Below are 72,089 nucleotides of genomic sequence, written 5' to 3'. Positions count from 1 at the left end.
GTGTCATGTCAAGTTGTGTCATGAGTTGTCTTGGCCACATCATCACTATGGGTCATATCCATTGTAACTCAATGTAATGTAAATTGAAGTCCAATGGATGCACACAAGAAGTTGAAGAGTCATGTAAGTCGAAAATTCATTGGAATTTGAATGGTCATGAGGGTATTCCAAGAGTCACAAGCGTCAAGCATCACCCTTGGCTATATATACCCCTCCCATTGTACGAGCAAAGACTTTTCACCTTGGCTCCGCCCACATAACCTTGATAGTTTTTAGTTTATTCTTTGAGGAGTGAGGAGTGGCTATAATGTCCCACTACTAGGACTAGTGATGTATTGTGTACAGATGTTTCTTGGGACTTTTTCTTAATTCAGAAGCCTGTCAAGGCCAACATGCTTTCACACATGTATTATAGATGTTTGTAAGACTACTCTTTAAACATTTGTAATGCAATTTTTCTTAACTTGTACTAAGATATTTGAATTACTTTGGTTGTTTTAGTACTTACGTTGTTGAAGATGTGTTGTATTTCTTATCAACATTGTCTCATCCCTGTAGACTACTCCACTAGACACTAGACATACCACCTTTGTGTATTGGGTATCACTGCTATCAGATCCTGGTGGACTACTCCATGGGATACTTAATAGACCATCTTTGTTTTCTGGTTATAATGACCATCACATTCGTGTGGACTACTCCTCCGGATGGTGTACTTATTGTCCCCTTCACCTCAGTTTTAAAGATGGTCACATCCGCTGTGGACTATTTCGCTGTGTTCTAGAAGTCCTTTTTTGTTCATGCGTGTCTCTTCTTAGGTGGTACTACTACCTCTCACTTAGAGGCTCACTTTACTCTCCCCCTTTATAGTAAGGGAACCTTGACATAGTTACATTACACACTCGCCAAACACACGTACCTTGTTGTTTGAAGATACCAGCCTAACACTCTCATGTGCTGACAGCGAGAGCCAAGGAAAATATCTAAGTAAATCGAAACTAGACCATCATACCAAATGGGACTCCTACACCAAATGGTGTGAGGTATAGTTGGGACTTAATATTAGGGAGATCCCCTTTGTTGGCATGTCTAACACCATCAACAAAATGGCACTAGAAGGAGGGCCAGATGGCACGATATGCTCATAGAGTCTATTTTGAATCTCTTATTTAAAAATGCATCTTCTTGACATCATAATCCCAAGATGTCTTTCTATAAAGTTCAAATGTACCATCCCTGTGGAAGTTATCCATAACCTGTCCAAGTTAAAGTTCAGTGATGAGGGTGAACCATCCTTTCATGCACATTTGCACAAAGTTATAAACTTTTTCCTACACCACAAGATAGAGTATGAAGATGTCTGGAATTTATTACTCACCCTAACATTCAAAGGTCATGCTCAACTCTGGTGTTACACATTACCCTTTTCCTCTATTAATTTACTTTTTTAGCTTGTTGAAATGATGATTAAAACATTTAATGAGTGTAGCCACCGAGATTTCTGTGAAAAAATATGCCATTTAAGTATGGAGCCTACTAAATCAGTTGAGGACTTCATTGATCACTTCTTTCACCTATGTTACAAAATTCCTAAAAAACTTGTGAACTTTGAATTCTTGAGAGAAGATTTTAAATGCTTGATTCACATTTATCAACACGATGAACCTCCTAATTTCCTTTCCTCCCCAAGTCTTGCAGATCATGAGGCACCTCATATTGTAGAGGATGAGCCCAACACCCCATTTGTTCCTTTTCCTCCTCCTTTTCTAGTCCTGATGTGGGTGCCCCCTTACGGTGATTGCAAAGCTGATAAATCTGCGTAGCATGTCCCCATCCTATCTTCTCATATGTCTCCTACTTCTATAGAGGAAGTTCAAGAATGGCTCAAGAAGCCTATAACAAAGACTCAATCCTCCATTCCATAAGAGGACGTCACCATTCATAACTCAAGTCTCAAATATGATATGCATATATTCCATCATCCATCATTTACAAGGCATGACTCCCTCTACCATGACTCACTTGATCAACCCACTTCACCAACCAATTGTTTACATCCTCTTGATTCTTAAGCTGCTAGCTCAAATTGCGATTAGGCACAAGGCAACCACATTACATAGGTATAGGAGCAACAAGGTGAGGACACAATCAATCTTCCCTCTTTTTTTCAAAATTGTGCGATTCAAAATAATGAGCTTCCATTCTTGAATGATTCTCAATCTGCTAATCTCGGTGGAACATTATGTATAATTAATTCTTTTGATAAACCCCTAGTCTTGGGCAGTCATCACTCCCATGCTTCCATATGTCTTGAAGAATGCCCAAGCACATGATGTGATCTTCCATTTTCTCAAGAAGACTCTAACTCAAATCTAGAATGTGCTTCGGTCAAAGAATATGTCCATATCAAAACTTCCTCTTTACCTCACTTGCTCGTGTGTCCTACCATCCACGATGCATCCAAATGCATAATAGATACTCCATGATTTATTTTTTCTTAATTCAATGAATTATCTCCTTAATTGACATAAGACAATTAGTTGGTCCATGATAAAGTTGAAAATAGTCTAATCACAGAGTTTCCTTCCCATCCCCCATCATCTCTTCTCTTGCATGAATACAACTATTCAAGTCAGCTTGCTAAAGCTGAAAATTACGGTGAAACCTGTGACAGAGATGACTACCATCATGAGAGAAATTTTGAAATTAACAATAAAAACCATCCTCAATCCATGCATGATCTAGTTCAAGCTTCAAATTACGATTCTGCAATTCTAAAAAGTTTCGGGATGTACTAGGGAGTTGAGGCACTTTAACGTCCATTGATGGTTATGCCAGGACTTCATGACAAGGGTAAGCCCTCAAACCACATCAAATCTGGTTTCTCATCCACAATCCGTCTATCTGCATGATTTTAGTCAATGTGGATTCCAATGTGAAAAATGTTTGGTATTTCGGGTGTGATCTTTCAAACTTACAAAATTTCACGTATGACCTAATCAACGAATTTGTCACAACACGTTCATCTTCATGCAATTCTCTCATGTTAGACTCGAGTTGGGAATGTTCATCTATCATGAAATCATGGGATTGTGAAGTTGATCATCTCAAAGACTCTATTTTCCCTCTATCATACTATCGAATTTCCCTCTTCAAGATCATCTACTCGGACTTCTTGCAAACCTTGCACTATAAATATGTTTATCATATCTAGCTCATAGCCAACTTGGTTCCATTGTTCAGAGTGTTTGCAAGATTTTTCAAATGATTTTTTTTTTGTTCATGTCAATCTGGGAATTTGACATCTCAACCATCTCAACTGATCATTACTCTATCTTGGATGACTATCACTCGATTTATCATTTTTCCATCAGCAAATCCAATGATAGTGTCTTTGTGTTCTTTGATATTCAATGTTTAACATCTCTCTCTTCATATTTTCGTCAACAAGATGAGGCACTTCAGCTTGCAATTATGGTTATGGCAGGGCCTCACTGTCTTGGAATGACTTTTGAGGATGATTAGATTTATTTTTCCTTACAAGATTCCCATCATGATCCTGTCTGTCAAATAAAAAATCCATTGTTTCACAGATCACGAGGTTTTCTGATCGAAGATATTTTACTTATAGATGCATCAGAATTACATGAAAAATAGCTTATTAACCATGGAACTTAAAATAACATAAAACGATGCAGAAATAACAAATAAGCATGAAACCATGACACAGAGATTTGATTATGGATTTCATCGAATTTGGACTACATCTCCGGGCCTTGCTCAATAGTGGGAGGCCTTCATTCATTAAGTGGCATAAAAAGAGATAAAGTACAAGCAACATTCATTTACAATCATTATACCTCCAAGCTGGAATATGGATGAAGAATGGAGAACCCAACTTTAGAAACAGACAATACCACTAAAATCTTGGCGAAAAATCGTGTAGAATCGCCTATCTGAACACCTAATTCAAAGAAATGAAGCTTCTGCAACCTCTCGGAACCTCATTGCTGCTCAAGGCAAGGCTCCGACCTATTGCCAGGTCGGGTTACTACTCTACAAAATTATTTTCTAAATTCCTATGCCAGTCCCCCCTTTTCCTATATGGACAGTCCATTATATATGCTTGTGGCTAACTCCTCAATCCTAGGCAGTTCCTAGCAAAGGAAAAGTATATCAAGCGGGCAGTTTCTTCACCAAGAATATCAGACCCTAATAGCACACATGTAACAACTGGCCAAACATAGCGAAACATATTAACTTCTTAATGGCACATTAATCACATAGAATCGATGCTTTCAATCAGTGGATAGACCTGGCCTTTGCAACAAGCCACCTGCAATAAAGGTGGACCCAACGGACTATTAAAGTACAATATATAATATATTGGGTTTGGAAGAACTTCAGAAATTATGAATCGGTGGACTCGAGGGTGATTCTCATACGACCACTTCCCTTTGCGATCTGTGATTGCGATATTGCAAATCGCAACCTCACTTTGTTGGGGGTTGATTCCTTAACCACTTTCCTTGTGATCTACGATTGTGATATATCGCATCAGACTCTAGCTTGCTCCAGGGCTGATTCTTTACCTATTTTCCTTACGATCTGCGATTGTGATATATTGCATCGCATTCTGGCTTGCTTTGGGGCCAATTCTTTACCGCCAACTGCCTCCGATCTGTGATTGCGATATCACAAATCGCAACCCGTTAGTGATGGGGGTTGTTTTCCTTAGCTGCTGACCTCTTAATTCTATGATGTGCAATATACGAGGCCAATGGTGGCCTGCCACTTGGTGCCTCCCCATTCGCTGAGAGTTCTGCCCCGTCATCTTCTCCTACCACATGTGCAAGTCAAACATGAACTTTGACCTGATCTAAATTCTTCATATGAGCTGGAATTCAAGTGTCATTCACATCATTGGAATTAGGATGACGAGCACTTCGATTTGATCTTAAGTTTATCCATATTCTACCACTTTGATTTTTGAGCCCTTTTACCATTCCATTGGTACCTTTTAAAGATCCACATGGATCAAGCCTCCCCACTAAGAGATTTTGGACCAACCAAAGCCTTTTCAGTCAATTGGAAGGTGAGGAAATTTTTCCCTCTCTTTTTTCTTTCTCCATCCATTGAGCTTTACTCGAATGCATTCCTTTGAAGCCCACACGAATGTACTCCACATCTCCCCATCACGAAGTTCTGGTTTTTCGGTTGAGTATGAGATCTTTGGCCAACTTGTCTAGATACTCTGGTGCAACATAATTCACTATAGGAATTATTCAACCTCTTCGATATCCATAACCAATGGCAGTTCATAAAGATTCAGGTGTTCAACATTCATTATTGAGTACATTTGCAATCATATAAAAATGATACATGACTCAAACAACCCCACACTTGCCAATGTTTTATAACACACACTCTCTTTGGTCAAGTTTTACATGATAGAAAACAATACCCAAACTACTCACAGAAGGCCTAAAAACATCATCGTTGTGTTTTTAAGCAATGGGAAATACATCATCACTTTTACATTTATTCGCAACGCATGACTTACAAATGGTGGCCATAACAAGTTACTACATCTAAAAAAACCATATTTGACTTAATAAAGAAGACCACAATGAATGTGGTGGATTCATTTGTTGAACATTTTTACCCATTGGCTTCTTTATCAATGCTTTCTTGGCATGGAACATATGAAATGTGGCTCCCTGGTGTCCCACCTCATTGCAGTGACTATAACGATTATTTCTCCTCCAAACTTTTCAGGTCGTCTTGGTGAACTTTCCCCTAGTGTTCCTCTGATAAGTGTTCATGGATCCCTCACTATCGTTGGAATGTGAGAAAGTGATCTCATCATCCATCGTTGGTTGGTCACTAGCTGTATTGGAGCATTCCCCAACTTCCTTCCTGACATACCCAAGTCATACATGATGAGGCAATCCCTCTACTTTGATGGGTTTTATGATGCCTTAGCCATTAATGCTAAGGACATTCCCCTCATACCCCATTCTCCTTAATAGTTTGGAGCCGATACCTGTAGTATGTTTTTCAAAAGCAGTGAAATCATCATCAGGAAAGGTACATGAAATCAAAGAATCACTTTTTACCTCAAGGTGGTTATGTTGTAGCTTTTCCAAGGCTTCATCCTTGGCTTGCAACTAGTGTAGCAACATTTTTTTCTCCCTTTTTTCTTCCTACAGGAGTCTCCTTAGCTCAACATTCTCTACTTGAATGCTTTGGTTGATCTCCTCAAGTTCCTAGAGCCATGCCGCATTGGGTGTCCCTTTCATCTTTGGTACAATATCTATTGAAAATTTTGTTTCATCACCCGAATCAGAACCCAAATCGACAGGTCCATCTGTTGCAATCCCAAGAGCTGCAATCTTCCTTTCGTCACCGGAATCTGACCCCAGGTCAATTGGTCTACCTTGTGAAAATCCCATAGTTATGACCTTCTCATCTTCCTCTGATTTAGAATCATGATCTTGTTGCATGGTGGCAGTTGTCTTCTGCCTCTCCTTTCGTTCATTCCTCTTAGGTCTCATCTTAGGGTGCAGTTTCTAGCAATTCTCTTCGTTGTGTCCCTGTTTCTCACAATGTGTACAAGTGGGTTTTTCCTCTCTTATGTTGGGTATTGGGCTCCTTTTGGGGGGTCATTTTTTTCATGCAGCGCCCTACTTTCAAGATCCATGACCTTCACATTGGCCTCATCAGTAGTAGCAGGCTCAAACAATACTAATGAATGCCTTCTGTAACTATGTAAAGAACTGATATACTTAGTTAAAATCTCTGGTGAATCTAATGGAATGCTCAAATTCAATTATTTTTTTCTAAATTCTTCGGTGAAGTTTTGAACCTTTTGACCCCTTCCTTGCCTTAGGTGTTTCCATTCCATTAATGTTTTTTGTTTATATCCCAAAGTGTAAAATTGGTTCTTCAATCTAGAAACAAAATTTGACCATGAGGAGAGAAGGTTACCCACATTTTTGCTACCTTTCAATCTGCTCTCCCACCAAACGAGAGTGGTACCACTCAGTTGAAGGTATGCCAACTAGATCTTTTCCTCGTCTTCCTTGATCTGTTGAATCTAGTAGACCTCAATCTGCCTAATCCAATTGTGGATCTTTTCTGCATTACATTCTCCAGCATAAGTTGGGAAGTCAAACTTTACATCTAGTTTAAGGAACATTTTCTTAGATGTATGTCTATGAAGTCTGTGAGAATGATGAGAAGAAGAATCAAAACTGTCACTGGAAGATGGAAAGGGAGGAGGCTCTTCTCCACCACCTTCATGATTTTTTTATCTATTATCATCGACATCCTCCTTCTCGTGCCCAAGTGCCTTCTCATACCCTGAAAATAACTTGTCCACTTTCTCTGCCATATTGTCAAATAACTTGCAGAAATTTTGCTCCTCTTCCCAATGAGATTCTTCATTTTCCATGTTTATTCTTCATTATGCATGTCCTGCTTCGGGATCAAAGGAATCAATCTTTCCTTCACCTTTTCACAACTTGTTCTGGGTTAGCATATACTCATGCAATTTGCATCGATAAAGACCTACTTCAATGCCAAACTTGATCCAAGATCTTTTACTTATAGATGCATCACAATTAAATGAAACAAAGCTTATTAACCATGGAGCTTAAAAGCACATAAAACAATGTGGAAATAACAAAATAAGCATGAAACCATGAAATAAAGATTTGATTATGGATTTCATTCGAATTGGATTATGTCTTCGAGCCCTACTCAATAGTGGGGAGGCATTCATTCATTAAGTGGCATAAAAAGGAGATAAAGTACAAGAAACATTCATTTATAATCCTTATACTTCAAAGATGGAATGAGGATGAAGAATGGAGAGCCTAGCTTCAAAAACGGATAGTAACACTGAAATCCTAGTGAAAAATCATGTAGAATCACCTATTCGAACACCTAATTTGGATAAATGAAGCTTCTGCATCCTCTCGAAACCTCCCTACTATTCAAGGCAAGGTTTTGGCCTGCTACCAAGTTGGGTTATTGCTATACACAATGATTTTCTAAATTCCTGTGCTAGTGCCCCCTTTCTTCTATATAGAAATTCCATTATATATGTTGGTGGCTAACTCCTCAATCCCGGGCAGTTCCTAGCAAAGGGAAAGTATCGCAGGCAGGCAATTTCTTCACTAAGAATCTCAAACCCTGATAGCACATAGGTAACAACCAGCCATAGATAGTGAAAACTCTTAACTTCTTAACTGCACATTAATCATAGAGAATCAACGCTTTCAATCGGCGGATAGACCTGGCCTTTGCGACAAGCGGCCTGCGATAAAGGCAGACCCGACGGACTATTAAACTATAGTATATAATATATCGGGTTTGAAAGAACTTCGCAAATCACAAATCGGCAGACCTGGGGATGATTCTCCATATGAACGCTCGCCTTTGTGATATCGTAAATCACAATTTGACTCTGTCAGGGACCGATTCCTTAACCAATTTCCTTGTGATCTACAATTGTGATATATCACATCACACTATGGCTTGCTCCGAGGTGGATTCTTTACCTATTTTCCTTGTGATCTTCTATTGCGATATAACACATTGCATTCTAGCTTCCTCTAGGGCCGATTCTTCACCACCGACAACCTTCGATCTGTGATTGCGATATCGCAAATCACAACCTGATAGTGCTGGGGGATATTTTCTTTAACCAAAAACCTCTTACTTCTATGATTTGCAATATGTGGGGCCAATGCCAGCTTGCCACTTGGTGCTTCCCCATTCACTAAGAGTTCTGCCACGTCATCTTCTCCTGCCACCTATGCAAGTCAAACATGAACTTTGACTTGCTCTAACTTCTTCATATGAGCTCAGATTCGAGTGTCATTCATGTCGTTGGAATCGGGATGATGAGCACATTGATCTAATGCTAAGTTTATGAAGATTATACCACTTTGAGTTTTGAGCCTTTTTACCATGCCACTTGTACTTTTTAAAGATCCACCTAGATCATTATCCAAATAGCCATTATGAATTTCACGACCCAATCATTGAATGGCTGGAAAAATCTTACTTGGTAAGCCATGTTGCATGTAACAAGCTTCAATCCTTCCTCGCACTTGCTAAGAAGCTCGGTGCAGATAAGGGCACATCTTTTTGCCCACAGGAAAGACCTTCCTTTCTGTGTGCAACTTGTTCAAGCTTTTTTTTTTTAATTTATTTATTTTTTCTTTTGTTGCACACTACTTTCTATCTATTTTAATAATTTGTATCTTTGTGGATGCAGGTTGGGAGCGACTACGGTGGCCTCATTGGAGATTTCATTTTACGTAACCTTGACCATTTAGTTGTTAGGATAGGAGTAGGATTAGCTGCATCTTAGATTTCCCTTCCTTGCACTCATCTTGCACTCGTAGTCCGTCATGGTTTTCTTATTCTTATTTTACACCCTGTTGCTTTAGTCATTTTGCTTTCTTGTCTTCTAGTTTTGTTTCCGTGTTGTGTATGCTTTGAAATACTATGATTTGGTTGAATTTTGTGTTGTGTTCAAGTGAGCCAGTATAAGGTGAACCATGTTTGCGAATAGGGTAAGTGGGGAAGCTGAAGTGATCCATACAATGAATCAATACTCCCCGAAAGGCCGAGGCCCGACATTGTAAACGAACCAAACAAGAGAATTTGGTATTCAACAAATGTGTTGTTTATCCAGATTGAAATAGTAAGGCAACAAATTACAGATATAACCATAAATACAAAGATGCAGTAGAAATAACACTTCATTTCGTTAATATCAAATACTGAAATATGCTTACAATAGAATGGAAATAAGACTAGCTCGGGCGATGGTAGCTTATCTTTGAGAAGAGATGTGGCAGCTACATGCCTTTGAACTATGTTACAATGAGGCTCAAAGGCCTATTTATTATTGAGAAACAATGGAAAACCCTAAACATCCAAAAACCTAACCCTAGGGGATGAAGCACCAAACTATGGGCCCCGTTTGGTTAAATTGGTACATCAACTTCCCAGGGTTGTAACTTTGGCATACAATCTCTATTTGATGCACACAATACCTCGTTAAAAAGATCTAGCCGAGGACTACAACTTTTAAATGACCAGCATCAGTTTATGATCTCGTTGGTCCCATTTTTCCTAAAAAAACATCGGTTAGGGCCTCAAAACAACTCCAGAAGTTCAGGACCCGAAAAGCTGCTAAAAATAGTAAATTGTGCTACAAATAAGGAAACTGAAAAATTGAAATAAATATTTGATGGGGATCCAAGTGGAATAGGTGTGTGGCCACCAATATCCACCTGGATCAGTTGTCAAGTGTTCTAGCAGCTGCAACACCCTCCAAAATTTTGGCTTACATTCAAATTTCATAGCCTTCCTTGGTTTTTTCTTTGATGGATGCAAGGACTCGAGCTCACCCCATGAGCTCTTGTGAAGACTTTCCACCCTTTTTCTTGTTTGACCAGTGATCATCTTTTGGCATATTGATTACTTTGTCATGCTTGCGATCTTGTTCTGGTGAGTTTGAAGGTTTGTCTTTGTGTGGTTGGGTTATCTTCACTATGTAAACATCTGTCATACTCACACACAAAGTTGTAACCATTGTTGCACAAGTGTTGTCACAGTCGTCTAAAGGTCTATCTCAAGTTTCACGCTTGTCACTTTTAGCTCAAAGAAAGTCTCACCGAGGGCATGTTTTATCTTGTTGTACAGGTGGTCTTTTTTGTCTCATCGTCGATGTATGATAAGTGTATGATCACAATGTCAAGTCTGCACAAGTTCACTTTCTTTCAACACTTAGCCATTTTCTTGAAAATATGTCTGACCGGATAACCCTCTTCCATCGAATCTCGACTGAGCTACACTGCATAGTATCAACCCTTATTGACCTTGCTCTGCTACCTAGAACTACACAGTTCTTGAGGTTGTCCTCCAAGTCATTTTCTCTACGCAATCTCAGATGTGAGAAGCCTATCAGCCTCCCAACATTGTGTAGAAACTGCCTCCATGTCCAAACTGAACTGTACATTTCTCAAGCATGGTCATCAAGCCTCCTTCTAGTTTGTTGAAACCCTACACTGCAACAAGGCTTTAGCCTACACTAATCTCCAAAACTGTGAAGACATGTCTAGTAGGCCTCCTACTGCCTGTCCTGCACTGATCTCCAAAACTTCGTAGACATGTCCAGCTAGTCCTCTATTGCCTTACTCTGCACTGCCCTTAGAAACTACACAGACATTTCTAGTAGTCCCTCTACTGCCTATCTTGCATTGTTCGCTAGAATTGTGTAGTCATGCCTGGCAGACCCTCTATTTCCTGTCCTGCAATGTTCTCTAAAACTGCACAATCATGCTCAGCAAGTCCCTTATAACCCTGTCATGCCTTGCTCTCGAAAATTGCACAGAACTGCCCAACAAGTCCACTGCAAACCAAGTCATGCCTTCCCTCTAGGAACTACATAGAAATTCCCCTTAGGGTCCCACTTTGCAGCTGCCATTGATGTCCTTCACTACACAATTCTTCCTCCCAGTGGTCACTATGCATGTTTTCTTGATAGTGTAGGTTGTCCTCCCGAAGTTCCTCATTACAGCCTAAGTTACACTCTACACTGTTGCAGTGAGTTGTCCTCCCTCCCTATCACTTGGAACATGATAAATATGCATCATGCTAAACTAGAAGGTTTTGGATTTGATGATGTCCTGTCATGAGTGAATTGCAGGAACATGTACACTATTAATCATGGCGAGATGATGAATGGGATGAAGAAGGAGCACACATGCTAGAAGACTTGCTTGCAACTAGAAGAATGTACTGAGAAAATCAAACAACAAGAAAAAGGAACATATGCATTGAACCATCATGCACGACCAAGACCATCGAAGACCCTACAACAATATGCCATGTAGAGGAGAATACAAAGCACACCAAGAGTACATCCATCACTCATGATGCAAGAGAATCTAACCTGGGTCAAGTGATTATTAGAGGAGTTAGTTTAGAAAGCTAGGATTTAATTATTTATTGTATATTCCTATAGTTTTCATGGGAGAATGATTATTATTGTAAATAGGAGAAGATTCAAGAGTATTGTGGAAGGTTTGAGAGGATATGGATTAGTTATGTTAGGTCCCTATAATACTAGTGATGCCCCCATTAATATTGTAGTTGTATCCCTTATTAATATTATTGTGCCCCTATTGTCCCCATATTGTTATTACTGTGCCCCATAGAATCCCTCTATTGTTATTTTTGTGCCTTTATATTATTATTGTTAGGTCGGCTTGGTTATATTGTGATCCCTTATACTCCTATATATAGAAAGGAGGTTTTGTCATTTGAATCATCAAAGAATTGTTCATTTATGTAATGTAAAGGAGGTTGCCCCCTCGAAGAGGCTGAATTCTAAGGTGTTGATCTATCTTTTCTATCTTTTGTGAGCTGGTTTCATAACATTTGGTATCAGAGCTTTGGATTCTAGGGTTTCGCTGCTCCAAATAGGTCATCGTGGAATTTTCGCTATAACTTTTTTCTATGATGTTTCAGAAGAAAAAAAAAAATCCCATTTGAGTCGAAATCATGCTGAACCTCAGATCCAAATTTCAGAGATTTTCGCTCTATATTTGCGGATATATGATCTGAGGAAGTTGGTCTTTTTTTAGACTCCTAAATTACATTCCAAATAGGTGACCTGGGGAAAATTGTCATAACTTTCTCTCTGAGCATCAGATTGAAATATTGTAAGAAGGTACAGAAAGAGGAAGGACTGTAGTTTCTTGTGTATATTTTTCAAAGCCAAATGTCCAAACAGTGACACCTGGCACTTCATACAAGTTCACTCTTCTGGAAAGGTCTATAATTAGGTCATCTTGGGAGATTGTGCATAACTCTTCCTTGGAGAATCCAATTTCAATCAAACTGGTGGCATTGAAAAGAGGACGCAGAGGGCTACTATTGGTCGCAATTTTAGAACTGGATGATCCGAAATTACAGAGATACATCAGATTCAATATCAAGCTCCTACAAAGTGAAAAAAGGTGTGTAGTTTTTTTTAAATTTTTGCATAAGCTTGGTTTGAAGAATTAGTTTGAAGGAATTCAAAGGGAATAGTAAAGCATTATTATGGATAATTGATGCCCCGAGGAAAGAAAATGCAAACTCCTAGTAAGAAACCTGAAAGCTCTAGCATGACTCATGAAGAAGAGGAAGAAATGCAACATGATATATCAAAATTACGAGACCAAGTGCAACAAGTGTCACTTGCACAAAAAGTAACAGAATCTAAGATGGATGGTTTAAAGAAAGGTGTACAAGCTAAGATGGATTGTTTAAGGAAAGGTGTAGAAGATAAGATGGATGGCATGGAAGCTAAGATAAATGGCATGGACGCTAAAATGGATGGCATGGATGATAAAATGGAAGAATTAAAGACAAATTTGAATAAGTTTCTACAAGAAATAGTCACTAATGGTGAAAGGGTAGTAAAGGAAACTCATGATGAGAACAAAAGAAATGCTAATCATGATTCCATAGACTCTAATGTTTGATCGAAGACCCACCATATTCCAAAAATCAATATGAGGAAGTTTGATGGCAAGGATCCTGCAACATGGATATTACAGATGGAGCAATTTTTCGATCTCAATAATGTGAAAAACACACAAACGGTATGTATTGCAACTTTATATTTGGAACCAAATCAGTTTTTATGGTATCAATGGCTTTGCTCTCGTAACAAAATTATAACCTGGGAAAATTTTACGAAAGAATTGATAGCACATTATGAGGATATGAAAAGCAACACTTTTTTTTTAGCCAATTGATAAGTCTCAAACAAAAGGGTTCAATAATGGAGCACATTGACGAGTTCCAAAAATTGAACATAAGAGTGAAAAATATTCCAGAGGAGCATAGGATTGATGTGTTCATAGGGGCTTTAAAGGATAATATCCAACATGATGTTCACCTTTGGGAACCTAATTCATTAGAGAAGGCATTCAGGTTAGCAAGAAAAATGGAAAGCAAAATTATGGCAACTAGGAAGCATACCAATCACAATTATAAAGATGGAAGTGTTGTTGCCCCTAGCCTTCCACAACCTAGAAGGTTGACACCACAACAATTGGAAGAAAAAAGAGAAAAAGGGATTTGTTACATTTGTGATAGCAAATACACTAAAGGTCATAAGTGTGCGGAGAAGAAATTATTCTACATAGATTGTGATGAGGAAGAATAAAAGGAGCAAGAAAGGTCAAAAGAAGAGGATATAATCTAGGAACAAAGCCTAGATAAAGAAGAAATGAATCCGACCATATCTTGTAATGCATTGGCTGGAATTACCACTCCTCAAACCATCAAGATAGAAGGACAAATCAAGAAGAAAAAGGCAATAGTGTTGATTGATTCAGGAAGTACCCACAATTTTATTCATTGTAAGATAGCAAAAGAATTGAATTGCTTGTTATATCCAGTACCAGAATGTCAAGTAATGGTTGCAAATGGAGGAATGATAAATTTCTCTGGAAAGTTCCATAATATCAAGCTATCCATGGGAGAATATGTATTGAAAAGCCCAATGCTTTCCATTCCAATGGGAGGTGCTGATGTTGTACTAGGAGTCCAATGGCTACAATCCTTGGGTACAATAGCTTTTAACTTTCAAGAACTTTCATGAAATTTTATGCGGAAGGAAGTTGAATTAAGGGGTATTGCAGGGAAACTGGGAAAGATAATAAGCTCTAACGGTATGACAAAGCTTCTAAAAAAAGAATAATGAGGTGTAATTGCACAATTATGTTTGCTAGATGTTTCCATATCGAAATCATCTATTTCTACAGATCTTCAAGAAGTCTTGGATAATCATTCTAAGGTATTTGAGACTCCCAAAGGTCTCCCACCTATTCGTGATCATGATCATGCTATTCATTTGATTCTAGGAAGTGTTCCCCCAAACATCAGGTCGTATAGATATCCCTATGCCCAAAAGAGTGAAATTGAATGTATGGTTGCAGAAATGCTTGAGGCTGGTATAATTCAACCTAGCCAAATTTCTTTCTTTGCTCCAGTAGTATTGGTGCACAAGAAGGATGGATCATGGTGCATGTGTCCGGATTATAGGGAGCTCAACAAGCTCACTATTAAAGATAAGTTTCCCATTCCTGTCATTGATGAATTATTGGATGAATTGCATGGATCAATTTACTTCACCAAGTTAGATCTTCATTCAGGTTATCATCAAATCAGGTTTTTCTTTCTTTGCATGTCCCCGACAAGGTTGGGATATAAGGAGTTAGAGCTTGAACTAGTCGAACCTTTGCAGGACCAGCCTCATAAATCCCGATGGCCTCCCATGGTGGATGAAAAGAAAGATGAGGGGGTAGGAGGTCCTATCAAAATCTTTCTCGAAGAGGCCCTCGAGCGACAAAGGAACGCGATTTGAAGTCAAGATGTCACCAAGTACCAACCGAACCCTTCGATGGGTGGAAGACTGCCTTCAAATCCAAGGAGGGCTTGTTCGAATGGTTGGTTATGCCTTTTGGATTGACGAACACTCTTGCAACCTTCATGAGGCTAATGGATGACATATTTTGGCCATTCACCAACTCATTTGTAGTGGTAGACTTGGATGACATCCTGATCTTCAGCCAGAGTTGGGAAGAGAACCTCCACCACATTCAACAGGTTCTCTAAACACTACGACAACACAAGTTATGTGCCAATTTGGAGAAATTCACTTTTGGCATGAACCAGGTTCAGTATCTGGGATACATTATTAATGAATGGGGGGTGCATGTGGATCCAACCAAGATCCAAGTCATTCAGTATTGGTCATCTCCAACCACTCTGACAGAGCTCCAAAACTTTCCAGGTCTTACCAACTTCTACTGCAGGTTCATGTTGGGATTTTCTCATATCACTTGGCCCTTGAGTCAAGTCACCAAGGAGTGAGAGAAAAATTATTTTGGTATGAATCTTAATAGAAGGCATTCACATAGTTGAAATATTGCCTCTGCTTGGCACTAGTGCTCACATTACCAGACTTGCAATGTTGGGTCCCTATAATACTAGTGATTACCCCATTACTATTGTAGTTATACCCCTTATTTATATTGATGTACCCATGTAGTGCCCATATTGTTACTATTGTGCCACATAGAAGCCCACTATTGTTATTGTTGTGCCCTACAATATTATTGTTATGTAGGCTTTGATTGTATTGGGACCACTTAGACTCCTATATATAGAAAGGAGGTATTTTCATTTGTATCATCCAAGAATTGTTCATTTATGTAATGTAAAGGAGGTTGCCCCCTCGAAGAGGCTGAATTCTAAGGCGTGGATCTCTCTTTTCTATCTTTTTGTGAGCTGGTTTCATAACATTTGGTATCAGAGCTTTGGATTCTAGGGTTTCGCTGCTCCAAACAGGTCATCGTGGAATTTTCGCTATAACTTTTTTTCTGTGATGTTTCAGAAGTCGCAAAAAAAACCCATTTGAGAAGAAATCGCGCTGAACCTTGGGTCCGAATTTCAGATCTTTTCACGCGATATGTTCAGAGATATGATCTCAAGAAGTTGGTCTTTTTGCAGACTCCTGAATTACACTCAAAACAGGTGACCTGGGGAAAATCGTCATAACTTTCTTTCTGAGCATCGGATTGAAATTTCGTAAGAAGTTACAGAAAGAGGACGAACTGTAGTTTTTCTTTTATATATTTTTCAGAGTCAAAGGTTGAAACAGTGACACGTGGCACTTCAAGTTCTCTCTACTGAACCAGTCTATAATCAGGTCACTGCGGGAGATTGTGCATAACTCTTTCTTGGAGAATCCAATTTGGTTCAGACTAGTGGCATTGGAAAGAGGACACAAAAAGCTACTACAGATCACAATTTCAGAACTGGATGATTTGAAATTACAGAGATACATCAGATTCAATATCAGGCTTCTACAAAGTAAAAAAAGGTGTGTAGTTTTTTTTTTTTATTTTTGCATAAGCTTGGTTTGAAGGAATTCAAAGGGCATAGTAAAGCATTATTATCGGTAACTGATGCCCCGAGGAAAGAAAATGCAAACACCTAGTAAGGAACCTGAAAGCTCTAGCATGACTCATGAAGAAGAGGAAGAAATGCTACATGATATATCAAAATTACAAGAACAAGTGCAACAAATGTCACGCTCACAAAAGCTAACAGATGCTAAGATAAAGGGCATGGAAGCTAAGATGGACGATTTGAAGACTGATTTGAAGATAGATTTGAAGAAAGACATGGCAAGTTTGAAGACAGATTTGAAGACAGACATGGCAGACTTGAAGACAGATTTGACAAATTTTCTACAAGAAATACTTACTAATGGTGAAAAGGTAGTAAAGGAAACTCATGATGTGAACAAAAGAAATGTTAATCATGATTCCATAGACTCTAATGTTGGATCGAAGACCCACCATATTCCAAAAATCGATATGAGGAAGTTTGATGGCAAGGATCCCGCCACATGGATATTACAGATGGAGCAGTTCTTCGATCTCAATAATGTGCAAAACACACAAAAGGTACGTATGGCAACTTTATATTTGGAACCAAATCAGTTTGTATGGTATCAATGGCTTTGCTCTCGTAAACAATTTATCACTTGGGCAATTTTTACGGAAGAATTGATAGCACATTATGAGGATACAAAAAGCAACACTTTTTTTAGCCAATTGATAAGTCTCAAACAAAAGGGTTCAATAATGGAGCACATTGAGGAGTTCCAAAAATTGAACATAAGGGTAAAAGATATTCCAGAGGAGCATAGGATTGATGTGTTCATAGGGTCTTTAAAGGATAATATCCAACATGATGTTCGCCTTTGGGAACCTGATTCATTAGAGAAGGCATTCAGGTTAGCAAGAAAAATGGAAAGCAAAATTATGGCAACTAGGAAGCATACCATTCACAACTATAAAGATGGAAGTGTTGTTGCCCATAGTCTTCCACAACCTACAAGGTTGACACCACAACAATTGGAAGAAAAAAGAGCAAAAGGGCTTTGTTACAATTGTGATAGCAAATACACAAAGGGTCATAAGTGTGCTGAGAAGAAATTATTCTACATAGATTGTGAAGAGGAAGAAGAAAAGGAGCAAGAAAGGTCAAAAGAAGAAGATATACTCCAGGAACAAAGCCTAGATGAAGAACAAATAAATCCGACCATATCTTGTAATGCATTGGCGGGAATTACCACTCCTCAAACCATCAAGATAGAAGGACAAATCAAGAAGAAAAAGGTAATAGTGTTGATTGATTCAGGAAGCACCCACAATTTTATTCATTGTAGGGTAGCAAAAGAATTGAATTGCTTCCTATATCCAGCACCAGAGTGTCAAGTGATGATTGCAAATGGAGGAACAATAAATTGCTCTGGAAAGTGCCATAATATCAAGCTATCCATGGGAGAATATGTATTGACTAGCCCAATGCTTTCCATTCCAATGGGAGGTGCTGATGTTGTACTAGGAGTCCAATGGCTACAATCCTTGGGTACAATAGCTTTTAATTTTCAAGAACTTTTCATGAAATTTTCTGTGGAAGGAAAGGAAGTTGAATTAAGGGGTATTGCAGGGAAACCAGGAAAGATAATCAGCTCTAATGGTATGACAAAGCTTCTAAAAAAGGAGCAAAGAGGTGTAATTGCACAATTATGTTCGCTAGATGTTTCCACATTGGAATCATCTATTTCTCCAGATCTCCAAAAAGTCCTGGACAATCATTCCAAGGTATTTGAGACTCCCAAAGGTCTCCCACCTATGCGTGATCATGATCATGCTATTCATCTGATTCCAGGAAGTGTTCCTCCAAACATCAGGCCGTACAGATATCCCTATGTCCAAAAAAGTGAAATTGAACGTATGGTTGCAGAAATGCTAGAGGCTGGTATAATTCAACCGAGTCAAAGTTCTTTCTCTGCTCCAGTAGTATTGGTGCACAAGAAGGATGGATCATGGCGCATGTGTCCGGATTATAGGGAGCTCAACAAGCTCACTATTAAAGATAAGTTCCCCATTCCTGTCATTGATGAATTACTGGATGAATTGCATGGATCAATTTACTTCACCAAGTTGGATCTTCGTTCAGGATATCATCAAATCAGAATGAAGATTGAAGACATTCCAAAAACAACATTTAGAACTCATGAGGGTCATTATGAATTTTTGGTCATGCCTTTTGGCCTTACCAATGCACCTTCAACATTTCAAGGTTTGATGAATTCAATTTTCAAACCATTCCTTAGAAAATTTGTGTTAGTATTTTTTGATGATATACTAATCTACAGCAAGTCTTGGAAGGATCATGTTGAACATGTTGACAGGGTGCTACAACTATTGGAGGAGAAACAATTATATGCAAAAAGATCCAAATGTTTCTTTGGAGTCCAGGAGGTGGAATATTTGGGTCATATTGTATCTCATGAAGGAGTTAAGGTAGACCCTAGCAAAATTAAAGCCATTAAGGAATGGAAAATCCCCACATCCATAAAGCATCTGCGAGGATTTCTTGGGTTGACAGGGTATTATCGCAAGTTTGTTAAGAATTATGGGAGAATAGCAGCACCTCTAACAACATTATTGAAGAAAGATGCATTTTCATGGACTCTGGAAGCAACAAAGGCCTTTGAACATCTTAAAGAGGCAATGTGCCAAGCACCGGTCTTAGCTACACCGGACTTCACAAAAACCTTTATTGTGGAATGTGATGCTTCAGGAAATGGAATTGGTGCTGTTCTAATGCAAGATGAAAGACCCATTGCTTTTGAAAGTCGTCCAATCAAGGGAAAGTTTTTAAGCAAAGCTATTTATGAGAAGGAAATGTTGGCAATACTCCATGCACTTAAGAAATGGCGACCCTACCTAATGGGAAGACACTTCAAGGTAAAAATAGATCATGATAGCCTTAAATACTTTTTAGAACAAAGATTATCCTCTGAAGAGCAACAAAAGTGGGTCACAAAGATGTTGGGTTATGACTTTGAAATCATCTACAAAAAAGGGAAGCAAAATGTGGTGGCAGATGCACTCTCAAGAAAGGATGAGGATGTGGAAGCATTGTTGTGCGCTATTTCTATTATCCAACCAGATTGGATAAATGAAGCAAGGGAGGAATGGAAGAATGACGAAGAAGTGTGGGCACTTATTCGAAAGCTACAACAAGATTCCAGTATGTCTGATACATTTAGCTGGAAAAATGATTCGTTATGGTACAAAGATCGCTTATACCTCTGTAAGAATTCCCAGCTAAAACAAAAGATTCTTATGGAATTGCACACTTCTCCCTTAGGAGGGCACTCAGGATTTTTAAAAACTTACCACAGGGTTAAGAAGGAATTTTTTTGGGATGGCCTTAAATCAGATATTCAAAAGTTTGTGGCAGAATGTTTGGTTTGCCAACAAAATAAAGTTGAAACAATTAAGACACCGGGTCTATTACAACCTTTATCCATTCCAAGCCAACGTTGGGAGGAGGTTTCAATGGATTTTATCACAGGTTTACCCAAGTCTGAGGGAAAGAGTGTCATCATGGTGGTAGTTGACAGACTTACCAAGTATGCACACTTTTGTGCATTATCACATCCATTTAAAGCCAGTACAGTTTCTACTGCATTTATGGAAACAATTCAAAAGCTACATGGAAACCCAAAGATTATTGTAAGTGACAGAGATCCCATTTTCACTGGAAATTTTTGGACAGAATTATTTTCTTGTCTTGGTACTCAGTTAGCTCATAGCTCATCTTATCATCCTCAATCTGATGGGCAAACTGAGATAGTAAACAAATGTTTGGAAGGATATCTTCGTTGCTTTGTATCTGATAAACAGACACAATGGGTCAAATGGTTGCCTCTGGCTGAATGGTGGTATAACACTTCCTTTCATACAGCAACAAAAATGACCCCATTTATGGCACTTTATGGGTATCAACCACCATCCATCACATCATATTTAAGAGAAAATTCTAAGGTTCAGGCAGTGGAACATCACATCGAACATCAACAACAAGTCCTCCAACTCTTAAAGGATAACCTTGTGTTGGCACAGAATAGAATGAAACAACAGGCAGATCAACATCGTAGTGAAAGAAGTTTTGATGTAGGTGATTGGGTATTCCTACGGCTACAACCATATAAGCAAATGTCCCTCAAGCAAGCTAAGAAGGATAATAAATTATCACCAAAGTATTATGGTCCGTACAAGGTGTTGCAAAAGATTGGTACTATGGCATACAAATTGGAGCTTCCTGCAGCTTCTCGATTGCACCCAGTTTTCCATGTTTCATGCTTAAAGAAGGTTATCGGCAACAAGCTCCCAGTTCAAACAATATTGCCAGAACTTGACGAAGAAGGAAAAATTATATTGGAACCGGAAGCAGTTATAGAAGCAAGAACTCGACAGCTACGAAATCGATCAATTTCAGAGTACTTGATCAAGTGGAAGAACTTATCCGCTGAAGATTCCACATGGGAGGATGAGAATTTTATGCAGAAGTATCCTGAACTACTCAAGCGTTGAGGACAACACTTTTTTGAAGGAAAGGGGCATGTTGGGTCCCTATAATACTAGTGATTACCCCATTACTATTGTAGTTATACCCCTTATTTATATTGATGTACCCATATAGTGCCCATATTGTTACTATTGTGCCACATAGAAGCCCACTATTGTTATTGTTGTGCCCTACAATATTATTGTTATGTAGGCTTTGATTGTATTGGGACCACTTAGACTCCTATATATAGAAAGGAGGTATTTTCATTTGTAGCATCCAAGAATTGTTCATTTATGTAATGTAAAGGAGGTTGCCCCCTCGAAGAGGATGAATTCTAAGGCGTGGATCTCTCTTTTCCATCTTTTTGTGAGCTGGTTTCATAACATGCAACTACCATTTGACGTCGAGATAGATGCCTTTGACTATGCTATTGGGGCAGTCCTTACTCAACATGGGCATCCAGTGACATATCATAGTGAGACACTTTCAGACACGGTCTAGAAGTATCCCACTTATGACAAAGATATGTATTCCATTATGCAGGCCTGCCGACAATGGAATCATTACATTTTGGGGAAGGAAACAGTCATCCACACAGACCACCGACCCTTGCAGTCCATATAGACCCAAGGGAAATTGCAGAATGATCACCATCAGAAGTGGTTCACATACTTGCAACAGTTCCATTTGAATACCAAGTATAAGAAGGGTAGCACCAATAATGTTGCAGATTGCCTCAGTGGATCACCGATCATGGCGTTAACCACTTTGCTCAACTCTTGTGGGCACGAGACTTCTGATTGGCCACTCCTCTACAAAAGTGACCCAAAATTTGGCCACACATACCAGACACTCTTGGAGGGTTAGCATGTTCCAGATTTTCACCTCTAGGATGCCTTGTTATGCCACCTAGGTCACCTTTGTGTTCCTTCAAGCGAGCATGCCAAGATGATTTGGGAAGCACACTACAGTCGGGCTATTGGGGCATTCTGGGTTGAGAAAATGGTGGTAGTACTGTAGAAGTATTTCTATTGGTTGAATCTTTGACAAGATGTTGGGAAGTACATAAGATCATGCACTGCTTACACCATTTCCAAACCAACTGTTATCACTGAAAATGCTGTAGTTAAAAATTTTTAGCCTGGCTTAAAGAGTGGGTGTTTTCGCAGCGCCTGAATTCTTTTCAGCAGTTTCGCAGCGCTACCTGTTCGAGTGGTTTCGTAGCGTGCTACGAAACTGGGGATTTGTTCGAGTTTTCATTGAAGGCCCAGACTTCAGGGGTTAAACCTTGTATTCAAATGCATGAGAAGGATGGAAGCGAATGATTAAAGTGAATTATTAACTGGAACTACATCAGCAATATAAATCAAGGTGGTAATGGAGAAGTGGCTCAAGGCTTTGCTGCCTTTTCTAATACACCGGTTGCTTATTCTGTTTCCTCTTAGTCTATCATTTCAATGTTCACATAATGGTTGAAGAATGATTTGTCACCTTAAATACTGGTATTTGTGAGATCCCCAGAAGATTCCTCTGTGAGAGCGAAAATTGCAGCAGTTGCCACATTAGATGTCCTGGCAAAGAAATTTGTAGGGAACTTTCCCAGTACCTTTAGTGACTGTCTTAGTCCTGTTGTTGCAAATCTCACAGCAAATGATGTAGCCCTTTCCTCAGGTTGCTTGCATTGCATAGCTTCTTTTGTTACTGAACTGGGGCCACAAGCATTGGCTCATCTTCCTCACATTATTAAATATATCCTTAAAAAGACATGGCGGGTTTGCTTGTCTTCATATAAAGAAGCAACAGTGTCTAAGATGGCAGACTTTGAAGGGAACACAGCTTCTGGGGGAGCCTTTTTGATTTCTGTTCTTAGTGTTTTAGAAGCAATTGTGCAGAAGCTGGGCGGGTTTTTGAATCCATACCTGGAAGAAATTGTTGGTCTTTTAGTGTTGCATTCACAATTTACTACTGACTCAGGTTCAACAGTATGCACAAAGGCTGCTTCAATCCGCATTCTCATGTCTGAAAAGATCTCAGTGCGGCTTTTGCTTGATCCGATTGTTAGAATTTATGGAAAGGCTGTAGAGAATGGAGAAGCTTCTGTTTCAGCCATTTTTGAAATGCTAGCAGTTGTCGCTTCTAAAATGGACAGACCATCTGTTGTAACTTATCATGCAAAAATATTTGAGTTATGTCTGATAGCTTTGGACCTTCGTCATATGTTTTCGAGCCTCTTACACTATTATGGAGGATTGAACCCGCGTTATCAAAGGCAAACAGAGCGAAAAGTTGTAGAAGGACAATGGGATTTCCAAGAGCTAAGGCCGCTGCATTACTTGTATCATTTTGTCCGACAATATCCATATGGAGGAGGCGAAGGCAGATATGAAGAATGCAGTTCTGAAAGTGTTCATGTCGAAGATCGAGGAAGCTAAAAGCCAGAACCTTATCAATATGAAGGTTGAATCAATTTTGGAAGATTTGTCTTCGGGATTATTAGAGTCTATGAAGAGACACGTCTTTTGGTCCCATGGCAAATTCATGGAATAGCTTAATGTATGGGCGCAAGTGTTTGATGAAACAGACGTAGCTCATTATCATCGTGGCCTAGCTTCATAAGACCTCTTTTTCTACGCAAACAGGTGGCAGGGGTGATCAATAGTCACTGTTGTTATAATGAGACATCTGGCAATTCTGTTTCCAGGAATTCGTTCACTTGAAATAAAGACTTTCATTGGAAATATATGCGCTATATATCTATTTGAAGCTACGCAACAAGCTGTGATATGAACCGGTGAATGAAACTGTGATATCTATTATAATAGCTTGATATGTGGGCGCAAGTGTTTGAAGTCATTTCAGGTAGAATATTTGCTGCTTGGAAGAGATCACAAGGTTGAATACGAGTTGCAAATGAATTGCCTAACAAGACAGTTCCAAGGGCGCAGAGGAATGTGTTTTCTCAAATTTTGATATATTTTGGGCCATTGTCTTTTTAAAAGTTTTTGAGACTTTTTTGTGTCTTCACACCTGTATGGAAAGACTAAAGGAATCATAGATTTGAAATATTGCTGTTTTGAGGTTCATATATTTAATTTTGATGACCTACAGCAGTTTCGTAGCGCGCTACGAAACTGCTGTAGATGACTGGTTAAGGTTTAAAGCTTGAGTTGGAATGCTGAGGTCAGCATATATTTAAAGAGATGGTTTAATATCAGCATGGAGATTATAGAAGATCAGTCAGATATTTTGAAAAGGAGGCCAGGTGTAAATATTCAAAGAAAAAGCCGAAGTTTTGTCTTTTGCCTAAAAGTCACTTTATCTCCGAAATTTTAAGGTTTGGATAGAGCTGCTGAGGTGTTAAATGATACACTTGTCCAGTTGTGGGATGGTTGGGTTATGAGTTCTCTTCAGTCACACGGGACTATCCAAGGTTTAAATGGCTTAAAGATGGATCATTAATATATGAACACCGAGGGGAGGCAGCAACCAAGAATATAGGCTTCATTTTCTTTTCGGTTGTTGAATCATCTATGCATCAAGTATCCGGAGCTGTATATACATTGAATCTGTTTTAAGTTTGGATATGGTTATTATTGCAATACTACAGGTGGCAAGCTCCAAGGACACAGCAGGGTATACAAGGAAGAAGACTTAAAGTGCCAATATGATGGAATCCTCTGTTTTCGTAGCATCATATCTCTTGTAATCAATTAGTTTGTTTATGTTATTGTTAAGGTCATTTATGTCAAAAGCCCTAGCTCCCTTCATGCTTGATGAGGAGTCTCGTATAGCAGTGTTTTGATAGGCTATATATAGGAATAACTTAGATGTAAAAAAAGGTTGGATACTTAATAGAAAAACAGTGTTGTTTTGGGCCATTGTAAGACCTTTTTTGACAGTAATAGTAAAACAGAGTTATTCTCTTCTCAAGATTCTCGAAGGATTGTCATGATCAAATGTAGTGATGATGTGTTATACTTTATGTTATTTTATGGTTTTGTTGTATGCAATCACTCAGAATTCATAATTATATGCTCTGACTTCCTGTGTATACAGCAAGCTATGTGTTGGTGGAATATATTTGACATGTAATGCTTAGAGCCTTGATTTCCATGAGGTCACTGTGTTTTCCTTGTTTACTTGATATTATAGACTCCATAGCCCAATGAGAGCTAGTTTGATGTGTTTCCAACCAGTTATGTTTTCATAAGTGAATAAAGAGTTAGCCATCTAGTGTTTGAAGGATTTTATCAAGAGTTGTGAGAGAGCCCTCTCTGATTAGGAAGGCTAATTCCTAATCTAAAGTATGGTCTGAAACAGTTACATGAAGCTTTGCTTGGTTGCAGCCCCTAGTACTGGTTTTGTGATAACATTTTGGTGCGTCTGCCGGGAGCTTAAGATTGAATTTCTGAAGGTAGCAGGAGTTCAAATGATTTTCAAGGCTGCAGAACTACCTTGGCGACTCCACACATCAAAGAACAAATTAGAAGGTGACTCCATTGCTAGAAGATCAGTAGCTTGATGAAGTTTCAAGATGGATTCCACTGCAAGAAAGAATGCCAGGTATGCTCCTATGAATCGGTCTCATATCCCTGGTTTTCCAAATCCTATGCCAAAGGTTGATTGGTTGGATGATCTTCCAATATTCAAAGATGAAAAGAAGGATGATGCTGCTCTCCATTTGGTTAAGCTTCACATACATGTACGCAGTCTTAAGGTTCATTTCCCTGAAGATTGTCTCATGAGGATGTTTATGGCTACTTTAGAAGGAGAAGCATGGTCTTGGTATAAAAGTTTGGAAAATGATTCATTATCTTCTCTTGCTGATTTCCATGATGCGTTCTGTGAAATGTATAAAGAATGTTATCCTTCTTTGTTGCTGCTCAAAGATTGCTGTAGGCATTCTTTGAATCTTATTCAGTACTTGGAGGATTGTTATGATGATGATGAATTTACAGATGAAGAAATTTTAGAGGCTCTTCATAGCAATGTTTTTCAGCATCAAGGAGAAGGTATAATACTCCATGAAGCACAGCATGAGGAGCAGCAGGGGTTTAGTTGTGAAACCCATGTTTCATCCTTTGATATTGATGTAGAGATGCAGCAGATTGGTCTGGCTTCAGATCATGATGAAGATGAAATTGATTGCACCCAGCAAGAAGAAATATTGGAGGAAATTTTCTATGACCCTCAGGCAGAGGAAAAGCTTGCTCAATTTTGTAATTCCTTACAGCAGCTTACTTCAAATAATGATCATAGTAGTGAGGAAAATTACATTGTTTGTGAGCATCATTCAGATAGGCAGTTGGATAGTATATCAAATAAATTTGGTGTGGCTGAAGATAAGTTGTCTAAAGATACAGAAAGTTTTGAGAATCAGCAAACTAACCATGTGTTTTTTGACCCTATAGCTGAATACATGGATAAGATTTACTGTTCAGGCGGCTTCCAGTTATATTTTCATGTTGAAGAATAGTTACACCTCATGCCGCCTCAGTTACTTCAGTATCTGATTTATTTTTGTTTCAAGCACAGCCAAAGGACTCAAATGTCAGATAAGATGAATGATTGGCTACATTGGAAATATCATGTTGCTTGAGCTACAAGTGGAGTTTGCAGCTGATAGGGTAGGTAGGTAGAGGTAAATGCAAAATAAGCTCAAAGTTGGCTGAGCATTTATTTTTCAGTAGCAGTAGTTTCTTTCTCCTACAGTCATGCTTGTCAAGCAAATTTTTGTTTGTCACGAATGGATAAGGCACTGGAGCTGCATGTTCTTAGCGCACCACAAGGGCACACTATCCCTAGTGGAGCCACTGTTATCACTGAAAATGCTGTAGTTAAAATTTTTTAGCCTGGCTTAAAGAGTGGGTGTTTTCGCAGCGCCTGATTTCTTTTCAGCAGTTTCGCAGCGCTACCTGTTCGAGTGGTTTCGTAGCGTGCTACGAAACTGGGGATTTGTTCGAGTTTTCATTGAAGGCCCAGACTTCAGGGGTTAAACCTTGTATTCAAATGCATGAGAAGGATGGAAGCGAATGATTAAAGTGAATTATTAACTGGAACTACATCAGCAATATAAATCAAGGTGGTAATGGAGAAGTGGCTCAAGGCTTTGCTGCCTTTTCTAATACACCGGTTGCTTATTCTGTTTCCTCTTAGTCTATCATTTCAATGTTCACATAATGGTTGAAGAATGATTTGTCACCTTAAATACTGGTATTTGTGAGATCCCCAGAAGATTCCTCTGTGAGAGCGAAAATTGCAGCAGTTGCCACATTAGATGTCCTGGCAAAGAAATTTGTAGGGAACTTTCCCAGTACCTTTAGTGACTGTCTTAGTCCTGTTGTTGCAAATCTCACAGCAAATGATGTAGCCCTTTCCTCAGGTTGCTTGCATTGCATAGCTTCTTTTGTTACTGAACTGGGGCCACAAGCATTGGCTCATCTTCCTCACATTATTAAATATATCCTTAAAAAGACATGGCGGGTTTGCTTGTCTTCATATAAAGAAGCAACAGTGTCTAAGATGGCAGACTTTGAAGGGAACACAGCTTCTGGGGGAGCCTTTTTGATTTCTGTTCTTAGTGTTTTAGAAGCAATTGTGCAGAAGCTGGGCGGGTTTTTGAATCCATACCTGGAAGAAATTGTTGGTCTTTTAGTGTTGCATTCACAATTTACTACTGACTCAGGTTCAACAGTATGCACAAAGGCTGCTTCAATCCGCATTCTCATGTCTGAAAAGATCTCAGTGCGGCTTTTGCTTGATCCGATTGTTAGAATTTATGGAAAGGCTGTAGAGAATGGAGAAGCTTCTGTTTCAGCCATTTTTGAAATGCTAGCAGTTGTCGCTTCTAAAATGGACAGACCATCTGTTGTAACTTATCATGCAAAAATATTTGAGTTATGTCTGATAGCTTTGGACCTTCGTCATATGTTTTCGAGCCTCTTACACTATTATGGAGGATTGAACCCGCGTTATCAAAGGCAAACAGAGCGAAAAGTTGTAGAAGGACAATGGGATTTCCAAGAGCTAAGGCCGCTGCATTACTTGTATCATTTTGTCCGACAATATCCATATGGAGGAGGCGAAGGCAGATATGAAGAATGCAGTTCTGAAAGTGTTCATGTCGAAGATCGAGGAAGCTAAAAGCCAGAACCTTATCAATATGAAGGTTGAATCAATTTTGGAAGATTTGTCTTCGGGATTATTAGAGTCTATGAAGAGACACGTCTTTTGGTCCCGTGGCAAATTCATGGAATAGCTTAATGTATGGGCACAAGTGTTTGATGAAACAGACGTAGCTCATTATCATCGTGGCCTAGCTTCATAAGACCTCTTTTTCTACGCAAACAGGTGGCAGGGGTGATCAATAGTCACTGTTGTTATAATGAGACATCTGGCAATTCTGTTTCCAGGAATTCGTTCACTTGAAATAAAGACTTTCATTGGAAATATATGCGCTATATATCTATTTGAAGCTACGCAACAAGCTGCGATATGAACCGGTGAATGAAACTGTGATATCTATTATAATAGCTTGATATGTGGGCGCAAGTGTTTGAAGTCATTTCAGGTAGAATATTTGCTGCTTGGAAGAGATCACAAGGTTGAATACGAGTTGCAAATGAATTGCCTAACAAGACAGTTCCAAGGGCGCAGAGGAATGTGTTTTCTCAAATTTTGATATATTTTGGGCCATTGTCTTTTTAAAAGTTTTTGAGACTTTTTTGTGTCTTCACACCTGTATGGAAAGACTAAAGGAATCATAGATTTGAAATATCGCTGTTTTGAGGTTCATATATTTAATTTTGATGACCTACAGCAGTTTCGTAGCGCGCTACGAAACTGCTGTAGATGACTGGTTAAGGTTTAAAGCTTGAGTTGGAATGCTGAGGTCAGCATATATTTAAAGAGATGGTTTAATATCAGCATGGAGATTATAGAAGATCAGTCAGATATTTTGAAAAGGAGGCTAGGTGTAAATATTCAAAGAAAAAGCCGAAGTTTTGTCTTTTGCCTAAAAGTCACTTTATCTCCGAAATTTTAGGGTTTGGATAGAGCTGCTGAGGTGTTAAATGATACACTTGTCCAGTTGTGGGATGGCTGGGTTATGAGTTCTCTTCAGTCACACGGGACTATCCAAGGTTTAAATGGCTTAAAGATGGATCATTAATATATGAACACCGAGGGGAGGCAGCAACCAAGAATATAGGCTTCATTTTCTTTTCGGTTGTTGAATCATCTATGCATCAAGTATCCGGAGCTGTATATACATTGAATCTGTTTTAAGTTTGGATATGGTTATTATTGCAATACTACAGGTGGCAAGCTCCAAGGACACAGCAGGGTATACAAGGAAGAAGACTTAAAGTGCCAATATGATGGAATCCTCTGTTTTCGTAGCATCATATCTCTTGTAATCAATTAGTTTGTTTATGTTATTGTTAAGGTCATTTATGTCAAAAGCCCGAGCTCCCTTCATGCTTGATGAGGAGTCTCGTACAGCAGTGTTTTGATAGGCTATATATAGGAATAACTTAGATGTAAAAAAAGGTTGGATACTTAATAGAAAAACAGTGTTGTTTTGGGCCATTGTAAGACCTTTTTTGACAGTAATAGTAAAACAGAGTTATTCTCTTCTCAAGATTCTCGAAGGATTGTCATGATCAAATGTAGTGATGATGTGTTATACTTTATGTTATTTTATGGTTTTGTTGTATGCAATCACTCAGAATTCATAATTATATACTCTGACTTCCTGTGTATACAGCAAGCTATGTGTTGGTGGAATATATTTGACATGTAATGCTAAGAGCCTTGATTTCCATGAGGTCACTGTGTTTTCCTTGTTTACTTGATATTATAGACTCCATAGCCCAATGAGAGCTAGTTTGATGTGTTTCCAACCAGTTATGTTTTCATAAGTGAATAAAGAGTTAGCCATCTAGTGTTTGAAGGATTTTATCAAGAGTTGTGAGAGAGCCCTCTCTGATTAGGAAGGCTAATTCCTAATCTAAAGTATGGTCTGAAACAGTTACATGAAGCTTTGCTTGGTTGCAGCCCCTAGTACTGGTTTTGTGATAACACCAACCATCAAGAAGCAAGGCCTGTATACCCCGCTGCCTACCCCTATTCGACCTTGGGAATCCATATACATGGATTACATGTCAGCCCTTCCTTCTACTAAGCATGGAAATGACTGTGTTTTTGTGGTCGCCAACAAGTTCTCAAAGATGGCCATTATGGCATCCTGTAAGAAGAATATCACAACAGAAGCCACTGCTAAACTCTTATTTGAACGAGTGTGGGTACACTGTTGGGTCCCTATAATACTAGTGATTACCCCATTACTATTGTAGTTATACCCCTTTTTTATATTGTTGTGGCCCTATTACCCCCATGTTGTTATTTTTGTGCCCCATAGAATCCCTCTATTGTTATTTTTGTGGCTTTATATTATTATTGATTAGGTCGACTGGATTATATTGTGACTCCTTAGACTCCTATATAGAAAGGAGATTTTGTCATTTGTATCATCCAAGAATTGTTCATTTATGTAATGTAAAGGAGGTTGCCCCCTCGAAGAGGTTGAATTCTAAGGTGTTGATCTATCTTTTCTATCTTTTCTTGAGCTGGTTTCATAACATACACTTTTGGATCCCACAGTCTATCATCTTAAATCGGGATAGTAGGTTCCTCAGTACATTTTGGTCCAATCTCTGGTCAATGCTGGACACCAAAATGTTAGGCCCCTATACTACTAGTGTAACCCCTTATTGTTATTAGTATAACCCACTTATTATATTGATGTACCCATGTAGTGCCCATATTTTTACTATTGTGCCCCATAGAAGCCCACTATTGTTATTATTGTGCCCTTACATTATTATTGTTATGTCGACTATGATTATGTTATGACCCCTTAGACTCCTATATAGAAAGGAGGTCTTTTCATTTGTATCATCCAAGAATTGTTCATTTATGTAATGTAAAGGAGGTTTCCCCCTCGAAGAAGCTGAATTCTAAGGCGTTGATCTATCTTTTCTATCTTTTCTTGAGCTAGTTCCATAACATTTGGTATCAGAGCTTTGGATTCTAGGGTTTCGCTGCTCCAAACAGGTCATCGTGGAATTTTCGCTATAACTTTTTTTCTGTGATGTTTCAGAAGTTGCAAAAAAAACCTATTTGAGAAGAAATCTCACTGAACCTCGGGTCCGAATTTCAAAGCATTTTGCACTATATTTGCGGAGATATGATATGAGGAAGTTGGTATTTTTGCAAACTCTTGAATTACATTCCAAACAGGTGACTTGGGAAAAATTGTCATAACTTTCTCTCTGGGGATCGGATTGAAATTTCGTAAGAAGGTATAGAAAAAGGATGGACTTTAGTTTCTTGTATGCATTTTTTAGATCCAAAGGTTGAAACAGTGACTCGTGGCACACTGTACAAGTTCGCTCTACTGAACTAGTCTATAATCAGGTCATCTTGGGAGATTGTGCATAACTCTTTCTTGGAGAATCCAATTTGGATCAGACTGGTGGCATTGGAAAGATGACGCAGAGGGCTACTATAGGTCACAATTTCAGAACTTAAAGACCCGAAAGTATAAAGTTACAATCGTTTCAAGGTCGAGCTCCTAAAATCAAGAAAAAGCAAGATGAGGATGTTTTATGGCAAGGATCCGGTAAATTGGATACTTCAGATGGAGCAATATTTTGATCTACATGGTGTACAACTGTTACAAAAGGTATGTATTGCATCTTCATATTTAGAATCAGATCAATTTTTATGGTACAAAGGGCTTTGTTCTGATAAAAAACTTGTTACGTGGTCAATTTTCATGGAGGAAATGATAGCACATTATGAGGATACAAAGAGCAACACCTTCTTTAGAGCAACGCCACAACAATTGGAAAGAGTAAAAGGGCTTTGTGACATAGTGGAAAGCAAAATTATGGAAACCAGGAAGTGTACCACTCACAACTATAAAGATGGAAGTGTTGTTTCTCTTAGCCTTCCACAACCTACAAGGGTTACACCACAACAATTGGAAGAAAAAAGAGAAAGAGGGCCTTGTTACAATTGTGATAGAAAATGCACTAAAGGTCGTAAGTGTGCTGAGAAGAAATTATTTTACATAGAATATGAAGAGGAGGAAGGAAAGGATCAAGAAACAACAAAAGAAGAAGATATACACCAGGACCCCACCCCAGAGAAAGAAGAAATGAATCAGACCATATCTAATAAAGCATTGGAAAGAATTACCGCTCCTCAAACTCTCAAGATAGAAGGACATATCAAGAAGAAAAAGGTGCAAGAAGTGAAAGATCACATCGAGAAAGAAGAAATGAATCCAACCATATCTTGTAATTCATTGTTCAAAATTACCACTCCTCAAACTATCAAGATAGAAGGACATATAAAGACGAAAAATGTTCAAGAAGTGAAAGATCACATCGAGCATCAAGAAATGAATCTGACCATATCTTGTAAAGGATTGGAAGAAATTACCACTCCTCAAACTCTAGAGATAGAAGGACATATCAAGAAGAAAAAGGTTCAAGCAGTGAAAGATAACATCGAGCATCAACAACAAGTTCTCCAACTTTTAAAGGATAGTGCCACTTCGGTGCAAAATCAAACGAAACAACAGGTAGATCAACATCATAGTGAAAAATGTTTTGATGTAGGTGATTAGGTATTTTTACTGCTACATCTCAAGCAAGCTATTTATGAGAAGGAAATGTTGGCAATACTACATTCACCTAAAAAATGGCGACCTTACCGAATGGGAAGACTCTTCAAGGATGAGGACGTGGAAGCATTGTTTTGTGCTATTTATATTATCCAACCAGATTGGATAAATGAAGCAAGGGATGAATTGAAGAAGGACGAAGAAGTATGGCCACTTATTCAAAATTTGCAAAAGATCCCAATTCAAACAATATTGCTAGAAATTAAAGAGGAAGGAAAAATCATATTGGAACCTGGAGCAGTCACAGAAACAAGAACCCGACATATGCGAAATCGATCAATTTCAGAGTATCTCATCAAGTGGAAAAACTTACCCGCTGAATATTCCACATGGGAGGACAAGAATTTTATACAGAAGCATCAAGAACTACTCAAGCGTTGAGGACAACGCTTTTTGAAGGAGAGGGGCATGTTAGGCCCCTATACTACTAGTGTAACCCCTTATTGTTATTAGTATAACCCACTTATTATATTGATGTACCCATGTAGTGCCCATATTGTTACTATTGTGCCCCATAGAAGCCCACTATTGTTATTATTGTGCCCTTACATTATTATTGTTATGTCGGCTCTGATTATGTTATGACCCCTTAGACTCCTATATATAGAAAGGAGGTCTTTTCATTTGTATCATCCAAGAATTGTTCATTTATGTAATGTAAAGGAGGTTTCCCCCTCGAAGAGGCTGAATTCTAAGGCGTTGATCTATCTTTTCTATATTTTCTTGAGCTGGTTTCATAACACAAAATCACTAAGTCCACAACCTTCCATCCTCAAACTGATGGCCAGACATAGGTCATGAACAATATGATTGTACACATTCTGCACATGTACAACTCAAAGCATCCATGCACATGGGATGAGAGCCTCCCCTATGTTAAGCACAACTACAACTAGGCTCTCCAAAACTCGACTGGCAACAACCCTTTTTAGGTGGGCTTGGGATTCCAGCCACTATGGACCATTGATGTGGCCATGCCATTTGCATCTACTCATGCAGATTCGGCTCATGTCCAGTCCGAAACAGATAAGGCAAACAACTTCATTGAGAACATCCAACATATTCGCCAGTAGGTCCATGACATCTTGGAGAAATCAAATGCTAAGTACAAGTAGTGACATGATCAACATCGGATGCCACACAAGTTTCAGGTGGGTGACAAAGTCTGGTTGCATTTGCAAAAGGAATGCCTTACTGGAGCCTATCAAAAACTCAGACCACTCCAATATGGTCCTTACACCATTACCAAGGCTATGGGAGACAATGTATTTGAGCTTAGCATTCCCCCATTCCTTGGCCTGCACCCAGTGTTCAATGTGGATTGCCTTCGGCCATACTTCCCACCATTACTAGACACATCTGACATTGTAGAATAGCTCACATCCATAGAGTTAAATCCAGATTGCATGGAACAAGCTACAACTGATCAGATCGTGGATGCGCATATCAAGCACACTCACCAGTAGAATATCCAACTGTATTGAATTTTCAAAGCAAGCCAACTCCTTCACCAAGGCAAGTGGCTCACCAGGGACCAAGTTCAACCAAAGTTTCCTCATCTCATGGAGGAAATCAATGCAATAGGGACCATTGCTTCCTAAGGGGGGAGGAATGATCCAGGTGGATATTGGTGGCCACCTACCAAGTCCACTTGGACCCCCACCATTGCTTCTTTCATCTTTTCAGTTTCCTTAATTGTAGCACAATTTACTATTTTTAGCACTTTTTCGGGTCCTGAACTTCCGAAGCCATTTTGAGGCCCTAAACGAAGTTTTTTGGGAAACTTGAGAGCAACATGGGTCCTTGGACCTCCTTGGACCAATGTTGCTCTTCCCAAATTTGTAGTTCTCGGATAGATCTTTCTAACCTAATATTGTGTGCATCAAACGGAGATCGTATGCCAAAGTTACGACCCCGGGAAGTTGATGTACCAATTTACCCAAACGGGGCCCACAGTTTGGTGTTTCATCTTCTAGGGTTAGTTTTTTGGATGTTCATGGTTTTCTATTATTTCTCAACAATAAATAGGCCTTTGAGCCTCATTGTAACACAGTTGAGAGGCATGTAGCCGCCAAATCTCTTCTCAGAGATAAGCTACCATCACCCTAGCTAGTTTATTTCCATTTATGTTTGTAAGCATATTTCAGTGTTTTACAGTAATGAAATGAAGTATTATTTCTATTGCATCTCTATATGTGTTGTTATATATGTAATTTATTGCATTCCTATTTAAATCCGGATCATAAGAATTCCAGTCGATGTGTAGTCTGGAATTAATAGAATTTGAATAGTTGTGTGTAATTGAAATTGATTACAGAATAGGACAAATCTGTCATGTGAAATGAAGGTGGCATGCAGGATTTGTAATTTATTTCGAAGTTAATTGTGGATTTGATCTGAGCGTATTCGTTGTGGCCTTTTGTACTGTGATTTTCACCTTACCTTCCTCATCAGTCTCAGACAGTCTGAACTATGATTCTTCTTATAAGTGTTTTGTTTGATCTTTCTTGTGTCTTTGATCATGGTTCCAGTATTACTGGATATGGTTTTAATGCCAATAGATCCTTGAGGTATGTGTTAATAGATGTTCAGATTTGTCTCATGAAATGAGTCAGTTGGGATTATGAATGCAAGGAATTTCCAACAGTTTCTTGACTATCAAAATCTACCATTTCTTGATTATAAGAATCTACCATTCTTGTAGATAGGATTACAACCTCTTGGAGATTCAAATTGAGGATTTGATACGATCAATCTGGAAGCCAATTTCTGTTGAATGCGTTGGAAGGATTGATCAAAGCATTTTAATTGACTTGGCACCATGGAATTGCAGTGATTCAAAGTGGTTTTGGATCAGTCAATAGAAGGGTTGCACACATTAGAAGGGCCGCACCACAGAAAGTTCATGCCACAGAAAGGTCGTGCCACAGAAAGATCGTGCCATAGAAAGGTCACACCACAGAAAGGTCACATGGAAAGAAAGGTCACATCGTGGGATAGAAAGGTAGAGCCACAAAAAGGTCGTGGCACAGAAAGGTCACGTGGAGAGAAAGGTCACGACGTGGGATAGAAAGGTCGCACCAGAGAGAAAGGTCATGCCAGAAAATAAATGGTTGCGCCAGGTGATAAAAGGGTCGCACTAGCCTCCAGAAGCATCATGCTGGTTCATGGATGTTTTTTTATAGACTTTTAAGAGTTCATCTTCTCTTAATCATGCTTAGGTATTCCATTTAGTGCAAACTTTGAAACCAATCCTTCCTTGTTTATGTATATTGATATGAGGAAAGTTATTTAAGAGAATGAGGGATAGGAAGGGTTGAAGTCTCTTTCTTAAGACTTGTAGTGTAGTCTTATTGTCTTAAGGCTACTTATTTTCGAACATAGGCCTGGTACATCATCATTTTGGTATCAGAGAAAGAAGAGTCTTGTGTATGGATATTTTGTGGTTGTGTCATTTGAAAAGGCTAGAGCAGGAAGAAGGTTTCAGAGAATCAAAGGTGCAGCAGAAGCAAAGCAGAAAAGAAGAGGAATCAGATTTGGAATCTAATTGAGGTAAATATTGTTCTGTTATTGAATTTGGAAGACTGATGATTTCATTATTTAAGCTTGAAGAAACAATGAAGAGAGATAGAAATATAATTTGAGAGAAAATAAATCAAATTTTCCTTAAAGACAGATTGAGAAGATTGTTCTGAGGTATAAAGAGCATTGATGACTGCAACAGTAAAAGTAGAATCAACAGAAGAGGAAACTATAGTAGCAACATATGCAACAGAGATTGGACAGTGAGGTATGGTCTTCTTATTAATTATTGATGAATTACTGATTACAAGTAATAGTATGAGGATGTTTTAATGATTGTAGCCAGAACAATAAAGTTTTGATGATGATGATGATGAACCTATCCAACTAGAGGTTGGAAGAAAGGAGAGAGGTGACTGAGTGCAAAAGAGCAGAGAAGCTCTAGAAGGTTCAAGAGAGTGGACCAATAGAGAGAGTACCCAATAATAGATCAAGCTTAGAGAGGAAGCTTGATAGGGTATTTAGTAGCAACAGAGAATTGCAGATCACCAAGATGAGCATGGATGAGCTCATGAGAAAAATGATCATGGAGGATCATAGAAAAGGTTCAAATCAATGCCATAAAGGTAATATGAGTAATGAAGAGCGTGAGATAATTATTTAAGTGATGAGAGCACAATTGGATATGCTACAGGAATGGCTATAAGAGAAAGATAATGAAGACCAAAGATATGGATGGTGAATGAGAAAATGGGTCAAATGGAACCTGTTGCAAACTAAATGTAATGCTAAGATGATAAACAATTTTAGAGAAATTGAACAAAGACATATTGCTTTGTTGGAGAAGGAGAGACTCAAAGGAATTGAGTCACAGCCAAGAAGATTTGCTGAAACCCAGAAATTCCATTGTGAAAGATTGGTGCTTGAAGCATCAAACGAGGCCGAAAGTTCTTGTATTTTAAAACTGATAGCTTATTTATGTATGCAGGTACAATACCAAATGATGAGTTTTTTGCTAAGGAGAAGAAAACTATGATAGCTAATGACCATAGCAAAGATACAGAATGAAATTATGGTCAAGAAGAAGTGCTTTGTGAACTTGAAGGAAATTGGGATGATTTTTTTTCATTCCATGAAGTTGAGTTTTCATCTCAATTAAAGAAGGAAACAAAGGTAAAGGATGATCACATATGTGAACTAGATTAAAGAAGAATATTTGGAGAGAATGGCAAAGATGTTGGAAGAGATTTAATGTCCGAAACATCAAATGAGGCCAGAGAGCCTTATATTTTAAAATTTGATAATTTGTATAAATATTCTGTAACAAGTGTATGGAAACCATCTATAACTGATATGAGGACAGAGGGAGAAGAAGAAGAACAAAATCTGAATTTCATTCTAAGCACATATGAAGTAAAGAATTCAGATGCTATGCTTGAGAGGTATGATGCTGAAATAGATTTGTTGGAAAGATTGTTGGAAGAATCTGAGTCAAATAAAGAACCTCATATTGCAGGACCACAGAGTAGTGGTATAAATGAAGATAATTTGCAGAAAATTATGAGCTGTAAAAACATTAAAATTGTTTTAAATCAGCAGGGAAGAAGACATTTTAATGTCTTAAATTTTTATGAAATGAAGTATGATGAAGAGGAAAATAAGAATTTTAAAATTCTTATAAGTAATTTTCAACAAAATGATTATTATTTAAATGTTGAAATTGAGAAATTAAAGAATCTGATGATGAAAGTACCCATCAAAAGGTACATGAATGTGAAGGAGATAAATAGTAGCAGAAAGAAAATGATGATATCATGTATAATTTTCACCAATACAAATGAAATCTCTAATAGTTTTTCATACAGACCTACCATCCTCCTTTAGGAATATTATTCCTTTACTTATTTCTTTTTGTTATTGTAAGGCCTTATATGACTTTTTACTTGTAATTTCTATATATATAAAACTTATTTTCTAAGTTCTAAAGGCTTTCAAGTGAGAGTAATGTAAATTCTACAATAGTGCGCATATATATATATATATATATATATATATATATATATATATATATATCGTTTCTTTCTACATTTTACCTTTATACCAATATGTAGCCAAATAAATTTTGATTGCTTGTATTTGTACATATGAACACAACTTAAATCATAAATGAGACAATACTTTCTCTCAAATACACATATATACTTTTCTAAATAATTTTTTTTCTTGCATTCACTAAATGTATAAAACATCAAGTAATTTTCCTTCATACTAACTACTACAAAACTTTCTTTTTATAGAAAAATTTAAAGCATACATAGATGCATATAAAATGAAACCTGTCAGTAAGTAACATAACATCATATTGTTTTCAAATCATTAAGAAAATAATCCATATGGTAAAATTTTAAGGTACCAACTTGATATTTTAAGTTTATAATTAATACAAAAGCTCACTGACTCCACCAACCATTGACACTTTGTCCTCCAAAGCATCGCCCCGAGCTTTGGTCTTGAAAGTACTTTTTCTATTTTTGTCTTTTCTCTTGCTCTTCCATAGTTTTTCACTTCGTACTTTTCACTCAGCAAGAAGATAAAAGTAATAACCCTTACCACCCATTTGGTAGTTGGTAACTACCTCCACCTCACTAAACAGGTGGAAGGTAGTTACTAGCTCATTTATCGAGCTCTACTTCCCACTTCCAAATACAACATTTTGTCTTTTAGGGAATTTCAGGATCACTCATATCCATTATCATAATTAATCAAACCTTTTAGTTAGATGTATCTTATGTACTAATTTCCATAATTTTTTTTATTAAGATCATAACAAATACAAGATTTATATTCAACCTTTATTGATTTATAACACTGATAAATTATTTCAAAATAATTCTTTTAAAATTAAGACACAATTACACTTAACCATATTTACAAATTTACAGCAAACTTCAAGTTAGGAGATATGATCCGGATCTTGGGAGGAGGCCCCCAAGATCTAAAAGATTGAAATGGATCTTGGGGTAGAGAGACCCCCAAGATCTGAAAACTTGCATTGCCAGAAGAAAAATAGGAGAATGCCCAATAAACAAAACCACAAAGAAACTTTTTTATTAAAACCGATAATAACTGTAAAGGCTACATTGTGGCGGACAATCTATCCTTTTACAAAATGTGACTTGTTACTTATAGTATTTTTCAGTTACAATACCACGGGTCAATTCCATGGGTGAATGAATACCATGGGTGGATTTTACAATACCACGGGCAGATGCCATTTACAATACCATGGGTAAATTCCATGAGTGAATGAATACCATGGGTGGATTTTACAATACCACGGGCGGATGCCATTTACAATACCATGGGTAAATTCCATGGGTCGATGAATAATATGGGTGGATGAGTACCATGGGTTGATGCCATTTTCCATTCGGATCATTCCTCCCTCCTTAAGAAGCAATGGTCCCCATTGCGTAAAGTTCCCTCCTGCAAAGCCTTTGTTGAATATGAAGATCCACTGAAGATAAGGGTTTTACGTGGTTAACCCAAAACCCTGATAAATGAAGATCCGAGGATAGAGATACCCTATAATGCTTGTGACCAACTATGATTCTGACAGTGTGTGGCCTAGCAAATGGACTTCGATGAACTGTGGGTTTGTGGATGACCCATAACCATGAAGAACGAAGATCCGAGGATAGAGATACCCTGTAATGCTTGTGACCAACTGTGATACTAACAGTGTACGGCCTAGCAAATGGACTTCGATGAAGTGTGGGTTTGTGGATGACCCATAACCGTGATGTTGGTTGCTAATGAAGTAGCAGGTGCCTACATAGCCTGGGGTGGGAAGGCACATCTCCAAATAACCGAAGCCGATTGCTGCTATGTTGAAACTGATGAATGTGAAGTAGGTGCCTACTAAAGTGGGGTGGGAGGGCACGTCTCCAATGGAAACCCACTCTGAATGCTGCTCCAAAATTAAAATGGACATAACTCGGCCAATATAACTCAGAATATTTATTATAACCTATTTTTGGAAGCAGAAGGACCATTTTGCATCTTCCCATGTGATGGAAATCCTTATCTGGGCACTCTGAGATCTCAGATTTGTGCTGCAACAGTTCCGCCGTCACAAAAATTCTAATAAAATAGCTGATTTTAAATCAGCGATATCTCCCACATCCGGACTCCGATTTGAGCCATTTTTTTTTTAAATTGGGTGATTTTTCGAGAGGAATCCAGATCTGGTATTTGATTTTGTAAATTTTGTACCAAATGTTTCAGATCTGATCTGCAAAGTCGCCGCCAAAAAAAAAAAATCCTGTAAAAAAATGAAAAAAGAAAAATTCTTCCTGCTTGACCCAAGAAAGTGCTCTGTGGAGGTTGTAGCACATGCCTGAAGTTTGTTGAATATTGCTGCAAAATTTGAAACTGAAACATGCATCAAACCCTCGTTCCCATGGAATCATAACCTGCTCCGATACCACTGATCCGGATCTTGGGAGGAGGCCCCCAAGATCTAAAAGATTGAAATGGATCTTGGGGTAGAGAGATCCCCAAGATCTGAAAACTTGCATTGCCAGAAGAAAAATAGGAGAATGCCCAATAAACAAAACCACAAAGAAACTTTTTTATTAAAACCGATAATAACTGTAAAGGCTACATTGTGGCGGACAATCTATCCTTTTACAAAATGTGACTTGTTACTTATAGTATTTTTTAGTTACAATACCACAGGTCAATTCCATGGGTGAATGAATACCATGGGTGGATTTTACAATACCACGGGCAGATGCCATTTACAATACCATGGGTAAATTCCATGGGTGAATGAATACCATGGGTGGATTTTACAATACCACGGGCGGATGCCATTTACAATACCATGGGTAAATTCCATGGGTCGATGAATAATATGGGTGGATGAGTACCATGGGTTGATGCCATTTTCCATTTGGTATCAGAGTAGGTTATGATTCCATGGGAATGAGGGTTTCATGCATATTTCAGTCTCAATTCTTTTGCAGGAAAATTTTTTTGGGCGGCGACTTTGCAGATCAGATCTGAAATATTTGGTACAAAATTTACAAAAACAAATACCAGATCTGGATTCCTCTCGAAAAATCACCCAATTTCAAAAAAAAAATGGGTCGAATCGGAGTTCGGATGTGGGAGATATCGCTGATTTAAAATCAGCTATTTTATCAGAATTTTTATGACGGCGGAACTGTTGCAGCACGAATCTGAGATCTCAGAGTGTCCAGATAAGGATTTCCAACTCATGGGAAGATGCAAAATGATCATTCTTCTTCTAAAAACAGGTTATAATGAACATTATGAGTTATATTGGCCGAGTTATGTCCATTTTAATTTTGAAGCAGCATTCGGAGTGGGTTCCCATTGGAGACGTGCCCTCCCACCCCACTTTAGTAGGCACCTGCTTCACATTCATCAGTTTTAGCATAGCAGCATTCGACTTGGGTTATTTGGAGATGTGTCCTCCCACCCCAGGCTATGTAGGCACTTGCTACTTCATCAACAACCAACATCACAGTTATGGGTCAACCGCACAAAATCCTTGTCATCAAAGTCCATTTGCTAGGCCGCACACTGTTAGCATCACAGTTGGTCATAAGCATTACAGGGTATCTCTATCCTCGGATCTTTGTTCATCAAGATTTTGGGTTAACCACATAAAACCCTTATCTTCAGTGGCTCTTCATATTCAACAAAGGCTTTGCAGGAGGGAACTTTACGCAATGGGGACCATTGCTTCTTAAGGAGGGAGGAATGATCCGAATCGAAAATGGCATCAACCCATGGTACTCATCCACCCATATTATTCATTGACCCATGGAATTTACCCATGGTATTGTAAATGGCATCCACCCGTGGTATTGTAAAATCCACCCATGGTATTCATTCACCCATGGAATTGACCCATGGTATTGTAACTGAAAAATACTATAAGTAACAAGTCACATTTTGTAAAATGACAGATTGTCCGCCACAATGTAGCCTTTACAGTTCAGAGGCATGTAGCCACACATCTCTTCTCAGAGATAAGCTACCATTGCCCTAACTGGTTTATTTCCACTTGGGTTTTAATAAAAAGTTTCTTTGTGGTTTTGTTTATTGGGCATTCTCCTTATTTTCTTTTAGCAATTCAAGTTTTCAGATCTTGGGGTCTTTTCCCCCAAGATCCATTGCAAGTTTTCAGATCTTGGGGGTCTCTCCTCCCAAGATCCATTTCAATTTTTCAGATCTTGGGGGTCTCTCCTCCCAAGATCCATTTCAATCTTTTAGATCTTGGGGGCCTCCTCCCAAGATCCAGATCAGTGGTATCGGAGCAGGTTATGATTCCATGGGAACGAGGGTTTGATGCATGTTTCAGTTTCAAATTTTGTAGCAATATTCAACAAACTTCAGGCATGTGCTACAACCTCCACAGAGCACTTTCTTGGGTCAAGCAGGAAGAATTTTTCTTTTTTTATTTTTTTGCAGGATTTTTTTTTGGGCGGCGACTTTGCAGATCAGATCTGAAACATTTGGTAAAAAATTTACAAAATCAAATACCAGATCTGGATTCCTCTCGAAAAATCACCCAATTTCAAAAAAACAATGGGTCAAATCGGAGTCCGGATGTGGGAGATATCGCTGATTTAAAATCAACTATTTTATCAGAATTTTTGTGACGGCGGAACTGTTGCAGCACAAATCTTAGATCTCAGAGTGTCCAGATAGGGATTTCCAACTCATGGGAAGATGCAAAATGATCCTTCTGCTTCTAAAAACAAGTTATAATAAATATTTTGAGTTATATTGGCCGAGTTATGTCCATTTTAACTTTGGAGCAGCATTCAGAGTGGGTTTCCATTGGAGACGTGCGCTCCCACCCCACTTTAGTAGGCACCTGCTTCACATTCATCAGTTTCAACATAGCAGCATTCGACTTGGGTTATTTGGACTCGTGCCCTCCCACCCTAGGCTATGTAGGCACCTACTACTTCATCAGCGACCAACATCATGGTTATGGGTCAACCGCATAAAATCCTTGTCATCGAAGTCCATTTGCTAGGCCGCACACTGTCAGAATCACAGTTGGTCACAAGCATTACAGGGTATCTCTATCCTCGGATCTTCGTTTATCAGGGTTTTGGGTTAACCACATCAAACCCTTATCTTCAGTGGCTCTTCATATTCAACAAAGGCTTCACAGGAGGTAACTTTACGCAATGGATACCATTGCTTCTTAAGGAGGGAGGAATGATCCAAATGGAAAATGGCATCAACCCATGGTACTCATCCACCCATATTATTCATTGACCCATGGAATTTACCCATGGTATTGTAAATGGCATCTGCCCATGGTATTGTAAAATCCACCCATGGTATTCATTCACCCATGGAATTTACCCATGGTATTGTAAATGGCATTTGCCCGTGGTATTGTAAAATCCACCCATGGTATTCATTCACCCATGGAATTGACCCGTGGTATTGTAACTGAAAAAAACTATAAGTAACAAGTCACATTTTGTAAAAGGACAGATTGTCCGCCACAATGTAGCCTTTACAGTTCAGAGGCATGTAGCCACACATCTCTTCTCAGAGATAAGCTACCATTGCCCTAGCTAGTTTATTTCCACTTGGGTTTTAATAAAAAGTCTCTTTGTGGTTTTTGTTTATTAGGCATTCTCCTATTTTTCTTCTGGCAATTTCAATTTTTCAGATCTTGGGGGTCTCTCCTCCCAAGATCCATTTCAATCTTTTAGATCTTGGGGGCCTCCTCCCAAGATCCGGATCAAGATATCAAAAGTTATTTGACAGTTGGAGAGAATAAAATAACTTAGGTTAAGTTGGCTCTATCTCTCAATACAAATATCTTGAAATGAATAAGCAAGCCACCAATCCATGTTAGTATACAAATCAACATGACCAACCAAAATCATGCTACTTGGAATTTCATGACATATGACATGTCATATTCCACATTAGCAATGATGTTCAACAAATCTTAATATTTTCAACCACAACACATCAATAGAGAATTATAGAAATAAAGGAAAGAGGTTCCCAAGAAAAATAATATCCAATGTCTGAGCATTCGGGAAACTAAAATAATGGTAATATAGGTTTCTTTCATATGTGGGCACATGGAATTGACATCTGGTGTATAGATTATTTCTATTGAAACTACTAAAACTTGAGCCAAATCTGAATGACCATTATCCCAATGTATCTGACTTTGAAATATGGATTCTGGATGATTCATATTGTGATTACTTATGTTTTATCTAGATATAACTAACCCTTATCTAAATGTATTCACCATCTAAAACAATTGATCCAACAAGTTTTCAATCAAGTTTGTGTACAATATAAAAGCTTTTCCCTCGTGGATTGAAGCACTCTACAAATATAAACTAGAAATTAAACTGGATTAAATCAATAAGGTGAGACCATTGAAATAAATATTATAAAATCCATAAAGACTTGTCATTTGCGATAAAAAAAAATGAAAATATAATCTTTACAAACAAGTTTAAAATCAATGCTAAATGAGTAAAATCATTAAAATATATAAAAAAAAGAAAATTTAGAAGGGTGTCCATTATTTTATGAATATTTCATATAATAATGGGGGTGGTATAGGCTACAACAAAATTCATACTCAATTTTTAAAGACTAATAATGATCACTATCCCCATCAAGAGACCAATGGTATGTTGGAGAACTAATGTAAATAGATTAGGGTTTGATTCCCCTTACTTTATAATTACTTGTGAGTTATGTTGGATTCTTTTACTTCTTTATTATCTTTTCTTTCATTAAGAAATTACAATATTATGTGTTTATGAAGATCACAGGACAATAGACACAAGATGTAGGCACTATTTCAAGGCAAAACCCCCACCAACGGGAAACCCGGTAAAAAATTCTCTTCCTTTCAATGGTATTCTTTGAGACTCTTCACCCTAGACAAATACCAAACCTTCCCTCCACACCAAGTCATCCTCCCAAATCCTCGACCTATTTCCAGCAACACTTCCTTCCCAACAAATTTGACTATGCTATAGCTTTTAACATCACACAACAACAAAACTTGGAAGACTTCAATCCCCCAAACTAGGGCACAAAACAGAGAGAGAGAGAGAGAGGCCCAAAAATTTTGATCTTCTTCTTCTCCTTAGACTTGACCCAACTTGCACTTCTGTTTTCTTCCTTAGACCCACTTCACACTTCTCCAACTTCCTTAGGGATATTAAACTAGCTTGAGATGAGATTCTCCAAATGAATTTGAATTCCTTTTATTTATAGGATCCAAGCGAGGTCAAATTTCTGTCCTTAGGCTGAATTGATCTCTTTTAGGCCGACTTGGTGTGGAGGTTACATAAATTATATTTGATTCAATAGTAAACATTTTTACATGATTCAAAAGCCCAAGAAGGGTCTCTTTGAATGTACAATGACTCCATAAACTCAATATTAATCCTAGGAGTCCAAAATAGGGACTTTGACTAATATAATGATGACTCAAGCATGAAACCCATGCTTTAATAAGTCATTGATACAATAATAAAAATTATTTTCTTTATTATTTTGATAAGTACATTTTATGATGACTCAAATACATTAATGAATACCGAACCTAATTACATTTTCCAACACTCCCTCTTAACTAGGGAGGTATTCATAATATACAAATATAATGGAAGATCTCAAACTATAAGAAAAATGAATAACTTTAGGCATCACAATTCCATGGACTAGATTCCTGACCAGGGAAATCTATCCATGGTCTCTCATCAATTTAGGCACGATAATGCCAATGACTAGATTCCTAGGCAGGGCAATCTATCCAAGTGGGAATAAGGTGGACTCAAGATTTCAGTCTCTCTAGGTACCATCAAGCTTTCTTGTTAACCAGCAACCCAGGGACCTAGGTGTGTATCCATGGTCAGAGCTCTACGGCCCACGCTACCTTCTCTACTTTGGGACCTAGACATCAACACAAAGTGTCAAGCAAATGTCCTCCCAAGAAATTCTTCACTCGCAAAGCCTCAACAAATCTCTTCCAATTTCTTATCGTCAATACAATCAACAATATCTACTAAACCAACTAGGCTCCTTAGATATTTAAATTTTTTATTAGGAAGAGCCTTTATGAGTATGTAGGTTACATGTTCATCTATCGAGACATACTCCAACTTCATGATCCCATCCTACACAAGGCTCCTAATAAAGTGGAAGATACTATTGATATGCTTCATTCTAGCATGAAACATGGGATCTCCAGACATCTTGATACAACTTTGATTATCACAATTAATCAAAGTAGGACCTAGAGACTTTTCAAACAAATCTATCATAAGATTCCTTAACCAAAAAACCTCCTTTCCTAATTCACATGTAGCCACATATTCTACCTTGACACTACTTAAAGAAATGAGATCTTGCATCCTACTCATCCATGAGATCGTAGCAGCTCCCATATTAAAGCATCCTTTGGTAGTGCTCCTTCCATAAGTCTCACTGCCATGCCAATCAGAGTCAATTAGCTTGACCTCCTTACAATCATACTTTAGGCAGCGATGTATAGTGCCATGAAGATACCTCAATATATGTTTGGAAGATATCCAGTGATCATGACAAGGCTCCAACTGAAACTGACTAAGAATGTTTACTGGAAAACATATATCTGGCCTAATATTTACCAAATACATTAGGAAACCCGCCAACCGTCGATAGGAGGTAGGATCCATATGACTAGAGTAGGAGCCCCTCAACTTCTTGAGATTGGTGATCATAGGAGTAGTCATCAGGGTGGAATCCATCATCTTGAATTTCTACAATAACTTGATGATGTAATTTCCTTGCCCAAAATATATCTCCCTAGGTCTCTGCCATACTTCTAGACCCAGGTAAAAATGCATAAGTCCTAGATTTTTCATTTTAAATTCAGCTGCCAACATCTTCTTGCATTCTTGAATTCTTCCCTCCATACTTGTGACGAATATATCATCCACATATAGTATAATAATTGTGGTCTCATTATTCACGACCTTGATGTAGAGATTCAGATCATCGTAACTCTTCACAAATCCAATTCTAAGTATATATACATCCATCCTTGCATACCATGTCCTAGGTTCTTGCCTCAAATCATATAGGGCTTTCTTAAGTTTTCAAACATGAGAGTCCTTGTTATTAACTTCAAAGCCTTTAGATTTTTCGATATACACTTCCTCATCAATGGTCCCACTCCGAAATGTAGTCTTTACATTTATTTGATGGATATTCCAACCCATTATAGCAGCCAATGAAACCAAATATCTAATGGTAGTGTAGCTCATTGTGGGAGAAAAGGTTTCTTCATAATCAATGCCTTCCTTTTGAGAGAAACCCCTTGCAACTAATCTCACTTTGTACTTTTATATGCTTCCATCAACAACCTTTCCAATCTTATAGATCCATTTAGAGGTGACAACCGATTTGTCAGTAGGTCTAGGAATTATTTCCATTCTTCGTGATGGATTGATATTCTTCTTGTGTTGCTTTCCTTGAAACCTCTTGATGAGCAACTTCCTTGAATTTAGATGGTTCAGATTTAATTAACTTTGTCATGTATGTAGCATAACGAAAATATATTTTCAGTTTCTTACTTTCCTTGAAGGTTCCTTTCACAACTTCGTGTCCTTCAACATCTTCTAATGTAACTTTTAACCAATTTAGCCTTTTCCTTTTGGTTGGGATGACCACTGATCGAATAGGCTCACTTGGTCCTTCTTCTTATTATTTATTTGTAGTATGGTTTTCATGATGAACTTATTCTTATTCAAATATGACAACTTCTTCATCATCAGAATCAATAGGAATATCCTTTGATTTCTTATATGCTTGATTTTCATCAAATATGACATCCCTACTTAATTCAAGTATCCAACGAATATTCCTTTGATACTTGAAGAGTCCAACTTCTTTCACTTGTCCTTTGGAACATGGATGTATGCTCGACTTCCAAAGATTCGAAGGTGATCCCCACTCGACTTCTTTCCTATGAATACATTTTCGGGTGTTTTATTATTAAGACTTTTATGAGTACTTCTATTTTGAATGTACATGGCTATCATTTTTTCTTCTCCCCATAGGAATTTTGGTAGGTATTGATCAAGGAGCATAGTTCGAATGCCTTCTTCAATTGACCTAGTCTTCCTTTCGACCAATCCATTTTGTTCGGGATAATATGGAACAATGAGCTCCCTCTTAATACATGCTTCCTTACAATATGAAATCAATTCCTTAGAAGTGTATTCCCCACCATTGTCATACCTTAGAGTTTTTATCTTTCTTTGAGTTAGGGCTTCCACTTCAGACCTAAATTCCTTGGACTTATCAAATACTTCATCCCTTCTTTTAGAAGGTAAAGCCATCTCTTTCTAGAATAGCCATCAATAAATGTTACATAGTAGATATGATCTCCAAGTGATTTTTCAGACTTGGGCCCATACACATCATAATGGATGAGGTCTAATATCCCTTTAGACCTAGTTTCACTATTCAAAAATGGCTTTCTTATATGTTTTCCCAAATAGCATCCCTTGCACACACCTTCATGTTCTAACTTCATATTGGGAATACCATGAACCAATTGACTAAGAGTAGGGTTGTGATTATAATTTATATGACCATACCTCCTATGCCATAGCTTAATGGGATGGATTTCCATATGAACCAAATCTTGAGGAGGTGGTGTAATGACTCTATAAAGGCTTCCTTCATGAATTCCAATAACCCTAGATTTATCAATGCTAGAGTCTTTTCCCAAACCAATAATTTTCCATCAACAAAAGAAACTATTCCCCTTTATCTTCTAAAAAATAAATTGAAAGCAAATTCTTTTTCAAACCTAGAACATATAGAATGTTGTTGAGGTGAACCTTCGATCCATTTTCTAGCTTTAAAGATGTTGATCCCAGGCCTCTAACAACATAGATTTTGTTGTCACCCAATTCCATTACATGAGAATATGGCTTCTTTGATAGTCTATGAGGTTGTTTGCTGTCTCTTGTCATGTGCCTTGATTCTCCACTATTAATGATCCATGCATTGTCATCATTAAGAGAACCTGTAAGAGTAGCAAAGAATCCTTGACTTTTGTTGTTGAATAAGTAATTAATGACCTTCTTGATGAAGCTTCTAGCAGTGTTGATACCCATTCTTATGTAGTTCATCAAAGAGGGAGTATCCATGCCAACAAAGTGATCTTCAACTTTTCCTAACCTTAGCTTTGACACCATGTTGGATAATCAATGCAAATATATTAGGGTTTTATTCTCATTACTTGATAATAAATTATGAGTTATGTTGGCTTATTTTACTTGTTTATTATATTATATTTCATCACGGAATTACCATATTATGTGTGTATGAAGATCACAAAACAATAGACACAAGATGTAGGTACTATGCCAGGGAGAAAACCCCCTCAAGGGGAAAACCTAGTTAAAAAATATCTTCATTTCAATAGTATTCTTTGACACTCTTCACCCTATGCAAAGACCAAACCTTCCCTCCACACCAAGTCAGCCTCCTAGATCTTGGAACTCTTTCCTGCAACACTTCCTTCCCACAACTTCGACTATGCATCAACTTCTAGCATCAAGAAACAATAAAACTTGGAAGAATTTGATCTCCCAAACTAGAGCATGAAACAGAGAGAGAGAGGCTCCAAAATTTTGATTTTCTTCTTCTCCTTAGACTTGACCCAACTCGCACTTCCTTTTTCTTCCTGACACCCACTTCGTACTTCTCCAACTTCGTTAGGGATATCGAGCTAGTTTGAGATGAGATGCTCCAAATGAATTTGACTTCCTTCTATTTATAGGCTTCAATTGAGGTCAAATTGATATCATTAAGCCAAATTGATCTCTTCTAGTTCGACTTGGTGTGGAGGTTACATAAATTATATTTGACTCAAAAGTAAACCTTTTTACATGATTCAAAAACCCAAGAAGGGTCTCTTTGAATGTATAATGACTCTATAAACTCAATATTAATCCTAGGAGTCCATAATGGAGGCTTTGACTAATATAATGATGAACCAAGCATGAAACTCATGTTTTAATAACTCATTGATACAATAATAAAAAAAAATTATTTATTCTTTTGACAAGTACATTTTATGATGACTCAGTTACATTAATGAAGATCGAACCTAGTTACATTTTCCAACATGATACACATGAAAAGTCATTTGTGGCGGGTAAACATGTCGTTGATGGCCCTAGATGCATATACGTTGTCTTTTCCACATTCTTGTTAAACGTACCTTGTAAATGCTTAGTCCAAAAAGTGAGTGTTCATTTCAATTTTTTTTGGGTGCCAGTGACAATTCTAGTATACATTTTTGCAAATTTAGTTGGACTAGATTTAGCCCAAAATGAGAAACCTAATAATTTTGGATGCAAATACATTAAAAATTTCTTTCTTTTAAATATTTATCAATAACTTTATTTTTTATGATATTTTTCTATTGATTACATAAATCTATTTTTCATGAAACTAAAAATACACATAAAGTCATATATATATATATATATATATATATATATATATATATATATTTGTATCAAAATATAAAATATGTAACTCTTTTATTCTTAATATAATTTCTAATCACTTTAAAAATAAGTTATGTGCTACACTAGTATATATTGAGATCTATTATCTCAAAAATAATTATTTGATGATGTTAACGGTATTCTAGCTTGATTAGTTTAATACCTTTTAACTTAAAATATATTATGGCTTTTATAAATAAATAAAATATACACAAATTTAGAATTATAATTAAAACAAAGGTATTACATAAGAATAATAGCCGTACATAAGAACAATGTGCTCTCTCGAATTCTACAAATTTTCTTTTAAGGAAATTTCATCAATTTAATATTTATGTTATCAACACTTGCACTAATGGAAATATGTGACTTGTGATTTGCATAAAAAATTACACATCAGTATTTAAACTAATCAAATTTTACATAGTTATACACAAATATTAGAAATAAAAATTATTTATTTGAAAATATCATTTAATTTCTTACATTTCATTTTGTTACACTATATTCAAATTTATCATAAAAGTACTTTGGAAGATCTCTCCAAGTTAACATATTATTATTTTTTCATATTTACACTACCACTAAAATATCCTGAGAAACAATTATCCCTTTCTGGCCTTTCTAAAGGGTTCAAACTCATCCTAAAATGGTAATTCAAAAAAGGTCATTGAAATAGTATATAAAATTTTAAAATGACTTGTCATTTGTAAAGAATGACAAATATTACAAATTTCAAAAGATCAACTACATTTTCAAGAAACCATCAATGTCTAGACTCCTAACTCTCTTTCTTAACCAGCATTATACCTTCCATGTTATGTGAGAATGGATGTGAATCATGAACATGATTCAATATTCATCACCCATTACTTGTTTGCATCTAAAGACTTAATCATTTCTATTCTAGTTGGTTTTCATTTATTTTTGATATGATGTACCATCACACACCTTTAAGTGCACTATATACATTATCTCATATAATTTATCTCATACTTTATCTCATTTTAGGTGTCAATTTAAAAAAATGCCAGGAGAACATAGATACCTTGTCTTTATAAACCTCCATTTGACTTCATTTTTTATGAACATTATTGATCCTTGTAAATATGAGAATTCACATATCATTTTGTGTCTACAATTCATGTGTTTAATCCCACCATTTCATAATCATAATTTTTTTTCCATTTCCTTCGCTTTTAGTTCTATGAAACACAAAAGCAATTAGTTATGGGTTATGGAAGTAAATTTTAGTAAAAATGAAAAATTATTAGGAATATTATGAATAAATGTGTCATAATTTTTAAAATGAAATAATAGATATTGAATGAGATCACCTCTCTTTCTTCATGTCCATATATTTCAACTATGTATCTAACATGTTGATTTATAGCTAGTTTATTGCATTGGTAATGCTATGTGTTTGCATATTATAGGACATGACATGATTATAAGGTTGATATCTAATATTCCCATCAGGGTAGTCTAACTAGTTAGGACTAATAGCTAAGGGGTTGTATTAGCAGCAATACAATGTTATTTATGGTAGCATGGATGGTAATTTGTTCTAGTTTTTATTATTCCCCTTATAAAAAAAGAAAGAGAAAAAAATAAAAAAAGTTAAAGGAAAAAGAGATTGGTTTTTAAAATTTGACTATTACTCAATCACATCTACTAGATTCTCGGCCACTTAGTATTTAGTTCATGGCATACTCATTATTGCAATAGATACTTAATGGAAACAAAACATATAATGAATGTTTAAATGAAAGTCTCTTTGAACAAGATTATCTATGGTAGCATGGATGGTAATTTGTTTTAGTTTTTTATTCCCTTTCTAGGAAGGAAAAGAGGAAAAAAATAAAAAATTTCTAGACTATGATTCCTTATTGTAAAAAAAAGAAAAAAAGATAAAAGATAAAAGGAAAAAAATTGTTAGTTTTTAAAATTTGACTATTACCCAATGGCATTTACTAGCTTCCTAACCACTTAGTATTTAGTTCATGGCATACTCATTATTGCAGTAGATACTTAATGTAAACAAAACATATAATGAATATTTAAATGTAAATCTCTTAATAGTCCAATGATCTTATATGGGTTTAAGGATCTTATATGGGTTTGGTCAAGTTCATGAGAAAGGTAATACATTGTTTTCTTTGTCTCACATAAAATTATATTAATAATTTTGTTTAGGATTAAAAACTCTACTAATGTTAGTGAGGTTTTCTATCTTGTATGCTATTTATTAATTTAATATACATGAATGTACGACCGTTGGACCTTGTTAACATGAAAAAACTTAAAATTGGGATTACATTAATTAAATTGTGATTGTGATTATTCAATTTTGTTCAACATGAAATCCTTGTTCTTCTTCCTCCCATTAATTGTTTCCCTTTATTTTTATTTTATGTATATATATATTTAACACCTTTTATTTTCTTGTTTTTTTTCACAAAATTAACACCAATATAATGTGTCTTTGGAAAGACCACCTTTATTTTTCCCTCTCATCTCAAGCCAAAATAAATGAAATAACACATCATTTACTATATTCATGCTTGAACAAAGATCACATTTGTTTTTCCCTCTCATCTCAAGCCAAAATAAATAAGATAACATATCATTTACTACATTAATGCTTGAACTAACATTATTTATGCCCACACGAGATTCCTAAGAAAGTTATGGAGAAAGTAGCATATTTCTGGTTATTATTAAATCTATGCTCATTCATTCCAACACATTTTTGTATGGTTTGACCAATAAAGTGCATAATCAATATGATTATCCTCAACAATAATAATTAACTTTGTGACTGTGATGTGTAATTAGGAAACTCTAAATCATAAACATTTTAGTTTAAATAATAACTAAAATAGTTATAAAACTATTAAGTTCTCTTTATAATTCATAGTGTTTGATAAAATTATCATCCTTTAGTAAAAACCTCAAAATTTTCCATAATTCTAAAATGTAGTCTTTGCACACCATATGAATACACATCACAAGTTTTCTTTCTTTTATTGATATTCACATAAAATTAATAATTTAATTTTAATATTATGTCTTGGCAACTAGACCACCCCCAACACAAGGACACCATTGTAAGAAACTATTGTTTTGAACATGGGGTTAGCCTACGTTTTATAGACACAAGGATTCACTCAATGAACTTCTAACATATCAGTGCATTAGTGGCATACTAAACAATATCCTTAATTTGACTATGTATTGGAGGATACCTCTAAAAATCAGATTATTTAACCTCTACCAATACTAACCCAATACACCTTCCCAATTCAAAAAACCCCTACTTTCACTAGATATTGTAGGTATCCATTTTTCATTAACCTTTTTTATACCCCTTTATATTTTTTTATTAACTTTGATCTCCATTTTTTATACATGCCAATACAAAAACCCTTTACCCCCTATTATATGCTTAATATATTATGTCATTTTTTCTTCAATATATATTTTCCAATATAAATGCACACGGTATGTTATATACATTTTGGAGTTTTTCATGGAGTATACTTTATAGTCAAATTTGCCCAAAAAACAACATAACTTTGCTGGAATCACAAGTTTGAATTGGATGCTCTCCATAAATAAAGTACTCCACCTATTTTTAAAAATATTGAATCCATCTATACAATCAAAAATACATGTCAAACAACAAAATATCAAAATTTAATAAAAACTATTTTAAAAGGCCTTGCACAAGGCTTATTTAACTTTTCTTATTAAATATATCACAAATAATTTTTTAACTAATAAATATACATTTTGTTCTCAAAATAAAGATACCCAATTAGGATCTCCTAAACAATGCAAAAGTCATATTCTGAAATAGTTGAAAAGATATCTATTAAACAATGAAAAGTGCCAACGCAAATCCCAAATGCTTCCCCATCCTCCTCTCAGCTGAGAGTTACAGTCTCTATTGCCTTCTCTGCTTCCTTCCCGAAAGCCTCAGTTGTTTCCCTCTTATATCTGTAGCAATATGAGACGAATGAGAAAAAAATGAAGTTCAACACATTAAGAACAGCTAAGAATGCATAGTAATAATCCAGACGCGATGCATTCAGATTATTAAGAATCCACGCCTTATGGTCCCTTCGTCCAGTGATATTACTCACAATCGTCAACAGAAAACTACCCACGAAGGAACCCACACCTAAAGAGCTTGTGTATAGTGAAGTTCCAAGGCTCTGCATACTTTCTGGTGCTTGATCGTAAAAAAATTCTATTTTCCCGATATCTAGCAACGCATCCGCTGTGCCCATCAGTGCAAACTGTGGAATCAGCGTGTATATGCTGCGGGGCACAATTGCTTTGCTGTTATTTTGGATCCCGTGATCTCTAATCACATCTAATCGTTTAACTTCAGCGGCAATTGCTATGCCCATCACAATAATCTGGATCACCATGCCTGCTCCCATCCTCTGCAGAGATGTTATACCTTTGGGATTCCCTGTAAATCTTCGGAAGACGGGGACCAATATTCGGTCATAGACCACCGTTGTTATTAGCATTGATAGCGTGAGGAAGGCCGAAGTGCTCGCTGCTGGGATTTCGAAGCTCCTGGAATTACCCAAATGCCTGTCCAGTGTCGCAGCCTGTTTTACAAACAGCGTGCCTACCAGCGTTTCCATCGTGCTAGGTATGATGGTCGCCAACCAGACGGGAAGAAGTCGTATCATAAGCTTCGTTTCCTCCACTTCAGTCACAGTGCTGACCTTGCTGTTGGTTGTGTCTTCTGCAGTTTTAATGGCTGCCTTGTCTAGGCATCTGTAATCATAACGAGTTTAAATTTTAATGAAACATAAGGAGAACTGTAGGGAAAATATAACTATCAAAATAAGATATTGGCACATAAACAAATAACTCCATTAAAGTCAAAGTTGAACCAACAAGATGTACACCATTCAGAATCAATGGTCTTGAAAAAAGAATGTAATGAAGTGTTGAGAAAATGAGATTATATAAATGAAGGGGATTCGTTAAATAATTATTTATTTAAATTGTTTTTATATATATAAATTATGTTAAGTAATTAAAAGAAATGATTATTATTAATTTTTATAAATAATAAGTTAAATTTATATCAAATATAATATAATATTATTATTGACCTTGTAATTTTTTTCTGAGGAAATATATGTTTTTAATTATTAAGCTGGCTAACTTTGTATATTTAATATATTGAATAAATATTAAATATATTTTTTTACAGGTTATGATAAAATATATTTTTTATAGGTTAAATTTATATAAATTTGTGTTAATTATGAATTTATTAAAATTTTAGAGTACAATCTATTTTAAAGTATAAAATTAAAAAAATAGATTTGCATTTTTAAAGATTTGATCATTCTTGATCTTTGAAAAATGCAAGGTTAACATATATATATATAAACTGCATATTAAGTATGGAAGGAATTAGACATTTCCTTCATCTCTTTTAATATAATATATACATAATATCTCAAATTCCATATTAGATACGGGGAAGTATTTCATTTATAACATTTATTAAGCTCTCAAGGTTAGCTTAATTGGCCTATGCCCTATTGTTGAAGCACTTATTCACTAGCACAACTTTATAAATTAAATCACTACTTAATGTTGCTAGGTATCAATTTATAATATACATCAAAGCACTTACTTCATAATAAGTTTCACATTGCCCCAAAAAAATCATAAAAAATAATTATATTATAACTTAGTCTTAAATCTTATGTGAGTTAAAGATATCTATATCTAAATCAATAACTAAATAACTAACAAGATTTTTAACCATGAAGATTCTTATCCTATAAATAGGATTTGTGACAATACCATTGCTTATCAATACCATATGTCCATAAAAGCATAACTCATTTCACAGTCAAAATACATTAATATATTTTAATTTAATTTTTGTTTATAACAATTTTTTTAATTAAATTGAAAAGAAAAGAAGACATAACTACCATTGAAATGAAGGAGCGCGACGGCCGAGCAGAGGTGCACAGGTAATAGCAGCCAACCAGAGACGGGTATATGTGGTTTGACAGACCATTATATCCAGGTACATAAACTTTCGAAAGAGTCCAATATCCCAGAAGCAACGCCTTAGCATATATGGAGCCCATCGCATGCTTTCTATTTAGTTGATAGCTGTTATTTAACATGCAATCCTTCTTATCTGTCCTTAAAATGAACTCAGCGACTTAGCTCTTTCCCTTTTCCATGTAGCTGAACATAACTTTCTGTTTCTCGATATATTCGGCCAATTTTCACATATGCTCCCTGATATTATCCGCCTTCCCCCTGCGTCCTCATGACGCAGTGGTGAGTAAATTACCTCAGCTGTTTTTCATATGACCTTCTTCGATTGAGACAATATCTCTGTTTGTTTTTTCTACTGATTGCACCTTGGCTTCGGTCTGTCTGCGTCTCCAGGTATGGTTATTCTGTTACTTATAATATGCTTTCACTATTCTATATATGGTAGTAGACTAAAAGGAAAAGAACAGTTTTACATGATTCTGTATTATCAGGGAGTGTTTTATCTCTTTTCAAAAGATTTTCATGAATTTCTTCAATTAGACAGAATCATATATAGAGGTATGAGCACATTTTTAGCTATTATATGGATATTTTCTCATGTTTGAAAGGTCATACTCTTACTAGTCATGGTTTCGAATTCTAAGATTTCAAAACTATTGTGTCATCTCTAAGCCATGCTTTGAGTTTCGCTTTAAGCTAGGGTCATGGTGGTGTGTATGTGAGGATTTTTTCTGTTGTTGTATAGTCTGCCCGGATGAGGTATCATGAGGATAATCTCCATGACCAGGGATGAGCAATTGGATTCTCACTATTTCTGTTTCATGAGGATGTCTTGATGATCCTTCGCAATTGTTTCTCTCCATCTCCGGCTCTGGTTTCTCTCCTGTCATCATCTCTAGATTTTCTCTCTGGTTTTACCGGTTTCTGGTTTCCGGTATTAGATTTGAATTTCCCTACGGTGGGTAGATCTTTCTAGATACTAATCTACTGCCTTTCAGAGCATTTAAGACCATTTTAGGATGAAAGTAAATGCTTCAATCAAATGGAGCCGTCATAGTTTCAAATATCTCTCCATCATGACGCAATCCAGCTCATGACTCTGTCAGCCATCTATTAATAGGGGGACAACTGGCTTTGTTTATGAATATGCCCCTTTGAGAAATGTGCTTTTTGCTCCCCGAGGTATTCTGTAGCATGTACTTTTGGTCAGTCTTGAAGTAGATGATCCTACTCTCTCCAGGCTCTTTGTTCAATCATCACATGTCTATTCTGATTGCAGTGTCCGATTCACATCTCCCTTGGATTTTCTTCTGTACTTAGGGGATTTGGTTTAGGTGTCCCATTTATTGAATGGAATTTCTGTCGGACACATCCGCCACGGAGCCAATGGTCCACGCGGCCATCCAGGCGGAGTCCATCAAAGAAAAGGCCAAGTTGTCCAACGATTGGCAATCCACATTGGATGAAATGGTGATTCGTCCTTCGGACCCTCAAAGGGATTGTATAGAGATAAAAAGCAAGCCATTTGTTGGGGATCGATCTCGAAAGAGTCAAAAGCCTGTAAAATCTATTCCGCCTCCTGCTGCCATAAAAATTGACAGCGTCCACTTATCAAACCGCATTGGAAGCCTTCAAGATAAAGCTCTGGTAGGCCGTTGGCATTTCCCGGAGATGAATGACCAGCATATGAGAGACTGGCTTGAAGTTCAGTGGAAGCCTTTAATAGGATATGTCCCGATTATAGCCAGGTTATTAAAAGAATGGTATTGCTTCCACTTTCTTAGCGCAGAGGACCTGGAATCTATTCTAAAACATCAATGGGTCTATGGTCGTAGTTTTCTGGCCTTGCATAGGTGGTACATGGGTTATAACCCTTTAAGAAACACACCTTCTAATAACCTCATTTGGGTGAAACTTCCCGGATTGCCTCTGGAATTATGGTCGAAGGAGACCTTAACAGAAATCGGAAATGCTATAGGCAGGTGTGTTTATGTTGATCCGTGGTGTTTAGGGGAGAAAGACAAAAGAATGGCTTGGATACTGATTGAAAAAGCCTACCGTGGAGGCTTTCTGGAGCACATCGATATCAGTTGGAACGAGCAGAACATTAGACAGAGGTTAGATTTCTGGGGTGTGCCCTTTAGATGCGCTGCTTGCCATCTCACTGGTCACCTTATTAAGAATTGTCCGCGGCATCATATGAAAGGCCGAAAGCATTATGGTCTTACTAAATTCGTGGAAAAGCCCCATAGATGGAAAGTCTCTTCTTTGGATTCTGAAAAATTGGCTTCTCCAAAAAGCTTTTCTCGGTCACTTCATCAAGAGGTTTCTGATGGGGACTATCTGAAATCCCCCTCGCCGCCCAAAGAACCAGATCCCATGTATAGAATTTCTCCTTCCATGCCAGCGTTGGAGACTGCCTCTGATTATGAGATACCTCATCCCCCGAATCCTCCTATGGAATCGTCCTCCGAACATGTTGTTCCTATCCCGCTTCCTTTTTCTAGACTCGCTTTTAGTAAGGAAATCCTCCATTTGCGCTCTTCATCGTCGCCCCCTAATCAGACAAAAACTCCTGTTGGCAATGATTTGGATCCTCTGACTGCACCCACTCCTGTAAACTCCCCTATTTCGTCGCCTACAAACTCTATCGGTAGCGACCTTGACTATCTTTTGTCAAAAAAATCGCTTGACCTCAGGCCACTCACCGTTCATAAACTCGACAAGCGAAGCTCTCCAAAGATCAGTCCAAAATCGGCAAATAATATCACTGTGAGAAGAAAGAATAATCGAGGCAGTAGGCATTTCAGGGGGAGGGGAGATGCTTCTGGCCGAGGTATCAGTAATCTTTCACTGATCGACATTCCTATTATTGATATGTCTGATGATAGGCCTCTTAGAGCAAGCAAGGCCGGATCGCCTTCGAAATGAATTTCATTTTATCAGTTAATATTAGAGGTCTGGGACCAGACCTGAAATTTTTGGCCTTAAAAAACTTCTTTTTGTCGGCAAATCCTAAAATCATACTAATACAAGAGACCATGCATGCAACATCTGTAACAGTGTCTTATTTCAGGAAAATGTTTCCCCTCTGGCACATTTCTGCTGTGGAGGCTATCGGCCTATCTGGTGGGTTAGCGGTGTTATGGGATCCTTAGTGGATCAATGCAAAAGCTTATAGCTGCATTGCAGGCATCCTCATTTCAGCTCAGATAAGGGGGCAAAAATGTCCTATTAATATATTGAATATATATGCTCCATACAAGAACAGATCGTCATTTTGGGAAAGTCTATTTGCTTCAGAAATTTTTGATGTGGAATCTTTATTGATTGCAGGTGACCTAAATATCACTCTTAATATGGATGAAATATGGGGCATCAATAAAAAACAGGATCCTATTGCGGCCAAGATTAAGAACGAGCTACTAAGCAGAAACTTTATTGACATTCTCCCTCCCAAAATTCTTCCAACATGGGAAAATGGAAGGATCGAGAATGCTTATATTGCTAAAAGAATTAATAGATTTATCCTTCACGCCAGTTTAATTGACATTCTGGGCATGCCTTTTTCTACAATAGAGAATATCTTTATCTTCGATCATAGGCTGATCATTCTTGGATGGAGGGATAAGGGATTCAGAACAGGCTTCTCTTTTAAATTCAACAGGCAATGTTTAGAGGATCCAGAATTTAATAACACTATAACAAAAGCGTGGATCGAGATGTCGTCTTCAAAATCTTTACCTACCTTAATGAATTTCAGGGAAAAGATGGAATCAATCCGAAAGGTAGTAAAAGAGTGGCAGTTCCAAAAAAGGCAAGCGAATAAAAAAGATCTCTGGGAAATTCAAATGGAGCTAGACAGTGTTGCGGATTCCATGGCTAATGACTCCTTATCTTTTGAAATGAGATGTCGAATTAAGGGTCTTCAAAAGAAAAAATTAATGATAATGAAACAAGAAGAAACTTTCTGGAGATTAAAAGGTAGAGCGATATGGATGAAAGAAGGAGATAGAAACTCAAAATTCTTTCATAATTATGCAAATTTCAGAAGGGAAAAAAATTCGATATGGAAAATCAGTGACGGAAAAGGGGGCTTCCTTTATTCTCAACAGGATATTACAGATGAGGTAGTGGCTTATTTCAAAAATCAGTATAAAATATCGGAAAAATGCAAAATTCAGGATATTTTATGGGGAATTGATCTATTCCCTCGCATGTTTGATGATGTTTCAAATGATCAAATATTCAAGCCAGTTTCAGAGTATGAGTTGCTTGCTATTATGAAATCCTTCAAACAGGACAAGAGTCCTGGTCCAGATAGCTGGACGATAGAATTCCTCATTCACTTTTTCGATATCATAAAAGCTGATCTATTACGGATGGTCGAGGGCACCAGAATGGCGGGCAGTATTAATAAAAAACTCACCTCCACTAACATAGCACTTATTCCCAAGAAGGGGGATGCTCAATCTTTTAAAGACTTTAGGCCGATTTCGCTATGTAACATCTCTTACAAGATTGTTTCGAAGATTATAGCTGAGAGAATCAAAGGAGTTTTATCAGAGTTTCTAACAAAGGAGCAGCACGGTTTTCTGAAAGGAAGAAACATACATGATGCTGTTGCAAGTACTCAAGAGGGTCTGTACACTATCCATTCAAAAAAATGTGATGCGGTTATTCTCAAAATTGACCTCTGGAAGGCATACGATTGACTAGGTTGGGGCTTCATCAGGTGTTTGCTCGCAAAGATTGGTTTGAGTACCAATATGATCAACTGGATCATGGCCTGCGTTGAGCCAGTGGACTATGCAATCATCATCAATGGGATTCCATCCCCATTCTTCCGTGCGGAAAGGGGTCTTCGTCAGGGATGTTCCCTCTCCCCGCTACTATTTATTTTGGCAATGAACTCTCTTAGCCTGCACATCAATAAGGCTGTCAATGAAAACATGTGCTGTCCCCTAAAAATATGCAGAAGCATTTCAATCTCACACAATTTATTTGTTGATGATATCATCTTATTTGGCTTGCTTTGCAGGGTCACTTGGATATGTTTCTATGAAATCATAAAAAACTTCCAGAAGGCTACGGGTTTGCTAGTTAACAACGAGAAGTCTGCAATCTATCACAATGATATAAATCAAGAAGCTGTTGCATGGTTATCTGATCTTTTTGGAATAAAAGCGCAATCAATCAGTTGTGGTATTAAGTACTTGGGTTTCCAGATCAAAGCTAATGGTTACTCAAAATCTGATTGGAGTTGGATCCTGGATAGATTCTACAGGAGGATATCAGCATGGGAATTCAGATGTCTATCCTTGGCGGGAAGAGTGATTCTGGTGCAATCAGTATTGAATCAGCTCACGGTTTACTGGGCACATTTATTTTCTCTCCCTGCAAGTATTATTAAAAGCATGAATAGACTATCAACTAACTTCATTTGGGGTGGTCAAGCAGATAGGAGGAAATACCATCTCACAAAGCTAGCCAGTATCTCTTTACCAAAAAGCATGGGGGGTTGGGGTTTGCTCGATATGCACTCATTCGGAAGGGCCCTGTTATGCAAGTTGCTGTGGAGAGCTGTTCATGGTGAAGGTCCATGGAGTAACATGATTCAGACGAAATACTTAAGAAGGAAGAGCTTACCATTCTGGCGCAGAAAAGGAATGATCAGTGCCTCATATGGCTCCTCAATTTGGCTTAGCCTCCGTAAGATTGAGACATATTTTTTGAAGAACTTAATCTGGCATTTTCAAACTGGTAGTAAGATTCTCATTGATAAGGACCAGTTCAAGAGTGGCGTTGGGGAGATTAATATTCATGAATCTTTTTTGAATTTTCTTCATAGAAAAGGATATTTCTATTGGGATAAGCTGATAGCTGGCTGGCAGGGGCCTATTCCTCTGTGGAAAGATGCAGTCGCACTACAGATGCCTCAAGAGATTGCACTTCAATGGGATCGCATTAGGGCGGGCCTTAAAAACTATGGCATATTTCGCACTGTGGATTCTGATTACCTTATTTGGAATCTCTCGAAAGAGATGAATGTAGTAAGAGTCAAAGAAGTATATCAGCATATTGTTGACTCAAAGCAATTTCCACGCAATCCTATTTTCCCACAAGTTTTCTGGAAGGATGGCTGCCCTTCGAAAATGATTCTATTTACTTGGCTTACCTTTCATAACAAAAATTTAACCTGGGAGAATTTAATGAAACGAGGATGGCACGGGCCAGGCTTATGTCCATTATGCAGATCAGAAGGGGATAATAATTTTCACTTGTTTTTAAATTGCAATAAATCTCAACAAATTTGGCAGGCTCTAGAGAACAGTTATGGAGTCCAACACATGGCGCATGCTTCAATTTATGAAATGATCATATGGTGCAGCGAGCAAAAGTTACCTTGGAGAAGGATCGTCATCCTTTCCTTGTGGAACATTTGGAAGTGGCGTAACAACATTATTTTCAATGGCATTAAAATTTCCTGCTCAGAAATCATCTTTAAAATTGTTGCTACTTTCGAAGCCCTCCCGCAGAAATCTATCAATCATAAAAAGGTAGATTCCTTTGACCAATCAATGGAGTCCTCATCTTTCCCTAAGGCGTTCTTTGACGGTGCTGAACAACAAGGCACATGTGGTTGTGGTATCCTGATCATGATAAATGAAAATACACATTTCTCCATTAACTGGAATGGGGGGAGTGGTTCCAATAGTAAAGCAGAGGCTATGGCTCTCGCTGGGTTATTAAAATTTTGCCTTTTCCTTGATCTTCAGCATGTTTCGATATATGAGATTCGAAGGTTATGGTAGACTTCATCTCAAGAAAAAATCATATTCTAGTACCACATCTGATTGGCTGGATGGATAGGATCAATTTCTTTTGGGACTGTCTGGTCGGAGGCTCTATTCACCATATCTGTAGGGACAAAAATATGCAGGCTGATTCTCTGTCTAAAATGGGTCTTCATTCTGCTCCAGGTTTATGGTTTCTGCAGATTTTCTCTGATGGGGAAATCTTTCATATCCAAGAGTTTACTCTGCCGGATTTCTAGGTTGCATATTTTTATTTCACAGGTTTTCCTTGGAGCGTTTTGATCATATGCGGCTGCTTTTGTATATTTTTGTGTATTTGGGTGGTGTTATGATGCTTTTGAATATGCTTTTGATTCCCGTACTCTATGATCATCTGGATTATTATACTATGGGGATCCCCCAGATCTTTATGCCATAGCTTGATCCTATTATCATTATCCGGATTTACTCCCATGCTGATCCCATTTTGACCAAATTTTATGGGTCAATTACAGATGTAAATATATGAACTCTTATATCTCTCATATAATATAATATTTTGCTTTTTCGTCCTGAAAAAAAAAAAAAAAAAAAAACTACCGTTTAAATAAATATCAACCCCCTATTCATAACTATTACTGAAAATATCCATATATGTTTGGTAAAGGTTAAATCCCTACCATCCACTCATTATTAACTAAAGTAGATGGTAGGGATTTAACCTCAACCAAATATTCTAGAATATTTTTAGTACTAGTTATAGATCAAAGGTTGAGATTTATTTCAAAGAGGATATGAGTTATGACATTTTGGACATGTGGTATTAACAAGCCATGTATTGGTACATGGTATTATAGCAAAACATATGGGTTAAAATCTCCATGATAAAGTGATGGCAATTCTCCATGGTTAAAAATATTATTACATTTTACATATTTTGTAAATAATAAAAGTAATAACAATTATTATAAAAGTAATAACAATTAATAATAATAATAATAATATTAATAATAATTTGAAATAAATCTAATTTTTATGATTTTCTAATCTTGGTAATGTGAGATGTATCATAGGAAAGTGTTTTGAGGCCTATCACATTTACTAACCATTGAGATACACCCATTTTATTATGAACATTCTTAATCTATAAATAAACTTTGTTAAGACACCACAGGTCAATACTATGCCTACAAAGTCATTATTCATATGATACATACTTTAAATAAATAAATCTCAACTTTCTATTAATAACCACTATTAAAAACATTATGAAATAACATCCACCTTTATTTATTTATTTATATATATATATTCTAACATCATTTAAAATTCTAAATACTCATTGGATCCGACCTTAGCAGCAGGAATAATCAGAGTCAAATGAACTGACCTTAGAACCCGAGTCTGAGTGTGAGCAATGGGATATCTTCCTTTACTAGCGTATTCAGCGGCGTCGACTTCGAATAACTGAGATGGATCTGAAGAAGCTTGGAGCTTGCAGTTGTGAAGTACTCTGACAACTACCCTTCCCATTCGTTGAAGAGGACTACCAGCTCGCATCTTATGTCTGTAAAGGGGAGTTCCAAACAAAAAGAGAATGAATGATAGGACGAGCGCTGCTGTGATGGTCCCATAGCTGACACCCCAACTGATCCTGTCTTCGATGTATATCAGAAATGTTTTACCAAAAAGAGTACCCAGAAATATGGTGAACATCCACCAATTGAAAAATGAGTTTTTCTGGCTCTTTTCCTTGGGATTGAAATCATCAAACTGGTCGGCCCCGAAAGTGGAGATGTTGGACTTTGTTCCTCCAGCACCAACCGCCAGAAGATATAAGCCAGAATAGAAAATAGCAACCTGAAGATTCGACGCACTGTCACAGCCTTCGTTGGGAGTGCAGGCATGGGGTCTCAGAGATGGCAGAGAGACCGCCAAAGTTAGAAGCGCCATTCCCTGCATCAAAGTCATTACCCAATCAAAACTAAGATCACCATTGCTCCGAAATCAGCGTATTAATTTAAACGAAAGTGGATTAAAATTTAGACTCGAGAAATAGAATATTTGAAGTCGATAGTGAATGAATATATAAAGGATTTAACGTTCAAATTCTGCATATTATATAACTATTATTTTATTAAAAAGTTATTAAATTTTAGGTAAAGATGATTGAAAAACTGTAAAATTTCATATAAAGTTGAAAAAAATACATAGAAAACGCGGAAACTTTTGTAATAGTTAAAACATGCTTCTAAATATTTCGTTGACCTGACCAGATAAAGGAGTGTGCAGTATTTTACATATGCTGCTGAACTTACCAGATAAGGAGTATGAGCATGCAATTTATTAAAGCGCTATTAAAATAAGTAGCATAATTTTAATTTAAGAGTTTAATTTTTTTTAATGTTTTAGGTTTTTTGGACCCTAGTCAAAATTTGATATGGATGTATTAGAATGGGGTATTTTATATCATTCAATTGTTTGAGAAATTTTCTATTGTACATTAAAAATACATTTAAAAAAAAATAATAATAATCTAATTTAAAATTATATCACCTAATTCCATACCAAAAAAACCTATTTAAACCTGACAATGCAGATTCTAATCTACCTAAACATGACAATACACATTTTAATAAAGTTAGAGTTAATGAGATATACCTTAAGTTTTAATAAAATTATAGCTAATAAAATATACTCTATGTTTTGAATAAAAAAATAACAATCTTATTCAAAATTATATCACCAAATGACAGAACAAAAAAACCTACCTAAACCTGACAATACAGATTTCAATCTACCTGTACATGACAATGCAAATTTTAATAAAATTATATCGAATGATATAATATACCCTAAGTTTTGATACATGAACGCAAGCTTATGGTACGAATACTTGCAGATGCTTTTTATAAGGTTGTAAACGTACACAAATGCCAAAGTATCAGCCAAATCCTCCACAAAAGGACCCCAGCTGTTGCTACTGATGGTAGCATATATTCTTTTAAGTTCGTGATTGTTTCACACAAATTATTCGAATCCAATAAAGAGGACAAATAAAGTTAAAAAAACACAATCTAATTTTCAAGAAAAGGTATTTAACTCCAACCAAACAAAAAAAAGTTGCAGCACAATTATGAAGAGTCTATAAAGAAAACGAGAGGTTGCAGTACAGCTATCAGAGTCTATAAAGAGAGGTTGCAGTACAGCTATCCACCGTCTATAAAGATTAGAAAAATCAGTTGATATTGAAGCCAGACTAGCAGGTTTGAAATTCTGCAACTACGTGAGAATATTGAAGAAAGCAACACATAAAAAAATAGTTGATATTGAAGCCCGTCTTGTCCTGTTGTCTTGTCTTAATCTAGCAGGTTTGAAATTCTGCAACTATGTGAGGATAATGAAGAAAGAAAACACATAAAAAACTAGTTGATATTGATGCCTGTCTTGTCCTATTATTTTGTCTAGGCTAGGTTTGAAATTCTGCAGCTATGTGAGGATAATGAAGAAAGCAACACGGAGGGTGAGCGTTGCATCTTTTAAAGTGAAAGCCATTTTATTTTCAATTTGGAGATGGAAGGGTAAAAATCTTAAGGCCATTTTATATTGATGTTATTTGGTGGTTGAGAGTAGATTGTCAGGTAAATAATATAAGTTCAGATTCTAAAATGATGTTATTTTGTGATTGAGAGTAGATTGTTAGGTAAATAATATCAATTTTTAAAATGATGTTAAATTGGGTGGTTGAGAGTAGATTGTCAGGTAAATAATATAAGTTCAGATTTTAAAATGATGTTATTTGGTGGTGGAGACTAGATTGTAAAGTAAATAATATAAATTTAGATTTTAAAATTGTAGAATTTTGTATGACGATGTAAAATAAATTAAAATATATATATTTAATATATATGATTGGATTTTGAAAATTTGTCAAATTTTGAATTTGAAAATAGATAATAATAGAAAAAAATGTAATCATATTAGTTCACAAATTAAAACAAGATAATAATAAAAATATATATTTATAATTTAAATATGGCTAATCATATAGGCTTCTTGTCTTGAAGATGAACCACACTAGTTGGTTCGAAGACTACAATTTCTCCTTTGTGAATTTTCTCCTATGTGATTCTTAACGAAAGTTCTTGTCTTGAAGATGAATCACACTAGTTTTGTGAATTTTCTCCTATGTGATTTTTATTGAAAGTTCTTGTCTTGAATATGACCACCACATTACTTACTTCGAAGACAAGATTTTCTCCTTTGTGAATTTTCTCCTATGCGATTTTTACGGAAAGATTTTTTGTCAGCCAGATTATGGATCACAAAACCCTGAATTCAAAAATGGCTGACAATCAAAGATAACCATGGTCAACTTGGTTTTTCATAGTCATGTTTAGCGCACCACATTCTATCATCTTTGTCCCTAGTCAACAATGCTAATCATGGTCAACCATGGTCATGACCAATGTTGACCGTAATCAACCATAGCAACCTTGCCAACCATAGTCAATTGTTTGCAACCATAGTCAATGTTAATAAACAATTTATAACCATAGTCACCCACTCATGTAGGGAGTCAACTAGCACAACCATATTATTGTTGATATACTCGGATGAGAGGAACCAACCATGGTCATGACCAATGTTGACCATAATCAACCATAGTAACCTTGCTAATCATAGTCAATTGTTGTCAACTAAGGTCAATGTTAATGAACCATTTATAAACATAGTCAGTGAATGTAGTTGATATAATGAAATGAGAAGAATTTTCCACCCCACATCAGTATTAACCACATTTACTAATATAAATATACCAATAATTTTTTATTTTTTATTTCCAAACCTTCAATAATAATTAATATCCAAAATTAACCATTAATAATAATTGATATCCAACTAATTAAAACAAGTAAACAAGCCCCCTCTATATATATGATTTAAAAACACCTTTAAACATAATTTTGAATGATTGTCTTCTGTGATCCATATCAATTTATGAGAGATTCTTCAACCTAAATCACATAGAATATCATTTGTCGACGCGTTTGAACCAACTTGTCCTGACGATGAACCACACTAGTTAGTTCGAAACTCGTCGACAAATGATATTCTATGTGATTTAAGTTGAAAAAATGATATTCTATGTGATTTATGCTGAAGAATCTCTCACATATCGCACTTAATAAACTCAATAGCAGCTATACCAATGGGATTCAGACGAGATTGTTTACCACTACATAGACAGCTGAGAAGACTATGAAGGTCCAGTAGCGACCCCAGTGACTATCGGCAATGTAAGCTCCTAATATGGGCATTATCCACATCGTACCGGTCCAATTGGTGACATTCCTGGAAGCAGAAACCGTGCCCTCGTGCAGCTTGGTTGTGAGATAAATCACTAAATTAGCCCAAATTCCGCCAAATGCCAATCGTTCGCAGAACTCGTAACCTGTTGATTCAAAAATAGCGATTAAGCTAGGGAAAACATGAATTCCTAGCAGTAAAATTCCTGCAGATAGATGAAAAAGGCGATTACATACCAACGATGAACGAACAGGCTTTCAGCCCTCCAGTTTTTTCTCTTGAAACAGGCCTCCCTTTCAAATCAACCGACCCGTCCAATGCAATTTCCGTTTCTTCCATTTCTTCGGACTTCATCTTACAAACTTGATCTCCAACCATTGTTAGTGATGGGGAGATCAATAAAATACCAGATATCGCCCCACAAATTCACAAGCTGGCGGCTCTTCGACACACAAACTCAAGAGCCCTCAGACATCTTCATGAATAATTCAGATGTACTCCATAATCAAAATTGATGAAATACATAGATAAAGTTCAAACCCTTTTGCAGTCGGCAGAATAATCGCCATTTCACTAGTAATTTTGACTCGGGTCAGCGGCGCGCAAGCTTGAGACCAAATTCGCAGTTACGGAATTTGCCGGTAGAAACACATGTCACGTATATGATAAGGATAGTGAATGATTTTATATTTCTTGTTTCGTCGGTGGTGAAATTCTCTTTCACGTCCAACATGATACGAATTTGGTAGATATTCACGTGCCACCAGTCTCATAAAGTCAGGGAATGATATGATATGTTGGTCACTGATCGATATTCAATTTGAATATTTTTATGTTTTGTCGGTGGTCGGCATCCAATTTGAAATTCTTTTCACATTCATGCGATTTTTTATGGACTTTTGTTAAAAGGTTGTTTTGGTTATTTTGTTTGTGAATTTAAATGATGTTATCTCATAATTCCATCCTACATAACAAAAAAAAATCGCCGTTTATGTAAAGTTTAGTCTTAATTTGTTTTTAAGGAAACCAGATTTGTTGAACATTAACCAAAATTTTGATAATTCAAAATAAAAGCAACTACCATTGAGAAGTTAATGATATCTATTATATACTGAATTATATAAAATAAAGAAATTGTCAAATTGCAAAGCATGAAGTGACAAGGCCAAGTCTTAGAGTGTTTGTTCCACATGGAGAATGAGGTTTAAGTTCACATTAAAGATGGTTTTTGAAGGTGAGCAAGTTTGGTATCCAAACTAGCAAGATAGGAGCGTTGATATCGTTGCACCCACTTGATTATGAAGAGAAGAGATTATATCACTGCAATCTTCATGTTTCTCCTTCAAGACCCTCCCCAAATGAGTTTTCATCTCCCAATGTGCTCCCAATGAAGAGTGATGGAGTTCAAGTATTGGCTCCAAATTCCCCTGGTGTGTTTAGGGCTACGATCCTTATTGGATATCTTTGCTTGGATTTCTGAATTAGAATAAGCTTCTGAGTCACTAGTAGTCAAAACTTTAACTTGATAAATTTCTTCAAGTTTTTTGTTTTTTTTTTTTTGGGTGGGGAGGAGGGGGCTTCGCAGAGTGAGAGATAGTTGCGACATCCTGGGCTTGGACTTGGGAACACGACTTGCCCTAAGGAACCCTGGCCCCCAAACCTCGGGTGACAACACATTTGTTGCTACGGTATATCGCACCAATTAACATATAACTAGGGTAAAGTTCTTACCCACAACGCCCAAAGACCTCAAGGATCAATATTGAGAAAATCATAATCAAGTGAGAACTAGGGAGCTTCAGATTTCTCAAGCAATCTATGACGCTAGGAAGATAGATGAGAAGGAATGAATGCCTCCTGATAAGGTCTAATAACCACTCGAGGAGACTAGTGTTCTGCTTATCGAACACCTCAATTGAGCTTAGGCCATAACATGCTAACATCCATTAACTAATACTGTAACCAGAGAATGAAATGGTTAAATGAGCGAGATTTGATAAATAGAAAATTTCTCGATGTTGGCGAACCCTCCAGACCTAAACTGATGGTGACATATGAGCTAAATTAAGTTTGGTGCATCTCACGACTATAATATCGAGATCTTAGGTTGTTATTTGCGTCTCAATCGAGGCATGACCTATTTTCCCTAGGCCTTCCCCTTTGTCGTTTCTTAACTGCTATTGCATGATCTAAAGACCTTCATTCTCTAAAACCAAGTCACCTTGAATGTACGTGTATGTCAATTCATGTCGAGGGGAAAAAGCCAATGCTCGAGCATAAGAGAAGGCCCCCTAATTGTGCCCCTGGTCAGTGAATTTTCCACCAAAAATAAGTCGTCTATTGTCAATTGCCCTAGGGAATTGTCCCACTTGTGGTGGAGGAGGAGCCTCGACATACTAGAAAAAATAGAAAATAATGTATCTCAGCTCAGAGCAATCAAATATGGTGTTTTCTGGCATATGCACAGAGATTCGAAAATACAGT

General features: G+C 37.0%; 1 protein-coding gene across 3 annotated transcripts; it reads right to left on the bottom strand.

Moving 5' to 3' along the window:
• Positions 1-55,147: 55,147 nt before the first annotated feature.
• Positions 55,148-70,225, bottom strand: LOC149209009 (protein NRT1/ PTR FAMILY 5.3-like). 3 transcript variants are annotated; one of them, XM_089394190.1, is made up of 5 exons: positions 69,842-70,225; positions 69,533-69,750; positions 65,686-66,251; positions 55,622-56,235; positions 55,148-55,437 (listed from the first exon to the last, which is right to left on the bottom strand). In XM_089394190.1, the coding sequence occupies exons 1-5, from the start codon at positions 69,981-69,983 to the stop codon at positions 55,385-55,387; spliced, it is 1,593 nt and encodes a 530-aa protein (XP_089250316.1). In that variant the 5' UTR covers positions 69,984-70,225; the 3' UTR covers positions 55,148-55,384. The 3 variants fall into 3 exon arrangements, with proteins under 3 accessions (XP_089250316.1, XP_089250317.1, XP_089250315.1); XM_089394191.1 differs by having other exon boundaries at positions 55,584-56,235; positions 69,842-70,224; XM_089394189.1 differs by having other exon boundaries at positions 55,148-56,235.
• Positions 70,226-72,089: the final 1,864 nt, after the last annotated feature.

The sequence above is a fragment of the Pinus tabuliformis genome, chromosome 1_2 (genome assembly GCF_031772625.1).
Source record: "Pinus tabuliformis cultivar Carrire ecotype Pingquan chromosome 1_2, CPIR1, whole genome shotgun sequence".
NCBI classification, from domain to species: Eukaryota; Viridiplantae; Streptophyta; class Pinopsida; order Pinales; family Pinaceae; genus Pinus; species Pinus tabuliformis.
This window is presented reverse-complemented; position numbering and strand designations above follow the sequence as displayed.

Coding starts and splice junctions, on each gene's coding strand:
- LOC149209009 (XM_089394189.1), bottom strand. CDS start 69,983: ATGGTTGGAGATCAAGTTTGTAAGATGAAGTCCGAAGAAATGGAAGAA. Junction 69,751..69,841: donor AGCCTGTTCGTTCATCGTTG/GTATGTAATCGC, acceptor TTGAATCAACAG/GTTACGAGTTCTGCGAACGA. Junction 66,252..69,532: donor TCTCAGCTGTCTATGTAGTG/GTAAACAATCTC, acceptor ACTTTGATGCAG/GGAATGGCGCTTCTAACTTT.